Raw genomic sequence first — 72,089 nt, forward strand, 5'->3', positions numbered from 1 at the left:
ATAAGTTCAGTGTTGTGGAGCAGGATTCATTCACTTCAATTTCACCTATTTGCAATGAAAATCACTCTTCTTACCTCTTTGGACATCTATTTTAGAATGAGATGGCTCAAATCCAAGATGTGTTTTTTCTCTTCATTGATTATAGGGAGAGTTCAAACTAATAGCACAGATATGGCAATGGGGGTGGACTTTAAAGATGGTCTTTAAAGGTACCTTCCAATCCAAACCATTTCATAATTCTATGATACGAGTTTATACTCTGTTGTTTTGCAAATGGCCAGATGAATCTTATCCAGACAGATTTCTTTTTGTTTTATGCTGAGCATTTTGCTGCTTCCATTGAAAAAATGAAGAAGAAAACTTCAGGAGGTGACAGAACATTAGAAGAAAGTAAGTTTTGCAACATCAAAGGCAATGGGCATGTTTTAGTGACACACCCACTCCACTGGCAAGCTGATAATATTCAGAATTGCTTCATTGGCTCAATCCCATTTAAACAGTCATGGTAGCATATAATGATAGTCCTTTACTTTTATTCCTTAGAGTTTTACATAATAGAGACAAATTGCATAAATAAACAAAGTAACTGCTCACCTTAGCTCCAGATAAAACTCCTGTGTCAAAGTTCCTCCCTGAAGACAATATTTTGATGCTGGTTTTAATATCAACAGTTTTGAGTGTTTTAACAAAAAGTCTAATATGTCATACATCATTATTTTGATGCAAGAAAATATTATTTTGAGGATTATATCCAAAATCAGGCAGTAGACAACCAAAATTTACATGTATTACAGCTTGATTTTACACATCTGAATCCCCAGAGCAGCATACAGGACCAGACTGGTGTCTGAGCCAGTGTACATTGTCAGTCTCATCTCAATGCTCATTGCAAATTCATGCCAGTAATACTCAAGTTTACAGCTGCCTGAAGTTGACTCCTCCTGGCAGCAAGGATGAGCTGTAATTTCTCCATCATGTCCATCCATTAGGTATCCACAGCTCTAAGACCCCTCTCTATGAGAGTCCCTCTTCATTCATACAGAACAGTCCTTCTAATGGGAAGAAGAAGGAAGAAGAAGAATGTGCATTTCTCTTTCCATGTTGCCTTATTCTCCCAATATTTTTCTGTAGTGATAATCCGGGATTCCGGCTGCCATACCATGATCTGGGTGATTTAGGCTCAGCTCCCAGGACTTCAGAAGATGGATAAGATACGCACAGAAAAAAACACTCTGGGGAGAAGGAGGAACTAGAAGCCGGCATTTCTTTTTCCAGTTAGTACAGCTGGGTTATGGAGTCATGGTTCTTCTCTGGTCCAACAAAGTTTGAATTCTTCTGGCACAGCTTCTGAGGTTCAGCAGAGGGAAGGACAAGTGCCAGAACTGTCTGGTAGCTAGATGACTTTCCTGGGAGACACATGTATTACTGAAAGCAGGATCACTGCTTGGCCTAATGGTCTGAGTGCTAGGGAAGGACGGGGGGGGTGGGACAGGAACTTCCTCTGGTTGAGTTTTTAAAAAAAGCTTGTTGCTGCAGATGAATTTTACCTTAATCCAATTCTGCTGGAATTTGATATGGACAAGGGTCTTTGCTCAAAGGAAGCTTTTAATGCATTTGTAAGCAAGTTTGCATTGCTTTGTTAAGATGGGAGCAGTCAGGGTGTGATTCGAGACAGTCGAGGGCACCTGAGGAGTCTTTAACAAGAGGAGCATGATACGTGGTTTTCTCTTAAGAGCAGCTGTGAGAGGTGTTTAAAGTTGCTCCTATTATGAAGATGAGGGTCCAGCAGAGCTGGATAAATCAGCTAATCCCAACACACAGCAGGGAGGCCATCAGCCTGCTGTGTAAAACCTCAGCAGGTCCCTGAGGGCATCATTAGACAACCTCATACCTTAAAAATCTTGTCCCTGATGCCATTTCTGTTAGAGGGCAACCTAGGCCAGCAGGTCCCCAGGGCTTGGGACCACATGGGGTTCCACTGGGGTGGCAAGGCAGAGCCTGGCCCATTCCTCCATTCCGGTCAGGAGTGGGGCAGTGCAGGGCACCAGGGCAGCCCCAGCCCCTGGCATCACACTCTTCCTGGGGATGGGCTGAGGCCACACCAGGACACATGGGCAGGCCCAGCTTGGTGGGACTACATAACCAGGCAGGGGAGCTGGAGACCAGCCCTACTGTGACATTGGTGGGGCAGGAACCATCTGGCCCAGGAGGCTGATGTGGTGTCCTTGCCATGGGCAGTGTGCAGGGAAACCGGGGCGGCTGGGCAGGGACCATCAGGGCTGTCAGTACCTCAGGGCCCAAACACTGGCATGCACTGGTCAGTCCAAAGGCAGGCAGGCTTTATACGGCTGCTGCTGTGCTGCCAGCCATGCCCTGTGTTTGTCCTCCCACTTGCCTTAGCTGCTCTGGGCAAGCCTTACCTGCATGACTTCTGTGTACGCCTTGCCTCCATGTGGACTTAGATTTCACCATTGATGCTAATTTGTAAAACACATGCCACTAAATCCAGCTCATTTACGCAGCCTAAGCATCATTTGGGCCCTGGAGCAACCATCTCAGCTGCCAAGATACTGATTCAAACATCCCTGAAAGGAAACGTGGCTTTCCTATTCGCTTGCAAGTTAGCTGCCCTTTCCACAGGTAACAAAACCCTGATCCACAACTCTCTTAATGAAAACACCCTGCTCCACAAGCAGAGGGACCTGAGTTCCCTGGAGCAGTCAGCCACTGCATGATGGTTTGCAGCTGTTTATGGTGACTCTGCTGTGGGTGGTTTAACACTCATGAGGGTGAACTCACTCTCAACATGACATAACTGCTATCTTCAGACAAAATAAACACCTCAGAAACATAAACATAGATGTTTATTGCAAATAAAAAATCATATTCGTATCATTAAATCTTATGAAATATAAAGAGGTCATTTTGCAAGTTGTCAAGCATCCATGAGCACAAGGGCTGCCACTTTCATCAGAACAGCTGCCTGGGACATGCATATATTTATCTGAATGTGGCCAGCCATATCTCTAGCTCTCTTTCTAGAAAGATCTTGATTTGACTGGTGACATCATTCTGACATTTTCACAGTTTCATTTTCTCCCAATCTGGCAGTAGAGGGTCATAGAAAACACCAAACCAAGAATCTGGAAAACAAAGAAATTTCTGGTATTACTTGGCAATTCTGGAAATCCCAGGATACAACTGATACGCAATGGGAATATTTTATTTGCAAATGTCTTGTATTTACATGCAGGATAAATCTGCTGTGAAGAAGACTTTTCCCAATGTGCCTCTTACAGAATACAGACACTTTAATGAAGTCAGTATATACCACAGGTAAGACTGCAGATACCATGAAGTTTCATTTGTTTAAAAGATGGATTGCCTCTGTGCCTGAGAACCCCTGTAGCTCTATGTGTTTAAAATGCAGTTGTTAGCTGTAATGGAGCAGCAATTACGGAGAAGTTCAAGAAATTTGGACAAAAATTGAGCATTTTAGTTTCTGATAAACTTAGAGGAATGTTCACTGTGTATTCTAAGGGTTGTCTCCCTTTGAAATCTCTCTTCTTTTCCACTGTTACTCTCTTCTATGTAAACATATGTGTGAAGTGCATGTGTACAGGTATACATATTCATGTGTATACTGTATACAGGTATACATCTATAAACCTACCTCACTGTTTTGAGTTGCAAATGATCATGCAACAAATATTTTATATTTATCAGTAATGCACTTAGGATAGAAACAATAGTGAGTTCACTGAAGAAGATGTTACGAGAAATAGAAAATTCAGTAGAGTCACCTTCTGTATTGGGAATTACTGGGTACAATTCCATGACCCATGGCAGACAGCTGGTGGGATCAGATCAGAAAGCTTCCTTCTGAATTTAAATTTAACCAGTCTATGAAGGTGTTCCACAAAAATGGAAAGCGCCCAACTGACACCTTTGAAGCCACAAACACTGACATACTTTATTTACTTAAGGAAGAGACAGAGAAGAGTATATGTAGCACAGAGGTACGGCTAAGACAAAGGGATGGACTCACACCTGGAATAAACCGACAAGGCTTCCCTGACATACTATGCCCACATTTGCACTTGCACCCAAATGAAACTGGGCCCTTCTTATCTGTATAATTTTCACTAGTAGGATGAGCTGAAAGCAGTAACAGCTCACAAGTGGCATAATGAAGCAAACAGAGGTGGGAAGAGCACCTTTTTTCATCTGGGATTTCCTAGAGCAGAGAGGTGGTTAAGCAAGTGCCTTTGATTTGCAATTGCTTGAGTTAATGTGGAAACACGAAATGTTTATCAAGTGTAAATTGCCATCTGACAATTTGTGCTGAGTCTCATATTGTTTATTCATGTTGTTTTCTAATCCTTTTATGACTGGGAGAGGCAGCCAGCACAGAAAATGCCAGCTGGAGAACAGGAAAGAATGATGGCCAATGAACTAAAGGCTACAACTCACATAACGGCAGTAACTAGAGCAAAGCGACTTATAATTTGCTTTAGACATACAGATGCAATTTTACACCTCAATTATATTTTAAGGCCATTTAATATCAGTGTATTTCACCTATTTTTCCCTCAAAGTAAACATATGGGTGAGAGAACTGACCACCCACATATAGCTCCTTAAATACCAGAAAACCTGTGCTGAGTAAGAAGTTGGTAGCCTGTCCTCTTCCAGTGCTGCAGCTACATAATTCTTCCCCACTTACTACTATTTTCCTAGAATCACAGTTTTGAGTTGGGGCTCTTTCCCACTCTTCTACCATGAGGAGCAATCCTCTGCCAATGATGTTAAGAAGTTTTTGATTTGAGTAATAGACTGAACTTTCCACAGCAATCTTTGTCAGTTCTGTTTTTCCCTCAAACATCCACTGGTGGAGAGTGAGGGTGGAAGAAAACAAAGGAGGAAGAGTGAAAAAAAGATGACTGAAGAAAGCATCATGATGAAATCCCCTATTTCTTTATCATTTTCTCCTATTCAAATCAAAATCAAGTAGCTGACTGGATAGCCTCAGTTATTTTCCTCCTCTCTTCAGAGGAAATCTTGCATGTTATCCTTTAGTGTATGGTGAGGAAATTGAAAGAAACAGTTCACATACTTTGTATTTTTCTATACACAGGAATATATGGAGCCTCACATGTGCACTCAGACACATTCATACGTCATCTTGATGCTTAAAGTTTTAATGCTTCAGAATTATAATTTTGTACCAAAATTTATTAATTATAAAAATATGTACTCTAGAGGCTAAATTTTTTTAGGAGTTGAATTTTTTCTCAAGAAAAGATGAAAAAGAGGAGGAAAAATCTGGCTGTTCTTCCTCATGTCTTCTGGTGCTGTTTATTCACACACATCTCTGTACACAGGGCTCAGTGTCAAGGCACAACCTGGCTTCAAGACTGGCTTTTTTTTTTTGAAGAAAATATCCCATGTGATACACTTATACAGGCAGCAGGGTGGTCTGATATTACCTGAAATTTGCAGCTCAGCAGCCATATACTTTAATTAAATATGTTTATATGAATAACAGTAAGGTTGTAGCTAAGGTGAGAGGTGGTTTTCCCTTGTCTATTAATTGAGCAAGCCATGTGTTTTAATCCCATTCCCAATGTATTTCCAAGTAGAATATATTGCTTGTCATCTACTAAGTGTTTTAACAGTGTACACTGGTACCTCAACAACAGCCAGTCCAAAGGCGATCCCCATAATTATGACCAGATTGTCTTTAATTTGTTGCACAATCACTTCTCCACAAGACTGAAAAAGAAAACAAAATTATTAATTATAGGTAAGCAATATTATCCTATGGTTATATAGGAATGCATCTTTTAAAATAACTCTCAAACTCTCTCTCTCCTTCTCTTTAGCTCTGTGCTAAAAAAAGGCTATTTAAATTTACTCTGGCTTGTTGCTAATGAACACAAAACACACAGCTATGTGTACCTTATTCTCTGCAAAAGCCTTTGCCTTTCCAAGTATGAAGATTTAGTAGCTGACCATAAAAAGTTACTATTTTCAAGGAAGACATACAGCTGCAATGCCTAATGTTTGTATTAACAAGGAAAGAAGTGTTTGTTCTTACTTTCATTTGGTAATTATTTGCTACTAGGAAAGAGTCAATGCAGCCAGCCATGACCAGGTCTGAAAGGGAACTTGTTTCCCACCAATCTAATCTTTGGATTTGAAACTTCAAGGTCTGTTATTAGACTTGGGATTAACTAAAAATATTTAGTTATAAAACCTAGCTTCAAAATTAATTTTGTCAAGTGTTTGGTGGTCCTTGGCTGGGGCTGGAAGAAAGAGAGTAATCAGCATGGCTTCATGAGGGAAAAGTCCTGCTTGTTGAACTTGATTCCTTCTATGACAGAGTAGCCCACCTAACTGATCTTGGAAAGCCAGTAGATGTAAACTTTTTGGACTTCAGCAAAGATTTTGGTGCTGTCTCTCACAGTATCCTTCTGGACAAAATGTCCAGCATACAGCCATGTTATGCCACAGGTGAGCAACTGGCTCATGGGTCAGGGACAAAAAGTTATAGTAAGTGAGGTAACATCAGTCTGGAGTCTGGTTAGTAGTGGGATTCTGCAGGGCTCTATCCTCAGTCCAATTCTCTTCAACATGTTCCTTAACAACTTGAATGCAGGACTCGAAGGAATAGTAAGGATGTTTGCCAACAACACTAAACTAGGAGGAACTGTTGACTTCCTTGAGGGAAGAGAGGCCCTAGAGAGAGAGCTCAACAAAACAATGAGATGGGCAATCACCAATCATATGAAGATTAACAAGGTCAACTGCCAGATTTTGCAACCCTGTTTGTGTTGGGGTTTGACTGGGGAACAAGATGCTGGAGAGCAGCCCCACAGAAAGGGACCTGGGGGTCCTGCTCCACAGCAAGTTGAACGTGAGCCAGCAGTGCCCTGGCATCCAGGAGGGCCAACCCTGTCCTGGGGGACATCAGGCACAGCATCACCAGCCAGGCAAGGGAGGGGATTGTCCTACTGTGCTCTGCTCTGGGGTGGCCTTGCCTTGAGTACTGGGGGCAGTTTTGGGCAACATAATATATGAAAGATATAAAGCTACTAGAGATTGTCCAAAGTAGGACCATGTGAAGGGCCTTTAGGTGAAGCCATATAAGGGGTGGCTGAGGACACTTGTTCTATTCAACCTAGAGAAGAGGAGACTGAGGTGAGACCTCATTTGTATCTTCAGCATCCCCATGAGGAGAAGCAGAGGGGTAGGTACTGATTTCTTCACTCTCATGAACAGTGAAAGGACTGAAGGCAATACCATGAAGCTGATTCAGGGGAGATTAGCTTGGATATCAGGAAAAAGTTCTTCACCCAGAGGGTGTCTGGGCACTGGAACAGGCTCCCCAGGGCAGTGGTCACAGTACCAAACCTGACAGAGTTCAAAAAGCATTTGGACAATGTTCTCATGCAAATGATGTGATTCTTGGGGCTGTCATGTGCAGGGCCAGGAATTGGACTCGATGATTCTAATGGGTCCCTTCCAGCCCAGTATATTCTATGTTTCTACAGCTGAAGTTCTGTGCAGAGCTACTCTCCTTTCGGATATTTGCATAAGTCTGTTCTTACAGTGACTACATCTTCTCCAGGCACTGAAAATCCTCTCTCTGCAAACAGGAGGGAAAGCCAAGTACAGCTTAAATATATCCAAATTACATTACTGTTACAACTGTACAACTACCTTCCCCCCAAATATAGTTGAATTTTTTCACCATATTTCCTCGCCTACAATAAACACATGGGTCTTCTCCTTCTAGTTCTTCTAAAAATCTCTCAGTTAAGCTGACTCATAACTGCACTGGATTTCAAATATTTTTTCCCATATCAGAAGAGTTGGATGTTTCTACTAGCATCTCACATCACCATGAAATCTGTGTGTTCATATGAGCAACATCTTGCACCTGCAGTAATTTTACAGATGGCTTCTCATGTGTCCTTTGAGGGCTTGCCTGAGGCCAAAAAGACATTAAAGTGTGGCCAAAACAGCCTCTTTGTATACATCTTATTTCCAGATTGGGTTCTGGTATCTTCTACTTAACCAGATTGTTTCATTGCTTTAAAATAGTATTTGCTTCTGTGGGACTACATGGGGAGGAAATTACTGCTCAGGCAGGACCTGATTAAGGAGCTGTGCAACTAGAGAATTATACAACCAGAATGAACATTTGCTAAAATCCACTTGTTGCTAGGTGCATACTGGCAAAATTTGCATGACCAACATTCTAAAACTTCAATTACTTTGTGCTATTCAATTATTTTGTGCATTTCTTTTAATTTTTTTTTTCATATCCATATTTCTGCATAAGGAGACAAGCAAACCATGAAATTGATTCTTTGAGATCTCTACTGTCTACGAGATGGTACTCTTCTGAGTGTGCTTTGTTTTTACCTGTCACCAGATACTTTGCCTTATTACAGTAATTAAGATTTTCAAAAGGCTGTAGTTGTAAGAAATCACTCTGAATATTCTGCCATTAATCCCACAATATGTAAGGTTTCTTTCCAGCAGATCCTGCAAAGTGAGTGTGGGTTTTTTATTAAAGGATTATAAACCCCCAAAGGTCTTGCATTTAATATGTTTGATTTTCAATATACCTTAGCATTTTGAATGTCTCTAAGTCAACATGTCTACTACCACAATGAGCCTGGATAGGAGCATGGCCTTCTGAGAGAGGAACGAGAGCCAAAGGGTAGCTGGTGTGCAGCTCTGACCCAGGGTCATATCCTGACCCCAAAGTCAATAATTTTCTTCAACAGTAACCGTGCAGATTGCTAAGGGCCTAAACTGAAGATATCTCAGGAAGAGGAAGAAGCAGAGTTATGAACAGTCATTTCTTAACAGGTGGTGTGAGGGAAATTCTGGCTAAGAAAGAGAAAGCAAAACTTTGCCTTTTCAGAAAGATACAGAACTCCTGGCCAGACCAGTCAACAGAGATAACCTTGGGTTAAAACTTGGCTCTTTGGAAAGAAGAATGAAAATTTTTCTCACCTTTTTATAGATGTATCTAGATGTATTTTTATATTTGATGCAGAGGTCTGATGTCTTCTCTAGTTCACACTGACAGATGTCTTTTTGTTTGTCAAAATTTTCTCCCCAGTCTTCAGGTCCATTCTGCAATCCACAACATTGGTACTGCAAGAAAGGAGTAAATGTGGAGAAGAGTTAAAAAAGATGTGATTTTCAATTCAAAGAGAGTAGGTGAGGGAGCTGACAGGAACAAAAAAAAAATTATTTCACCTTTTTCAATATGGAAGTTCTACCAAATTGGTATATCTCAAATACTCTTTACATTTCTATACCATTTATAAGAATGTAAGTGCATTTTTTTTAAGAGATAGGAGAAAAAAGACCAGATTTTCAGTATAAAATGCTCAAAAAACATTAACATACTATAAAGCTAGTAATTATCAGTGCCAGAATGGAACTAGAACACTGGGTATAGTATTTTTAAAAATCTAGCCTTTGTTCTCTAGGCTGTACTTGCAGAAGGTAATTTGCCAGCTCCAGTAACATCCACATTTCACATCTTGAAAAGCCAGGCTGGAAATGTAAAATTCAGGCACATAAAACTCTGAAATCTAGAAAAACAACCCCTTTGAATGATGGTTATCTCTTTAAATTAGAAATGGACTGAGGAGACCAGGGCTCCATTTGGGGTTTGTGAAACCTAAACCAGGTGCAGTTTTACTTCATGTTCCACTATATTCAAGCCACTAATGCTCAGAGGTGCAAACTTGGGTTTGCGGTCCTCCCTCTATTAAAGAGCAGCTGGAAAGGTTCACATAATTTTGTATAAAAGCAAACGCTGTGGGACATAATACAGAAATCCTGCTACATTTAAAAATTAATGCAGTAATTATAGGATTTTTCATTTTGCTCATCTCTTCAGAGGGCTTATTATATCAGAAGAAATAAGCTGTCTCAGAAGCAGAGGACAAAGCTGGATATGGAATGGGGAAGAAGTGGAAGTAACATAAGACACCTAAATTTTGTTCCTTGTTTGGTTTTCTTTCATACAGAAGTCTTTAAAAACATAAAAATTAAGTGAATCTATAAAATTAATCACCCATTAGGGACTAAAAAACCAGAACAGCAGGCATTCTCTCAATGTACAGACCCAGGTGCCTGTGGGAGGGGAAGGGGTGAATGCTGTCGATGTCATCAATGAGATTCCAGGGTCTTGCAGGATGGGAGCAACATGAAAAGTGCAAACACAATAAAAACAAACTTCTCATCATATTTTCTTCCCTCTTCTAGCACAGTAAAGCATGGCATTTAATGACTTCATAGCAGCAGGATATTCTAAATTAAATACACTCCTCTCCTGATGTTTTCCTAATCCCTGGGGTAAACTTTCCTTAAAAGTACTGGAGAGTTCTTATTTGGGAAATGGTGAAGGATCAAAGTTCCTTCAGAAGGGAAAGCTGTAAGAAAGGGCCATGCAGTCCTCTCCTGAAAGAGTTTAGCTAATTGTCAGTCTTACTTGCATGTGGTGTGTCCTTGCTTCATTGCTCTTACAGACAGCACTATTGCACAAACAAATCATCACAGGAAGACCCTGTCCTATCAAGAGAACAGAAGTCCCTTCTGTGGTGTTTCAACTTGCCTTTAAGTCAGACCCTTTCCCATCCCCAGGGAATTAAATTCAAATTTACTGCAGAGTAGTCATAAAATAAAGAGGAGACAGATGCCAAAGATGAGACAGATAACAACCCCTTCGTTTTTTTACTGTTTAATTACCTTTTTCTCCAGCTTCTGGAACTCTTCCTGATACTCTTTATATTCTCCTGTAGTACTTTGCAGTACATGCATACTTTCACTTAGAGTAAGGTTAAAGACTTCTTCAACCTGCAAGTTAAAATATATTACTAATTTTTTGAGAAGAAACAAAACTATATGAAGACATCAATGAACATATAGAATAATACTGTACCTGAGGTTTGTACACAGCTCCTAAAACACCTCCTGTGACCTGAAGAATCAGTATCAGAAGCAGTGCAATAAAAAACTGGAAAAAACCAAAAAGGTAGAAAACTATATTACTTTTGACCAAGGTGATGTAATTGAAGTTAACATTTATCTTTCATGTGCTTGAATAACCATGTAGGTAGAATGATTTTCCAGTCCGAGCTGCTCCAACTATTTCTTCTTTGATGATAAGAAAAAGTGGTGCTCAAGACAGACCATGCTCAGCTGGTGATCAAAACAAGGCACACACCAGAACAGTGTCATGATAACAGTGTGTTGGTGAGACTTGGGCAGGAGGACAGGGAGGACATTCTAGGTGGACCAGCAAAGAGAGCAAATGGGAATTTAGACAATTAAATAGGATAGGTAATGGGTGAGAGCTGACAGAGGGAACTTTGATGATGCCTGGATGGAAAAAAAGCTAGTGACATGCTCAAGTCTCTCTGGACCCTGTCTTCTTGCTGATGAGACCAACCATCATTTTTACCACAACAGAATTCAGAAGGGGCCCAAACTCAAGGTGAGAAAAGAAAACACAAGATTATAATCATTCTTTCAGTTACATTAAAAGGTTCCCATCCTCATTTGATTCTACTTGCAAGGACTCTATCCATCATATGTAGCTGTGGCCTGTTAAAGGCAGACAAATGTTTTTCTTTCCTACCAACATCAGCATGCACCGGCTCTCCTTTGCAGCACCACAACACCCGAGGAACCCAAGGATCATGATGATGGCGCCCACGGCAATTAGTAGATTAACTCCTGCAAGCATGCTGCTGTCTACCCCCTGAAAAGAAAGAGGAAAAACAGTCTTTCAGCTACAAGAAGGTCCTCCTAAAAGCATCTGTATTCCCCAAAACAAGATCATTATTTTGTAACTGATAAATATACTGAGTAGCAACTATGGAGAAATTGTGATCCATAAATATGGGAGCTCAATGTTCTAATGCTCTCTTCTCAAATGTTGTGGTGGAGAGATTTGTAAAATCTGGTTTTTCACCTTTGTTTCTGTGCAAGATGAAAATCAACTTTACAGAGTAAATGAATAAATATAGATCTTCTGTCTTTAAAGTGGCTTTTTAGTTGGTTTTCCGTCAATGAATCTTTGCTTTTTACTGGAAGTAGGCGACTTGGTTACCTCAAAACCTCTCTTACATTAACCCAATGTTAAAGAAACAAAATCTCTGTTTATCATTAGGAGACCAGCAACATACTCTATGACTGCTCCTGAGAAAGCACTTCTCAGAGTGAGGCTGCATATATTAGAGAAATAGTTAGATGTATTTTCCGAAGCAGTTTTTTTTTTTTTCTCCCAAGCTTGATCTCTAATATTACCCTTGGAGATGAAAACTTTATTTTGATGTGTGGGGCATTCAACTAAACAATTCATATACATCAATATTATTAAATATCAAATTATTCAGCTCCCACAGGACTGGATAAGGCCAAAGGCCTAAAGAGAGAAAAATGTTCAAAGAATATTTTCCAGTGATACTGGTGCCAAGATTAGCAAAAATGTCTGGAAGTTGTCACATTTATCTTCTAATGGAAATTGCAAAGGTATATAGACAAGTATAATTTGAAGAATGTGTTGTTCTTTCTCTTTCCAAGTTGGACTGAATCTCCTGTTATTTATTCTTAGAAAGCTCTATTTATCTACAGCCAAGTCCTTATGGTCTGTTCAATTATTACCGAGGTGAAACATACATTGGTTTTGAATGGGAACTTTGCCTGCCTGGAGGCAAAACTGTGAGAAAATGCTTTCAATTTTGGTCCTGACTCTTAATTCACATGTTTTTGGGGAGTACTAAGTGTTGCTTCAGGAAAGCAGTTTGACACACATTTAAATATTCTTTTCTCAATAGGAAATCTCTCAAAAAATAAGATTTGGTAGTGGTTTTGGTTTTCCAAGCTCCATCCAAGCCATGATACCAGAAACTGTTAAGTACCAAGTATGGCAATTTTAGCTTCTAGTAAAATGTTGATTGAGGAGTGAAAGTTGTGATTCTTCCTCTTCCAGAGAAGAGTATGGCAGAGCTCTCCACCATGACCTAATTTACCCAATGACACTGTGTCGTCTTGAACCAAGTTCTCTTGCATTCATGCTCTGCCAGACATGAGACATCTGGGACTGGCATCTGGACACTGGGTAACAGTGTAATAAGCCAAATGGCAGGGAATGTATAAAGCTATCTTCTTACCTTCACCATATTTTTATTTCCAGGTGGGAAAATACTGGTTTAAAAGTTACTGTTCTTAACTGACAGACTGTGCTAGAGCAACAGGGAAGTTATCTGAAGAATTGCAATTTAATCTATACTAAAGGCTCAATCTGAAAGCTGAAAAAAAAACATGCTTCATGTGACACCTGTTTTTTTTTTCACTTCTCTGGCCAAGAAGTCTTTTTAGAAATAGAAGAATGCTATTCTTCTATTAAATTAAGCTTTCAAATTAATTTGCATTTCTATGGCCCAAATTGATTTGAGGGAATGTACTGCTTAAACCTTAGAGTCAGTGCCAGTGGTACTCACTGGGCAAAAGGGCCTACAGGACAATGGGGTCTTTGAAGCAACAGGACTAACCTCTGCTGCATGTCTGTGAGATTAAGAGCTCCTCAAAACTGTATTTTCCCTAGCTTTGCAGAAAACAAACGTCATAATATCTGAAGTAATTTAATATCCATTCAAAAAAATCCATGAGGGCAATTCAGGGTCTTTTTTCTACCCTCCAGGAGGACTTTTAGGACATTGTAATCCTAGATTCTTGGGCATTTAAAACTCTTTATATATAAATATGAGGAGAAAAGGATAAGGTGTTTTTAAGGAGCTGTTGAAAATTTGAACGGAAAAATCCTTTCTCCCTTTCAAAGTTGCAGTTACTGGGAAAATGAGAATTGTGTTATTGAAGATAGTGAGAAAGATAAAAATATTCCCCACAAACTTATGGAGTAACCCTAGGAATAGATATGACTATACTATTCTAATAGGGAAAAACATGGAAAAGTCTATGAGCTGCATGCCTCCACATTATTCTAACACCAAAATCATTAACAAAAGCATAATTATTTTTCATTAGAGGTGAGCGGCACATTTTCATACAGAAATCTGTGTGCATCTGCATGAAACTGCATCAATAACACTAGCAGCTACTTCTCATAGTCACATATCTCTGCTTGCATCAATCACTTTATCTGACTACCTGCACCATGATGTTTAATCTTAACATCATAAAATGCATTCCTCTTCACCCACACAAACCACCTCAAAAAAAACCAGAGAAAATTTGTGGAAATGAAGATGGGAAATTAAAGTGTATGCAGTAGTTTCCACATTTTACATGGTGCTGGTATGACTGCATGCATTTACCTGCTGAGCACCACTAACACGTATCCATATAGAGATTCCCAAAATAATGCAACCACACACCTGTGGGAGAAAATAAAGACAAGTTAGAAAGGTCAGTAACTTTTTTACTAGCATTCAGTATCCAAATTGCACCATATGCTGTCCAAACTTCTGAAATCATTTGTTTGGCAAAGCAAAAGAAACATGAATTGCTGGAGCAGAGAATATTGATTCATTTCCAGGAAAATTCGTAAGTGTAGTTAAATCTTCAGGTATGCATCAAATCCCTGATGTTTCCACCCCAGAGGACTATGCATTTACATGATGATTTATACATGTGTTTGGGAAGCACACAGAAATTCCATCAGATGAGAGAGAAATATAAATTGCTATTCTATGCATAAAACGTGCCTGTAAAGAATGTTGTTTCTTGAATAATGGAAATATGAGATTTGATAAGGGATGTTTGCATATCTGCTGTTTCTAGCCTTATTCAGGACACATATCTGGAGACATTCTCTATGATAAATCTAACAGGAAAGTTCTAAATAAATTCTTTTTGTTGTTTCAAATGCAAGTAATATCTGGCCATCTCCAAACCTTAGAACAGGTCTCATAAAATGCCTAGAGTATTTGTTCCAATTATAATTTTACAGAAAACAGACAAGTACAACTTGGTCTTGTACATATGAATGTTTGACCTGCATGACTTTCCTTAAGATGTTGAAGTCAGGGAAGATGAATCACAGGTCCAGATACATTCCTTCATTTCTAGTTGTGCTCCTATTTCATCGATCATTGAGGTACCATTCCCCTGTGTGCCAATCACTCTATTCCTAACCTTGTTGTTGATGAATCTTACACAGAATTTTATCTTTATTAACTGTTGGACACAGGTAACAAAGAGACTACTCTGGTGTAAGGATTGTGCCTACTGAGATGACTGGTAGGAAAGAGACATCACTGAGGACCAGGGACTAGTCAGATTTATAATTATCTCTATCTGCCATTAATACACCAGTTATAAATGGCCCTGAAATGTTGTTATGAATTTCCCTTGAAGACTGGAACTATTGAAATTAAAATAGGGAGTTTTTTACATGGTTTAGGTATTTTTTCTTTAAAAATCTTTCACCACAGAAGTTTTCAGATAATATTCAGCATCAAAGGCATTAATGACCTTCACAGGTCATTGAATATGGAATAGGGCCAGCACTCAGCCATGGCTACCACACATTTTCCTGCTCTAAGTAAAGCTCCTATAAGTACATTTTAAAAATGAAAAAGAAAGTTGTACAATCAATGACAGCTATAACATGTTATCAAATTTAACTATAATTCCCCACTGAAACGCTTTGAATCCTGCTGAATTTGCCTAGAAACTGATGGTATCATATGACTGTGCATTTCTGTCTTGTTCAGCAGCACTGTGGGAGTGATGTGGCTATTCGCTAGAGAACATGGGCTTGCTAATGTGAAAGTTTCCGCTGAAGCATCTATTGCTACAAATCCAAAGAGAGTTTGTCACACAGTCTTTTTTGTTATGTAGGACCTCCTGTTAAAATACAGCAGAGTAGTAGAAGCAAATTTAGCTAAATGTACAGGAACTCATCAATCAAATGGGAATGCTACAATATTTCCTCATCATAAAAATAGAAGCATCATTTATAAATCAAAATTTTAGTAAGATGTGCACATGTTTTAATTTTTAAAATAGAACTGGTTTAGGTTGATAAAACATGCTCCATTTCAGTAAAATCTTAATGGTTTGTTTCTAGTTATTTTCATAATATGCAAAGTGTATAAAAACGCATAAAGAAAAGTTTTGTAATAGCAAATAAAAATGGTCTGTTCCCAAAGAATCCAAGTTGAACATGTCAAGTTTGCTACAATACTCCATTATAAAGTTTTCTTGAAATAAAGTTTCAAGTAAACAAACTTTCATTCCAGGAAATTTCATTTTTAATGAACTGCTAGTGTTTTCTGATGGAATAAAATGAGCTTCTTTGAAAATGCCTTCACACATTTTCCCAAAATTAGATGGCTATCGTATTTTTGCTGTAATCCTTGACAAAGAATCAGTGATCTTATCTCAGTCTCATAAATAGAACAGCAACAGTACTGCTGTCCCTCAAATTTGGTTAGTCCTTCTCAAGCTTTCAGTTTTGGTGTGAGGAGGAAATACAGCCTAGTTGGTTAAATCAATATCACCTCAGATGAGCCTGACATAGTGCTGAACCAACAGTATATTAACATTCTGCAATTCTCATACACATAAATACCAAATTTGTGGGAAATTTCCTCCACTGGCACACCCTTTCCAAACATTCAGTTCAAGGATATCAGGAGGAACTTTTAAAAAGTTGCTTCTGTTAAAGAAAATACTTGACTGGAATACTTCCTCGAGACACCTGAAATTACAGCCCTAGGCAGGTCCTACAGAAAATGTGGCCTCTGGCTCAGAAAACCTGCTAAGCTTGTGATGCTGCTTCAGGGACTCAGATGTTCACATTAAGGTTCAGGGAAGGGGCCACTTTGTAGATGGGACTGCAAGTCTGGTATTAACAACTGATCAAAGATGCTTTGTCACTAACCATGTTGCTTCAAACAAGTGTCAGACATCAATATTCAGTGAAAAAAATAGGTTATTCTACAATTTTGCATGATGTGGAGTAATAGAAGTTGACACAATGAGGTCAGCAGGTGAGACTGGATATCCTGCCAACTCCAAAGAAGGGAAAGAAGGCTTAATGTTAGGCTTAATGCACAATACTGACAAGGATTAACTTAAGGACTGTTAGAAACTCCATATAGGCACCCAGTTCCAAAGCATAGATGTTCAAAAGCCTGCAACAGTCTGCTGTTTTTCACTAAACAGGGAAGACGAAAAACTCTATTTGTGTGGTGGAGCCCAGCATGGGGCTCATGGGCATATAGATGCCAAGGGGACACATGTCATGAAGTGAAGCCATAGTCAATTTGCTGAGCTATCTTAGACTGTTCCAGGGCTTACAAAGTGTGATGCTGCATGAGCTGCTTAGAAAAAATCATCAGAAGGCTAGAGAGCCCATTCCTGAGTCTTCTAAGAGAGGACACTCCCTGAGAGATTGCAAAGGGTGTAAAATGAAAGAACACCAGGTAAATACGCAACTATCATTCTTATCTATTTAGGTTAAAGTCACCTTCATTTCCCACTATCAGTAATTTTCCACTTGTCAGCTGCCTTGAGTACTAGAGAAAGCAGCTGTGGGATGAGTGGCTGTAAAGTCATCTCTGTTCCCTCAACCTTACTGTTGAAGTTTAGTGATTTCCATGAGTTAGAGACAGGAATGTGAACAAAAAAAATTCAGTTTCATTCTATTTCTGTCAGCCCATGCATCTGTTCTTCCTAATCTTGATCATGATAAACTAAACATCTGCCTAAAAATGATTAACTATACTGCATTCCCATCCTTCTCTGTTTCATTCTCCCCTATCTTAATAGTGTTAAACACCTTCCCTGAAACAGTTAAGTACAGTTGCATTCCTGTCCTTCTCTTTTCCATCGAGGCAGGCACATGCACAGTGAATTCTCTCAGCATTTTCTCCCTCAGAACACAGTTTGGGTTTTTCAACTTTGGTAAAAAGACAGGAAGTTTGATTCACACATGCTTGTTCCAAGACTCCCCCAGGATCCCACCCCTTTTTTCTCCCTAGGAAATCCATACTGTCACTGGAGGCATAGGACACTAGTCCAATGTTCATTCTAGAAGTAGTTTGGAGGTTTTCTAATGCTAGTCTGAGACATTTGTCCATGTTTCAGCTCACAGTAAACACAGATGAATGTGAACAGGTGTGCTGGTTTTGGCTGGGGTAATTTTCTTCACAGTGGCTAGTATAGAGCTGTGTTTTGGATTTGTACTGAACACGGGGTTGATAACATAGAGAAGTTTTTGCTATTGCTGAGCAGGGCTTATATCAAGTTTTCTTCCTCCTTTCATACTGCTACTCTGGTGAGGAGACTGAGGGTGCATGGGAGGTTGGGAGGAGACACGGCCAGGACAGGTGACCCCAGCTGACCAAAGGGATGTTCCAGACCATTTGACATCTTGCTCAGTAGATAAAGCTGGCAAAAAGAAGGAGGAAGGACATTTGGAGTGATGGTATTTGTGTTCACAAGTAAACACTTCACATAATGAGGCCCTGCCCCCATGGAGATGACTGAACACCTGCCTGCCCATGTGAAGCAGGAAATTAACTATTTGTTTTGTTTTGCTTACATGAATGGCATTTGCTTTCCCTGTTAAACTGTCTATATGTCAACTCACGAATTTTCCAGCTTTTATGCCTTCAATTCTCTCCCCAGTCCTGCTGGTGGGGGAGTGAGTGAGTGTCTGCATGGTACTTGATTGCTGGTTGGGGTCAAACCAGAAAATCAGGAAAAAGCTTCCTGGGAAACAGGAAGTTAAATTCAGAAACTTACAGATTCTTGTAAGTACTGTTGCATAAATCTTCAACACAATTGTCAAAAATCTTCAATCTGCCTTCATTAAACTGAAGGAAGAAACTGGGGGAGACAGTCCAAACCATCACTGGTCTGTCAGGAATTTATATGGGAGGTCCATAAGCAATCAGAGAATTTGGGCTAGCCACAGATTTTCCAAGGCTGCTGTTTGTGGTCCCTTTTGAATGGTAGCACCTTTTCACTTGAAAAAAATCCCTTGCAGCAAAGCCCATAATATGGCTAGTAGTTCCGCTTCTGGTTTCAGTGAACCCCTGGTGAACCTGACAAAGCTCGGTCAGGAAATCTGACAGTGAGGTTGAACCATGAGAGAAATATTATTTAACTCAAACCTTTCCAGAGCTTTCAGGACCTGAAATTCTTGCAACCCAGCTGAGATGCGATAAATAGACAATAAGGTTCAAATAACACCCAGAAACCTGCCTGCTGTGCTGTGCTGTATCGGCCTTGGTACAGCTGTGGCAGTACTGCCAGCACATACATTCTTAGAAACATGTACTGCCCACCATCAGAAACTAATTATACACTAAATGTAAAGCAAAGAACCACAAAGAAGGATATGAAAACCATTTATCAATTAGGAGGCTAAAAATTCAAGTAAATCTTCCATATTTTCTGTTGCAACTCCATTTTCAGGATCTTGCATGCAAACAGCAGCAATAAAAGGAAGAGAATTGTGCATTGTTATTGGAGAGTCTGTTATCTTCTGACTGAGATGAGTGATGTCCCTTGACATGAGGGGCACAAGAACAGGGAGACAGATCTGTGGTTTGTCTACTTTTAAATGCAGAGGGAAAGGTGTTTAGATGGAAAAAGACAAAGGGAAGGGCAAAAGTTAAATATATTCTCCCCTCCCTGATTTGGAATCATACTCTGGTTCCACTTATGCTCTATTTTCTTTACAATCCCTCTAACTGCAGCATTCAGATAATGGGGAACACATTTCCTACATCATTAATAACAGTTTAAACACTAACTTACCCAAAATAAAAAGTTGAAGATGAACATGGAGTACTTCATGCATCTGCTTACACCCGCCATTTTCAACAAGCTGAGACAAAAACAAGTGCTGCAAAAGAAGCTTTCCTAAGAGTTTGACCTCGATATAAAAGTTGTTCTTGTGTCTTCAGAAAACCTCTCAAAGCACATTAAATACACTGTGCTCTGCTCCTGAAAGCAAATGTTACTACCAAGTTATCCACAGTTGCTTAAATAGTTGCTTTATCACAGGTAAATATTAACCAAGCATTAGGGAAGCACTACCAGTTGTTATCACCAAGTCTCCAGGTTCTTACTGTGTCTTGTGATTTGTACTTCTCTGTAATAATTCTATGACTTGTCCTACACCTCAAAAGTAAATAAGGAAGCAGAAGTTAGTTTTGAGAGGTGAGCATAAAAATATTTTACAGACCTGCTTTTAAGAGGAAGTTGAAATGATGGCATTTCTTAATGCTTTACGTTGTGGGGATTACTCTTTCACTGCCTAGTGTTTACTGCCAGCATTCATTCAGTTGTGTTCATACTTCCACTTCAGAAGTTCAACCAGCATGAAGGGATAAGTCTACTTTATCCTAGGAGAGGAGGGGTAAGGAATCTGCCAACATTTTCTCCCCCTGAGTATCTGCTTCAGATCCTTTTCCTCTTCCTCAGCAAGTCAGGACCTCAGAAACCTGAGCATTGTGGTGCACAAAAGTCCTACTGTGCAGGTTTCCAGAAGCATTTTGAACCCCAGCACAGCAACCCTAGTTCTGGCACTAGGTGCAGGATACCTCTCAGCAACAGGAGCTAGACTCATTCCAGAAAACAAGGCAATAAGCCTATTTCATTGGGTTTGGGCTTTGTCTTGTTTGTTTTCTTCTGTGTCCCTCCAACTAGGAATCCTGAGGCAAAAATAGAGATATTTTTGTTGGGGTTTTCTATCAGCCTATTTTCTGAAGAAGCCCCGTACAGCAGTGCTTGTAGGAATAAGGGTCGGACACAGATTTCTTTGAGTTTGTCATTAAAATAACGAAGTTTTAATTTTGAGGGTGAACACAGTGTGAGAGATTAAGAGAACACTCATCTGAACTGATTTATGAAGTCCACTTGGCCAAAATGAAGTTTTCAGTCATCAATGTTAATTCCCGTTCCTCAGTTCTGGTCTCTGTATTTGAAAAAAATGGGAAGTGTCAGTATATAACACACCTATAGAAGGTGACAAAAATATGTAACTTAGAACCTGGCTTTTGTAGGATCCACAAAAAACCCATCAGTACTCTACATTTAAAATAATTCCATCCAGCTGCTCTCTTAACTAGCTTTCCCATTTTCAGGAGTGGATCTATACCTGCCTCTGACTTCCTGTGTTCCTTTCTGGGGTAATACTCTTTGTTATAAGTCTAGGATATCAACTGTCTGACTACCTTATTTCAAATATTCACCCTAAATCTGAGAATGTTCCTAAAAGTAATTGTGCTTATGAAATACAGATTTTATAAGGATTGGGAGAAACCACTGTGTGGTATGGTTTCGATCTAACACACTCCACAAAGAAGTAAATTGAGAAATGTGGGTGTCTTTATGGAGGGATGCCATAGCCACAGATGAATCATGAGAAAAGTTTAAATGGTCATATAAAAATGTATGAAAAGGACCATGAAGGGTAGTAAGGGAATTACAGATGACACAGGATTTGAAAAGATAAGTCTGCAATCAGACCATACAATTGCTGTAAAGTAAGTTTATTATAAGTGGAGTTTGGAAATTGCATTATGTACCAAAAACTACACTGCTGTAAATCTTCACATAGAGCAGATACTGATTAAGGAAGGCTTGAGCTGTAGCACTGTTGTCTATGAGGTGCTTAGCCCAGACATTCAGTCAGAGATGTCTGAGGTAAAACATGCTGAGGAAATAACAATATAGGAAGCAAGCATGAGCATTCACACTGGCTCTTCAAAACAGGACAGTGTGCAAGGACCTTTGACATGCAAATGCCCAGAACTTCTGCTGTTTTCTTGGTTTTGGTTTTGGTGGATTTTGAGGAGGTTTCTTGGCACGGACTGGGGTTTTGGGGATTTTTAGGGGGGTTGGGTTTTTTTTTTTTTAATAAACCTATTGAACATAACCACAAGCAAGTTCTGGTAAGATCCCAGTTTACAACACACTAAATTACAGTTCCTGAACAGAAACTCAGTATCTGACTTTGCTACAATTCCTACATGTTTAGTATCTATATTTAATAGTATATAATGTAAAAATATACAATCTAAGTTTAGAAGCAAACAATCAGTTTCCAATAAGTGACAGATTTTTCAGCTTAAATCTTCCATATGTTTGCCTATTTCTTATTTCCTGGCTACACAGTGCTTTTTTATGCCTTGGAGAAGGGAAAGGCTACAAATATGGCACAGATTACATTCTTAGTTGTACCTACAAGTATGAAGGTCATGCAGATAATTACAGAGGCTTATAAATCACAGGAATGGCATGAGAAATTTTGCTGCTATTTGTCTGGATATGAAATTGCTTCCACTACCCCTCCACTAACTGTTTAGATAATCAGCTGCACCCTACCAATAACAAAGCTTAAGCCACAAACTACTCAAAAGCTTTTCTCAGCAAAGAATTTGTGAAAATCCATTTAGTTACTGTTCCTCTACAGATTAGACAACGAGGGTTATCAGAGCCTGGGTGCAGCACAGGGCGAGAGCCTCTGACGCAGCACACACAGCTCCCTCCACAACATGGGGAGCTCTGACAACATGCTCACACAAAATACTGGAAGGAGAGAGACATATTTTGGAAAAAAAAAAAAAAAAAAAAGACAGTGTGTCTGTAACGAACCTGGAGTAAAGCATCTCCCCTTTGAAATATCCCAAACAGCTACAGTTGATTTTACAATGTTTTTATCTTTCTTCACCTCTGAGCCTTCCTCACTCTTGTTTGTCTTGTTTTACAACCTCCCTTTTCTCTTGTGAGGTGCCTCCACAAGCTCAGGCTGTGACCAAAGCCCCATATCAGATTATTCACTGCACAACTAGTCATACATTCAGGTTCAGACTTGAAAAATGGATTTGTCCTGGATAGCAGTGAAGTCTTTGAATGATGGGGTGTGAATAGTGGAGAATAAAAGGGATTTTGCCCATTTCAGTGATAAATGCACAACAGAGAAGATGGGTAAGAAGCATATTCAGAGTGGAGATTGGAGATTGGAGATACAAAGGGATCAGTAGATCTCAGGATCTGCTGAATCAGTAGATTCAGCTTATATATAAGGTGGGCAGAGATGGATTTCAGGCTGTCACTACATTTGTCTTTCAGCCAAAGGGATATTTGACCTCTTGCAAACTCTCTTGTTGCTCTGAGGTCTCTACTCAATAATACAAGTTTCTGCATTTCCTAATTAAACTCCTGTCTAAACAGAAGTGTAAATTATAAGCACTTTTTCATGCTCTCACAGTAAGTTGTTTATCCATAATACCAGGTGAAGCAAATGTTGAGTGTCATTAGCCCTGTCAGCATTTCAGCAGTCACCTAAATGGGGTGTGCTGCCTAACAAAGGCATGTTTGCAGTGCAAACAGTGGGACAAACACCTTCAAAACAGTGCAAAATTTTAGTATCTGTTCTTGCCCTTGACCATACTTGCAAGGCAAGGTCTGACTCAGCTTGTACTTAGTTTACTACAGCTCAAGTTGAGTTATAACCTTAGCAATTACATCTTATTGCAATATTGTAAAAACCTGTAATAATTCAATTGTAAAACTGAAGAATACTCTTATGTCTGATTCTTAGCAAAGTACTACCATTTCCTAACTGATCTTATTTTTGATATGTGGCACTGCTATGACAGCTGAGTTTATACTCTAATCCCACAGTCAAACAATTACAAGACTCCCTGTCCTCATTTTAAGCTATCCTTTGATTTAAGCCTTGAGCTGAACAATAAGAGTGGAAAACAGGACAAAAATACACCCCAAAACTCCAAAGGCTGAATAAAAATTAGAAGAAAGAAGACAGCACTACTGCATTTAATCATGCATTTTAATCCATTTTCATGATTTTGTGTAGCTGATTTGTGATTTATAATTCTATGAGCACATAAATTTTTGGAAATTTCCATGCCTCACAGGGTTTAGATAGTTATGGTTGAATCCAAGGCTGATACTGAAACTGACCACATGAAAAGCAGTAGAAGTATTTTCACCCAGTGTTAGGCATGTATATGGGTGGCTGTATCAGCTGTCTAGCGTGCCTTCACAGCTTCTTTCAAGGAGTGGACACTGTTAAGGAGTGATTAAGCTTATCCTAAAGTAGGCATAAAAACAGGACAGGTGAACTGTGCCCTTGAACTGCCTGTTTCTTGCCACTGACCAAAAAGTGAATCCATGAATCTGAAGACATAAGAGATGGATTCCACACTGGAGTTTCCTCAACGGGACACCATCTCTATTCCACAGCAGGCACTTTTTGCTCTTAAAGTGCTCTAAAGGAAGAGCATGTGTCCTTTGGTTATAGAACTTCTTTGTTCTGTAAAAGTGATGCAAAAAGTGGGGGGAAAAGATGACAGGAAATGAGGATCTGGTCTCAGTTATGCTGCATTGTGGGCATGTGTGCAGAAGTTTTGCCATGAGATGGATATGCCCTGACTCAAAGCTGTGTAGCTGCCATAGCAAGGTGTGTAGCCCAAAGCTATAAGCCTGTTCTTTCAGAGGCACAGACTGATTACAGTTCAGCAGTTCTCTGACCCCAGCCCCACCCCAGTTACAGCTCAGAACAAGCTACAATACACCTGGAAAGCTATATCGTGTGACCTCTCTCTGCCAAGTACTGCTACTGACTACCTTCCTTTCTTTTCCTCTGTTCTACCACACCCTGAAATGTACAATGATGAGCTGAGTTGTGTCTCAGAACAGGATCTGAAGCCTCTCCATTTCCTATGGGCTACAAGAGTGAATGGGCTTCTGTTAGTGTGAACTGATTTCTTGCCTGTTAGGGCTTTTACTTCCATTTTTAAATAAAATGTGCTTGTAGCCATTAGCAATGTAAACATTTCTTTCATGATGACTATGAACACCTGCACTCCAGCCAAGAGATACACAAACTCTTTATATAAAAGATATAGCCCAAACTGAGCTGCTGAACAACGCAGCTCACAAGAGGCAGGGGTCTGATCATCAAAACAAACCTGGATTTCCAGGACGTGTCCATGCACACAGGAGCAGGCAGATCCTATTGTCTGCCTTGTCAGCCTCAGCTCTGGGCTGGGAAATGTATAGCTGGGTTACCCTGATGCTGTCCTCTCCTCAGAGGCCGAGAGAAAGGCAGTGTGGATGTATAATATCCCTCATATAATATATCATATAATCATATCATAAATATAATATAATATAATATAATATAATATAATATAATATAATATAAATAATATAATATAATATAATATAATATAATATAATATAATATAATATAATATAATGTAATATAATAATATATCCCTCATACCAAAAGAGGCCCTCAGAGGGCACAGGCATTTCTGTAGACCAGGTGAGTTTGTTGGCCATACGGGTACTGGTCAGAGGTGTGTCATACCTTCCATCTGACCACACTTTTCACATTAACCATGTACAGCTTGTCCCCAGTGAGAGAGTTTAAATGGAGATATGTCTTCACAAAAAGTTCCTATTCTGACAAGAGTTTCACCAGAAAATCCCCATCCAGCTCTGTGCTGAACTCCTACCCAGGCACTCAATGGCCTGGCGCCAACAACACTCATATGTTCCTGTTTTAGCAAGGTCTAGTGTCTCAAACACTCTCACTTCCCCTAAAGTAACAACTCTTCCAGAAAACAAACCTCAAGCAGCTTGTGATCCACTCTGCCTCCCAAAGGGCACAGCCTTCTCTTCCCATACACCACTGGTTTTCTTCTGAGCCTTTCATCTGAAAACTCTCTGAAATACATATCTTTAAGCTTTGAGTGATACTTGGCTATTAATAAAGTAAGTCCTTAAGTATGAATAAACTTGCATACCTAATACACATATTTCTCTTCACACCCTCCCTGCCTCTACAGACATTCTTGTTTAATGCTGCTTTACATAATTTAGCTCATTTTTGTAATTGACCAACTAAGCTCTTCTTTTACGTCAGAGCTTTTGAAAAGGATTTCCTACTTCCCAGCACCTGTTCAGGATTCATTTAAATTGTATGTCTCCAAGTTTAAAATCTTTTGGTGGTTTCAAATTTAATTCATTACAGATTATATGATAATCATTGTCAGTAAGGGCCTCACTATCTAGCCTGTAAATATAGTACATTATTAGTAAGTATATTATTACATCTAACTTTGTAAAAAAAATGCTTGCTAAAGAACCCATATTGAAAAGGTTTCTTGTAGGTTTGTACTATATAAGCAGGGCTCGATGTATGGGAGCTGTGACTTACATAAGGGGTGGTGTTTTTGACCCCTATCATTTTCAGCATATCTTGAAAATGTCTGTGTCATAAAGTACAGATTGCTGTGAAGAAAGATGCCTTAAAAATGCAGAGAACAGCCTGTGTCAATGAAGAATCAAAAGTTTTCACATGCATTTTTAGAATATTGTTTTCTTTTTCAAGTGGGGGGAGCTGATCTAAGAGGGTTTTTCCTGGAGAAGACATGCATATTTCATATTCAGATCTAAACACCGGGAAATAATTCTAATTTTGTTTATGTCTATGTAAATCAAAAGAAGTTTGTAAAGCAAGTCACTGTGAGTGCAAATTTAAAATAATACATCTAACCGTTCATAATGATATGAGGCCCAGAGAGGTATACAGTCATTTTGTGATCCAAAACCAGATACTTATCAGCTAGAAAATGAGAACCAGGTCATTCTCTTGTTGTTTTATAGACATGAGTTATGCAACTATAATTATATTGTTCCCTATAAAGATGCATTCTTAATGCTTTATATGAAAATTCTACATAATACAGGCAGGCAGGTCAATGTGGTCACTAGTTATGTTTAGAATTAGTACACAGCCAGTCCATAATGCCTGCCATGAAATTTTGCTCGAAAAATGCAGATTTGATATTTATTTTGACAAGTGTATTTCTTCTATTTCAGAATGAAATAGATGACACTCAGGATGACACTCAATCCCCTCTTTCAGTGAGGCATACCTCTGTTTGGCAAAGTAAGGAAAAACTAAACACATAAAAAAGATTTAAAAACTAATATAAGTAAGCTTTAGCTTTCAACATTATTAATTCTTTAAGTTTCATTTGCGATAAAACATCCTGCTCTGAAAGTTGAATGGAAGCTTCTTTATTTTTCTATAGTTGCTGTAGACAAAGCGATGCTATCAAAATAACACAGCACAGCAAGAGAGCTACAGGCTTCACAACCCCCTGGAACTCAGAGATCCTCTGGGAGTATTCTACCAGATGTGTATGGTCTTTTCACAATCCAAAGAGGAGTTTCCATCAACCCTCATCTGCTCACTGACCTTCACAATCCCACTGACATTAAACTCTGTTTCTCTGCAGCACTTTGTGGGCACAGGGGTCTTTTCTGCTTCAAATAGTTGTATTGCTTTTTCAGTTTAATCCCCTCACACACAAAACTCTCATTTCTACCCGAGTGCTGTTTTTTACAAAACTTGAATATGAAAATTCTGTCATTTGCAGACTATAAACATTTGTTGAAAAAACTCTTATTTCAATTTCCATTCATCTTTGTCCCACAAGTGCTATTCATTTATCCCCTCTATACATAAAATTACTCTTTTCTTTCCAAATGTTTTTTCTGTAGCTGAAAGGACAGGAAGAGAGCTGAAGAGTATTACTGAAAACTTTGTAGTAACTACCAAATAGCAGAGTTAGAGACTTTACCTACTGGCAATGATCCAGAATTATAACTTGCACATGTGCAATTTACATTTGCACTAAAAACTAATTTCCTTCTGAAGCCATTGAAGAAAGATGCTGTAAAGAGCCTGTTCCTCCTCAGAAAAGCTAAGGAGCCCATGCTGAGGGACTGCTGGCCTCCCAAGCCTGTAATCAGAGCTGAGAGTGGTGAACTTTCCTTTCAGAGGAATCTCAGAACCATACAGCGCTAAGCTTCAAATGTTAACCACTACTGCAAAAATAGTTCCTCTTTTTTTCATCTTTCACAAATTATCTGGGATTACCTCCCTCTGATCAGACAAACACATGGAACTGGGATAGTCCTGGCTGTTGCATAAAGAGGAGTCTCTTCAGTTCTACCAGAGGTGTCCAAGACCTTACTTTACTGAGATAGAAAGAAAAAAATATACATGCTGGAATAATCCTGGGGCTTTTGTAGCTGTAGAAATTCTTAGAGACCAGCTCAGGGTTTTGTAGGTCATGATGTGCTTCCTCACTTGCTCTCCGACCCCCTTGACTCATTCTCTGACAAACACTACTGTTGTATTGTGTTTTTATATCTCTGTAACAGTTCTGTCATGGTTTGCCCCTTCACCCCCCATTTTCTCCCAATGGTTCCACCCTGAGTTTTCCCGCCTTTCCCTCAACGCCAATCTCCCTGAAAATGCTCAGTCATTCCCCTGTCCCCTCCCTGGCACCCTGTCCATCACTCGGCTCCCCATCCCACTCTCCCAGAATCTTCCACCTTGAGCGTCGAGTGAGTGGACGAGGGCCAGGGGACCCTCCCTTGAACTTCCCCCATTGGTTTGTGTGTCTGTCTGTCCCTCTGCCTTCCACTACCCCGAATCCACCCACTGGGTGGTGGGCATCCCTTCCCCCTGGTTACCGCCCTGGTATTTAAGATGATTGTGAAAGCCTCGGGGGCACTTTTGGCTGTTGGATACTATGGTGCTTGGAGCTCCTTGGAGCTCAGATTAAACCCGAGACCATTTCCCCAGCCTTGAGTCTACTCCCTTATTGCCTCCTCAGACGCCGCCTCTTCTCCACGCAAGGCAGACAGCGCAGCGCTCTGTCTTAGCTGCTCCCCGACTTTCTTTGAGACACAGGGGAGTGTTCCCTGCAGCCGACTGTGCCTCTGCTGGGCAGGCGAAGCCAGGGAGCTTCAGGGCAGGCACAGCAGCACACTACGATACCTCAAGAGAGGAGCACCTGAAGACAAGCCTTTTATTGATGCTATCCATGAAGGATTTCAAAGCTCTGCATAGAGTCAGTCTTAGAGCTGACTCTGCAAATTTAAAATCCTCCTCTGCAAGGACAGGCAAGAAAATCTTTAGGGAACTATTCTGAGTCAGAGTATCATTCCTGGGTGAATAGCTGGAATGGCAGAGACCTCTATCAGTTAGAAAGCTGATGGAAAAACTCAAGCCAAAATTCAAGTAATATACTCCTTATTTTATCTGAGTTACTTTGAGAACTACTTGCCCCTTCGAAAGTATTTGGCCAAAGCCAAATCTTGAGCAACCATGTTTATATTCATGGCATGAGCCAAAGGAACTTACAGGAAGTGTGAACTAAAATAAATGAAAATTATGAAACTCTAGTTTTAATTTAAAATAGAATCTTTTTCATAGGTAACATTTAAAACAGAGGCGAGAATACCAAAAGGAAAGGGACAAAACTTCACAACTAAAAGTAAAACAGGATAATTTTCATGTCATACCTCCTTGGAAGTATGCTGGAAGTTGCTGCAGTTAAGATAATAAAAGACACTCTTCCATTAAGCTGTAGGCTTCTCATCAGCTTAAGGCTAGGCTTTGTATCTTCTCTTTACTAAATTATTTACTCTCTCAAAGTGAAGAATTTCTTCCTTTTTCGTGTCCATAGATGAGGTTAACAAGCACACACACTTTATACATTTCTTTAATCCTTGTGATGATTCATGTGCACGGGGGTCAGACTCTAATCCAAGTCAGACCTCTAAAAATACTTGACCTGCAGATGTCTGTGCTGACTGCTGCAGCTAAAAGCAGAGTTTGGACACATTTTCTTTCTTATCATAGCATCGTAGTAAGATTAATCAAATTCAAGCTATCCTTACAAAAGACATACTTAACAGTGTGCTGATGATACCTAAAAAAAAGGACTTTTATGCAAGAATTTTGATTACACAGGGATTTTGATTTTGGTTTTAGTTCAAAATCTGGCATCAAAGATATTTTGTTTTTGAAAGATAGGGCATAACCACAGTGTTACACACAATAAGCTTGTTGCTGAAGATGTCAGCCATAGTGCAAGCATCCTCCAGAGCACACACTGCTGGGTGCACAGGACTGTTCTCCATGGTGCCCGAGATCTCTAGAATGGGGGTCAGGGAAATACTACCACCAAACAAAAATGTTGCAAGAGATAACCATGATTCGAATCATTATTTAACTATGCTTGGATTTAGCTCCATTCTTGTGTTCTGAGTTGCACAGTTCTTCATGACTCAAATTTATTCACAGATCTGAAAGGCTTTTTCTCCTATCCTTTCACCCAGTCACACAGAAATCATATGACTGCATCTGAGTTGCTGTGTTGGTTGATTTAGTCTTACCCATGCACTGCTCCAAATTTTTTCTGTGACAGCCACCCAGAACACCCTGTCATAAGGCTATTTCTTTTCCATACTTTTTAAATATGATCCCTTTCATTTAATCTTGAAAGTTAGTTTTCTAACCTGAAGGTGATCCATTCTAAGTATATAAAACAGGTGAGATGTTTTTTTATTGGCAAGAATGTATTTTTTTAGGGATAAATTCTTTAGACTGAATTTAAAGGGTTATCTCAGATTATATGTCAAATTTAAGAAGCTTGTATTAAAGGAAATAGGTATGACTGTAAAAGACTTCTATCTGTGCAAGAATATAATGTTGCGCTTTAGACAAATCATACCATAAACCAAAGGTGGCTGGCTTTACTCAGAGATAAGATGTATAGCTATATAGCTATAGGTATATATAATAAGATATAGCTATAAGATACATAGTTTATAGATAAGATATTTTCCACTCTGTTGGATTACTTAGAAAATATTTACTCATCCCAGGAAGTCTGTTAATCATATACAAAAAGGATCATATTTTTACCTGGTATAAATGGGAATAACTTCACTGGTTTTAAAATTGGTCTTAGTAGCAGAAGAAACATACCACAGGCCATTAACTCCTGAAAATATTGAAAAGGAGTTCATCAGATTAGAATAGATGTAGGAAGTTTAATATATTTCACAATGATCTGTCTGATGTATTTCCTCATAAAGCCTGTCAACGATGGCAAAAAAAGAAAAAAAGTCATGATGGTCAAAAGCTCTTCTCTCAAACCATATTGAAACTGCATTGCAGTTTCAATAGAAATTACTGTTAAATATGGTGGATTCTACATCACTTGAAGCACTTAAATCGGAATACCTTTCTGAAAAGATGTGCTTTAGATCAAAAAGAGGCATTGAGCCTGGAGCAAAAATGAATGAGTAGGTTTCTATGGGCTGTATTACATTAAATTTCAGGATAGATGATCTTAATGCTCTCTCCTCACCTGAACATAAGAATCCAGTCTAATTTAGCTAGACTGTACTTCACTGCCACATCTACAATGATTTCATGAACTATAAAAATATAATTTTTAATTTAAGAAATTGGCCTTTGAGCTCAGGAGTACTCTTGAGTCACATAAAGTGTTCTCTTGTTAGTGCAGATATCATATTATATCCTTTTTTATTATCTTCCATTTTAGCAGTTTGTTTTCTTCACTTCCTTTGCTCCTGACCTTATTCTCATTAGGAACTTTCTTCTAACTTCCATTCTAAAACTTGCATGTGGCCAGTTTACATTTATATACTTGATTTCTGTCTTTTCTTACAACTACATCTTTTAGCCTAAATAGTTATTTTCTTTCTATAACACCTTTATGAACCGAAAAACTGCTTTGTCCAAAAGATGCCACATCCTCCTAGTTTCTCCTCACAGGATGCCAAGCCTTACTCTGTCTCTCTGCATCACTTTCATTTGAATTCATCTTTCCTGAATAAGGGAGCCCTACGAAGGATATGGAATTCCAGATGAGGTCTGAAAAACTGCAATAGCCATCCCTCTTTCTACATGTAATTGCTCTCCTGACCATAGATATCTTTCTTGTCTGTATCACAGCAATAGTACATACTTACCCTGGTAAATAATATGCCCAAGGTCCCATCCTCAGATTTTACCAGATTAGTTTCTGATTTATGACACAAGTTTTTTCTTTTTACTGTCCAAGATAAATACTTGACATTATAATTTGCAGAAATTCATCCCATTCTAATCCTCAAGGCCTCAGGCCATTCAGCTTTTTCTCTATATCTTGATTGTTCATGTCTTGATCATCTCTCAACCTTTTGTGTCACTATCATTTCCAATCGGGTTCTTCCATTCTCCACACTACATGAAAAATATTTAAAAATAAAGATCCCAAGTCTGCTCCTTTGCTGCTTCTGCTCTGTTCCTCTATAAACTAATTTCCTTCAATGACAGCATCTTCCCTTTCAGCTCTATCTGATTGCATCTCTATTTTAAGCATCCCCTTACCCATCATAGAAATCTTCTGTTGATCTTGATTTTCACTGGTTTAACAGATATTCCCCTGGCATCCCATCACATGCTTTATAGAGATGGGATAGAAAAGAGCTCTTGCATTTCTTTATTTATTCTGCAACTTATCTGAAAGAATGGCTTTGAGATTGCCTTGTGCAGTAGGTACCTGCAAATTCTGAATTTTCTGTGAAACATTTTATCTACCATATCTTCAAATATACATCTTCACTCCTGCACCAGTTGATTGTACAGTCTATTGGTCATTTCTTGGAGCTCTGTTATGCTTAATGCATGTAATCAGATATGCATTCTGTAATCAGATACATCCTAAATTAATGAATAATATGAAGTTTCTCCCCTAACTAGCTCTACTTATCCTGTAGTTCTTTGGATTTCTTCCCCTAATAGTCTCCTAGTCACCATTGTCTCCTCTGAGTAGTCCCTCCTTTTAAAGACAAAAAGGAGGGACTACTTTTTCATGTTTTTAAGAAAAAGAAAAAAAGAACTATATAAAATTAGCATTTCACTACTTTTTATTTGTTCCTGCAATAACTCATTTTTGATTACTGGAATGTAACATCTGGCTGTGATCTCTCAGCATCAAACTAGACTTTCATAACCAACTATTGTGTTTCCAGGCAATGTGTCTCCCAAATTATGACAACATACCAATACAGACAAAATGTGTTTATGAGCCTTCAACTGCAGTGGAGGATGTGAGATCATTGGACTGAGTTCTTAACCACATTAGGCTTGTTTGGGCGTCACTGCAGATTTCATAAAAAAACTTAAAGGCAGTTAAAGAGCAATCCCAGTGTACTTGGTGCACAGAAGAATCCTCTACATTTGCCAAATTGGTATAACTACTTTGGCTCCAGCTCTGGTTACAGAAAGTCTTTTGGGGCATGGCCAAGCAATACTGACCCTGACTGCTGCACTCAAAGCAAGCTTTTGCAATCCCGATACTTCTCTAGCCCAAACGCTCGGCTCCAGCATCAGGAGTAGGAGAGAGAGCAGGGCAAAGAGTCGATGACAGGGAAATACTGGGGAAATCAGGGGAAGGAAGAATATTGTGGGCTACTTAGGGCAAGGGAAATCAAGAGAGATGGGGGCTGTACAAGGGCTCTGTTACACAGTAAACTATGAGCAGAGAATGGAGACGGACAAAATAAACACAGCTTTAGATACACATTCACACCCCTCTGTTTGTGAATCATGTAACCAGAAGTTAAGTGAAAGAAACCCTAATTTGAAACTACACCCAGCCTTTCTCCTCCTTTATTCTGTTAATAAATAATTTTTGTAGATAACAATAACTAGTATGTGAAACTCATGTAGTGTTGGCACCTTCGCTCACATAGACGTTATACATTATGTACTAACACACCTTAAGGAATGGTAAGAACTTGTGTGTAATGATGTTGGTGCCTGGCATATTACTACTTACTAATATTACTAATATTGATAATTACTAAATTACTAATATTGCTAACTAAAATATGGTGTGTACTGTAATGCATACAGTTGCTGAAGAAACAGGCAGGAAAAGGTACACTGCAGCAAAAAAAAACATTCTTTTACCAAACTCTTTCTCCAGGGTATACTCAGCTTCTTTTTTAGGGTGAAATTGATACTGCACCTTTTAGCAAATTTTAGTAAGATAGTATTGTTCCAGAAATTGTAAACTAAACATAACTTTTTCATAATGCTTTACACCTTTACATTGGTTTCTTGGAGGGTTTTGTCTGTTGAATATATCTTATTCTTCAATGTGTAAATAACATCATTTTACTTGTGTTTTTTCGTTACTTCAGATTTTGGCCCGGAAAATGTCCTGGATTTGTGCTGCGTCATAGTCCTGCTTAACTCCCAGTGAGTGGCTCTGTATGCAGAGCTTTGCTTGGAAAGGTTCGTTGACACCTGGGTAGTTTGGGCAGCCAGGTACAATAAACCCTACATCTTTCTCAGAACTGCACAGAGACTGCCCCTAACCACAAAAAGAAAGGAAAAAAAAAAAAAAGCAGCAAATAATTGATATAGTAAGTATTTGTATTCATAAGCAAGGAAACAAACCTTATAGGTTAAGAATGCCCCAAAAGATTTGGTCAAGTAAATTGTTTTCTGTTAAAATAAACTACAGGAAGACAACAACAACAACAAACCAACAACAAAAAAACCAAACAAGACCTCTCTGTATTTTGAGATCTTAATCAAGGTTTACTTAGCTTTTATTGTCTCCACTCTTACAACAAAATTAATGTGCCAATGTTAATTAGATGTGCTTAAAAATACATGAAAGTAACCCCAAGCAGAACTGGAAAAAAGGTCCGCTTTTTACTTAGCTAAACATCTGTGGTGAGAAGAATTTTCTTGAAAACCTTAGCACTGCAAAATCACACACACAAATAAGCTGTAGTCTGTAAAATTCACAACCATTCATAAAATGTAGTACACAGGGTTGTTAGAAAGAGCTAAGAGAAAGACCTTTCTATTCCAAAACAAATTTACAAAGTCAAAAATTAAACAAAGAGTGGTGGAAGGTAAGAGAAAGCAGAACAAAAAGCATTAATTATTTTGTGAAGGACAAAAATGTCATAAAAGAAGGGAAATGAGAAGCAGCATTTTGCCAGGAAAGCTGTCATTTGAGCTTTTAGAAGTAGTTGTTCATAGAAATTGGCAGGGAAGGGATTTCCACTTCCATAACTCCAAGTCAGAGGTGAATGGTGTTTTAACCTTATACTTCTGAGAAAATATTTGTAAAGAGACTAGGAAAAGACACATCCAGGGCCAAAATGAGATGAGGAAAAACATATGAGAACAAATAAATCGACTTCTTAGGAAAAAACAAAATAACTGAACCCCTCCTTCTCAGGTAGTGCTGTATCTTAGATCCGAATAGCAGGAACATAAATTGGTAGCTGTCACTGTTATCTTTGATTAAATGCCAGCAGCAAATGCCTAACAGAATATATGTGTAAATATAGCTTGTAGCTGAGGTTTTCTCAAAAGGCGAAAACATTACTTACTAATTGATAAGAAAATAAATGCAGCAGAATACCAATTCAAAACCTGGATGCTGTGAGATAGCTGGCAGTATGGTGGATGGATACAGCAGAAACTAAATAATGCCCTGTTTATTTATGCAAAATATTTTCAAATATTCATAACCCATCCAGCTACAACAGGGATTAATGTGTACTAAGGTGGGAGCAGTCTTGGGAGGTATTTAGTAGCCTTACCCCTTACTGAATGCTATCCTTCAGTCTGAAAGTTTAAAAGAAAGTGAGGCAACAGAAGCTCTTTTTTTTATGAGGAAGCAAAACATCTGAGCATCTACAGGAGTGGGCAGCCATCTACTAACACTGTGAATGTAGGTGGTTTCTTGTTTCCTTCTTTAAATGCCCTTCTGGTTGTCTTGCAAAAATGCTGGGCATCTAACCTCATTGGGATGGATGAAGCTCCTTCCTCCACAGGAGTGGGGACAGCTAGCATCACAAGGTCAGGGTGAAAAAACCTCAGGGAAAAACCATTTTCTTATATATGTGAGAGCTATTCTCTTAATGCTTATGTTCAGACTGGGTTGCCTAAAAGCACTTCAGACCATCATTACTACTGTAACAGGTTATTTTCGGCTATTTCCTGATGTATGACTATGATCAGATATCTAACCTTGAGCAAAAGCCCAGGTCCTGCTGCCACAGACCAAAGAGCCGTGCATGAGGCTGAGCCGTTTGTTCCCGGCTCGCAGTACTGAGAAGGGGCAGAAGATGGCAGAAGGAAGCCCTGAACTGGCCTCCCCCTGTCCAGGTGGGAAAGCCCTGCCGGGAGCTACTCGGCAGAGAACAAAACAGCCACGTCTGACCTCCTTGTGAGGATGGCTTGTCATCTTAGCATTTTTAGAGTGCTCTCTTTGCCTTTGTATATTATCCTTCAGCAGCAGATGAAAGGAACAGGAAAACCTGCATTATCAATTAATGGCTTAAGGGCTGGTGCAATCAGTGGATTTTTTGGGTTTTTTGATCATGGGACAAGCTGAAAACCGAGTGAGAACATAAAACATTTAATTCAGTAATAGACTGGGTGTGAATTTCTCTTTTCCTCCAGTTATTTCACTCTGCTTTTGTAGCAATTGCTGAGATCCAAATCTGGTCTTTTATGGCAATCTTTGGAGAGTCATGTTCCAAAGGACAACAGTTGTCTGAAATCTCAAAAACTGATGAAACACCAGATTGGGATCTCTTGCACAGCTTATTTTGTATGTTTTAGCCAAGTGCTTTTGTCAATGAGACCTTCATGCACTCTTTGCTTGCAAGGGTTCATTTGCGAACTGGTCCAAACACACCATCAGAGAGAACACGAGCACTGGGCTGATGCCAGCCCTGCTTGCCTTCATTCAGTATTAAGAAACCTGTCAAAGCCAGTGTTCCTGCCTTTAGAGTGAAAATTTAGTGAAACCATAAAACCCTTTCATCCACAAGGAACTTTAAAGGGGAGTTACTGGATTTTGATAAAGCTGCAAAGAAGACAGAAGCATTATTTGATCCTTGAACTAGCTGCTTTCTTTCCAGTCTCCTCACTTGATCAAACACCTTAAAATGAGAGTCAGCAGCTAAACTAATCTGTTCTGGAACAGATCCTACAGCACTGTCCAAGTGAGCAATGACTACAGATAAATCTCCAAAGGTAGCTGTAGGTTGCAGCACAGACCTGTTTCAGAGTAGATTGACTAGGAAACTCTCCTTTACCTGCTTCTCTGCTCTTTTCTTTCTCCCCACTTCAGTCTATCTGGAAAGCCCAGTACTCTGAATGACTCACTGCCATCACTGCTTTTCTGGCAAGCTCTTCTTTTCACCCTTTTTGCCCCACATATGGAGAGAGCAAGGAGCAAGGGACTTTTACTGGCTGCCTCTTAGGGTGTATTGCTACCTGCAGCACCCCAAGTACCCCTGTACTGGCAAGTACAGGCAGCCTCTGGCCCCAGGGCTCTTCATGGAGCTCTGCATCACTGCAAACCGACCCATGCTCATAACAGCAGCAAGAATTGAAAACAGAAGTGCTCAAACTTAGCAGCATTTACACCACATCCCTTTACACAATAGGATTGGTGTTCACCCGACTGCACAGTCTGTGACAAAGGCCATTGCTGGTTTTTAATTCATTTTGTTCAAGAAGGAGTAGCAAGCAGTTACTCACACTTTTAGAGGAACTGGACCTCTTTAATGTGTCTGTCCTCCCTCACAGGTCCAGGTGACCAAAACAGGAGCTGCATTGCCTTGGTGCCCTCTCCAAGGCCAGCCTAGGTACAGCACCATGAAGCAGCACTCCCCTGCTGTGTCCACCCAGCATTCTGCCTACTGATGCTCTTGTCCTTGCTCTCACTGCCCTGATAAAAGTGTGGTACAAATTCGAGTTGTTTGGGTTGTTAAATAAGACCAGCTGTGTTAATTTTATCTCCACTCAAAACAAAGCAAAACAAACACACACAGAAAGGGTTTGACAAGGGGAAAGAGAAGAAGGAAATCAACAGGGAAATAAATAATAGGTTTTAAGCTTCTAAGAGGGTATTAATGGAGATTAAAGAGCAAACAAAAACTCTGAAGCAAGCTGACGGTGTCCTTTTAAGTGAACATGTGTGAGTTTATGCATTCACATATGCCCTACAGGTGCATTTGCCAGCTATCCAACCAGACTGTATAAAAAGTACGAATGATTTTCCCTCCTCTACCTCAACCCACCATACATGTTTGCTGTAAAAGAAGCTGAACAAGTTTGGTCTCTTCCTAATAAAAACTCTTACTAATTATTTCAGGTATACAAAGACTTGCCTCTTTCCTTTTTCTCTTAAGCCGAAAAGGTTGGTAAGATGTTCTGTTTGTGTCAGCACTCCAGCCATCACTCTGATTTTTAGACATTGTCAAGAATTCTTTTATGTAGGAAAAAATAATTACTAAAAAAAAAAATAATACTATCTCTTCAAATAGTTTCTCTGAGGTTTCTTAGAAAAAGTCTGTGAGAATGTTGTTGATACTCTTTGGGGGAGTTAAAACCTGGAGTCAATTGGCCATGTAACCAATGCACAGCCTGTTGTAGAAGTGAGAAAAACTTAACAAAATTTAGCAAATTATGCTTTTAGTAAGCAAATACTTGGTGATGCCCATGACTTTTCCAGCTTCCTAGACAACAGGAGGAGTTGGGGAGGCAGAAGGATTTCTTTAAAGATCTTAACTCTATCCCATTTGTAGGTGCCTGTCTCCTAAAAATTTACCTCTGCATATCTCTCTCTCTTGCTCTATGTAATCCTCATGCTAACAGTTCACTTCCGCATCTCTGACAACCATTAATGTCTGAAACTAAATCTTTGGTAAATTTTTCCCATTTTTTTTACTGTTCTTAACCTCATACTTCCTCCAGCCCATGATCAGGGAAAATTTTAGATTCTCCTTCCTCTTTCAGTCACTGTATGAGCCAAGTCAATTTGCCTCCTCTTACACAATAGCTCACAGATTCATCCTTTCTTGAAGCAGCCAGCTAAGGCTCATAGCAGCATCGCATCTTTTTGCCTTTTGTCTGTAATAATCTGGTCTCCATGTTCCAGCACTACTGCTGCCTTCACTTCCATCTAAAATAGCAGGATTAGAACCCTGTTCCCAGCTCATTGCTTTGGCTGCATCACCACTCTCCTTGTGTCCTTGCAGTGGTTTTGCATTTTTGAACACAGGCAACTTACCTTTGCCTTTAAGATCCTTCACATTTAGCCTCACCCTGTCTGTCAAATATATTGGCCTATCAAACTGTCAGCTTTCTGCCTGTGATCTGACAAAGATGACAGCCTTGATCTCTACTTCTGATTCTTCCTTAGTCCCCTCTATGCTTTCATCTGCCTATCCCCTGCAAAAAGAATGGAAAATACTTAATTTCACCTCCCCTACAAGCTTCTCCATCTGGGGACAGACAAACTCCGTAACTCCCTTCCTGCACTGGTCCAGCAAGTGCAAGGCTGGGATTTCAGCATACCTGCTAAATCCTGTTCAATTTGTACTTCTTGTATACTTTCATCTAACTCACACTGAGCTCGTCCACCACGACTGATGTTCAGAAGAGTTGTATCTTTTGCTACCTGCCTCTGACCTGCACATCACATGGGAGCCCTTACTACTTTTAAAAGTGCTAGCAGTGACTGTGAGGAATCTCTCTTTGGAATTGTTAATAAGGAATCCAAGTCATCTTATTTTTGTAAGGGTAAGGGGCCATGTCCATGAAAGGTATTAGGTGCCTACGCTAATGTTTACATGCCTAACCTGTGGAAATTAGTAATACATTTTATAGGGACTTTATAGAAACTAGGCAGTCTCCTCCCTCCAGCTCTGCAGATATGTTTTTGAGGCCTCAAGCCTCAAATGGCTGCAGCAAAGATTGTGGGTGGTTAGCTCTGCCTACACTGAACTACAGTGCAAGAGGTTCCCTATAACTGCACCTCTTCCCAGCAAGGGAAGCTCACTTTCTGGGTCAGTGCTGTGTTAGCCTCTGCTGCTTCATCCATTTTGTCTGTCTTGTGTATATCGTCTTTGCCTTCTCATCTCTTCCCCAGCTAGTTAGTGAACACAAGCCCTAGATAGTGGCAGTATGTTATAGCCATAGCAGTATTCCTGCCTACACCACTGACATACTGGCCAGCTCCAGCTCACATTTTCACTCATAAGATCTTTCTCCCTTGGCCTAAATATGAGCTAGGAAAGTACAGCTTCATGCCCTCTGCATATGAGCTTTTTCATCATGGTTGCTCAGCTGCCACATCGAGACCTGCCTTTAAGGTAGTGACCTGGTCACAGACTTTAGCATTGCAACAATTAATTTTACTGAACAAAGGTATTTATTCTCAGCTATCATTATAATTCTGCTTGCTTAGGTCTTGGGAACCTCTTTGGGCTATTGACTTGATGCACTTTGGGAGAGGTTATGGCATTGGACTGCTCAGGACTTTGAGACAGCTAAAATGGATATTAATGACTAGACTCATTGTTACATAATTGCATAATATCAGGAGGCTGTTACATTCAAGTAGTTTTGGCCACCTCCCCTTCTTTCACAGAAGCCAGAATCTTGTACCTGGACTGTGCTGCTTAACAAAACTGTGTTCTTTCTGGCCATTTTTCATTTGCTGCTTCTACTACTATGAATTCTTGGTAATGAACCTTAGTGTAACAAGAGTTATGATATGGAATTACATGACAGAGTTTGGAAGAGGTTTTAACTTCATTAACTCTTAGCCACCAAAGTGGAATGGTGTTATATTTGGACATTTTATTCTTTTGATGTTTCTAGAAATCCCTCTGAAACACTATTGACTAAAGTTCAGTCGGTCATAAAACTTTATAGATGGTTAAAATTTTTGTTTATTCCAGCTCTGAGGGAGATGTAGGTTATACTATTTTAGACGTTACTAACTTTTACTCCTTAATAATTAACAAAAATCAGGTCCAAATTAAATCCCAGAGACTTAGTTTTGAGGTCAATTTTGCCAGTGGGCAGCCTGAAAAATAAAATTTTATCCCAAAGAAATAATATTAATTTATGTTTAATCTCATCTGCCTGGATGTGGAAAATGGACCAAAAGTGAAATAGAAGGGAATCCTTGTGTTGTTCTCAATTCCTTATAGAAGGAGGTGCTTTTTAGTCTAAAACACTAAGCTGAATTCACTTACTTCACTTTCCATTTCATAGGGCCTTGTATCCTGATTGCTCACTTTGAACACACACAAGTTTACTCTGGTCCCATTTTGGAAGAACTAAGTCCCTGAAAATCAAAAACTTTGAAATTTCTGGATTACAAGTATTGTTCAAATAAATGTATAAACTGTGTTGCGCTGTTACGACAAAAAGGTCTGTCCCATGCCATGTGGGTTCTTTGGACAGCCCCAACAAGGTTCTTCATTCCAACAAAGGTTTTTCAGCAGAATGTCCTGATGAGGAAAATCTGACCTCGACAAAGGGCTCCATCATAAAACAGTGAGTTTAATCATTGTGACTTCTCTTGCATTATGCTGTGTATATTTGCCCCTTTTTGCTGCCTATCCATAATTATAAGTCAGTTTGTTTGCTCCTGTTTCCCATACTCCTCTGGGATACTGGCTTCCATATCTATGCAGACCTGTCCCAGGACAGCACTTTCACACTAACCTTCAGCCTGTGAACTGCCTCAGCAGACTTTAGCTCGTGCATAACTGTAATGAATCTTCTTCAGGCTCCTGCTCCCTTGGTACAAGTGTTTCAGGGTAGTTATTTTCAGGTGCTGTCTGCACGTAAAACTGAGAAGTGCCAATGATTTTCCTGTGCTAAATTATCTTCCTGGCCATTGTGAGCCTTTCCTGTTTCAGGTTTCAGTGATGACTAAGATCATAGAGAAATCTTCAGCTACTCTGAGGTCGAAAAGATCTCAATTGGAATCTCTAATATTTAGCATGTTCTGTGGATGCTACACTTCTCTATAGAAAGCTTTTTAAAGCTTTGCATAGTAAATGAGAGATTTACACACTGTCTGTAACTCACCCGTTTCAAAGGATCTGCTTTTCAGTTCAAGAGCTGCATAAATACAAGTTTTTCTTTTTTTGTAGGATTACTTTAGAACAAACACATTGTGTTATGATTGGTAATTAAATCAATAAATCTCTGAAACATTTCACAGCTTTTTGATTTATTTCACTGGTCAGTGCAACATCTTGTGCTCACATTGAGCTCTTTGAAAATTATATATGGCTATGTTGACAAGTTAATTTTTTCCATTCCATCTCTTTCTCACTTCCTAATGAGACCGAAGACTGCATATAGCTCAACTATTTTTTCATAATGTACTTTCTGGAGTACTTAACACTTATGTTTCATATCAATTTTTATTTTGAGTAATGAATTAGCACTTCAACCCTAAAATCCCTCTGACGAGAACTTGAATGTACATATATTTTCCCAAGTATCACAAATAACACATCCAAATGTGCACACAATATAAATGTGTGCTCATCAAGGAGGGGAAGGAAGGTCTATAAAACATTTGGATCTTCATTTCAGGCAGGCATGCTGAAGTCTGGATGTTTGTTCAAAGTCTATCCAAATTTATCTGAATCTTTTGGCTTTGGAAATCAATCGGAAATCTTGCAAGGTCAAACCTTCTCATGAGATTACCTCTAATACCTCTTCAGCTTCAGTCAGGCCAGTAAAAATACCACAAAATTCTCTCTTGTCCCCTTTTTTTCCCAGCTGAAAATGGAAAAGATGAGGAATGTGAAAATTAAACAATTAATCAAATTTTTTCCAACCCTCAGGAAAAGGCTTGGTTCAGTTCAAGTTTGGTGGGTTTTTTTAAAGGTTTCAGGTTTGCTCTTGTTTTATGCAAAGTTTTTCAGAGAACCCAAGTCTGTATGTGAATTGCATTAATTCTCATGGTGAGAACTGCTCCTGTTAGCTTTAACGGACTTAATAACTGCTCCACAGTCTTTCATGTAAGGATAGAAACCCCTTTACTAGGGGTTTCTATCCTTACATGCAACCACATTCCCAGTTTCTTCCTACCTCCTGATATTATGGAGCTTTTTTTCAACAGCTCTCCTGACACATAAGGAAAACCCTGATCTATAAATCTATTTTAATTGTGCAGAGGCATAGTCAAGCCTATACATCATACACATTATACTGGGCTAATGTGGAATTTAATGTGATACAGACACACTGTTCAGGGATGTTGTACATCAGTGTACCATACATGTTTTTGACCCAGTGATGATTTCCTGAAACACTATCTTCTGCTGAGAAGGAATTCCAGGAACACTTTTGCTTTGATCCTGATACTGCAAAGATTTTCTTCAGAACTGGTGAGTTCCTGAAGTCCTTTTCAGTTTCTAAAGTCTATATCTCATGCAGATTAGGAGCAGTTTTAGATGATTCATCAAACAAAATGTCTTAGGATGACTGTGAGCTGTTACCTCAAAGTTGCATGTAAACAACCATACTGTAAAAAATAACATAATATAGCATAACATAACACATATTATTAACACACAAATATAATTTTCTCTTGGAACTGAGGAAATTTTTGAATATCTGCTGGTTGTCACAGAATAATGGCAGCATCAAAGAAAATGTTTCCAGGTGGGAATTCTTCTTTGCCCTTCTTCATTCTTCTTTACACTGCTAAGTGAAATGTCAAGGAAGTTATTCCAAAATTAAATTGTTGCCAAAGTGCTCTGTAGTGAAAATAGAATAAACATGCTTTTTTGACCACTTCACAAGAAAGGAAGTTAAAACCATAAAATTACACACATTTTATTATTGGATTGTTTGTTTTTCTATGTAAAAAAGTCCATGATACAATAGATGAAAGTTCTGAAATAAATAAGAAAAAATAATACAGTTGCAAGTATAAATTTGGATTTTCTCTTTGTTTCAACTAGTGTGAGAATGCCAAACTTGGACTTCTGAAGGTGATATGCAAAATATAGTTACTTTTCTTTTAGGTTTTAATGACATTTGTTCATTTTCCCACTGGGACTGAAAATTAATTATAAAGAGTTGCATGTTTTCCAGCCCTCTTGCTTCGTTCTGAACACTACTGTTAATTTAGTCTGGAGTTTGATGATTAAGTTCTTTTTAAGTCCTCACACACTGTAAAAAAGAAAGAAATAAAAAGGATTTATCCCAGCAAGAAGGCTCCACTTTTCCAAGAGGACTGTTGAATAGAAGGTGTTTCAGACACTTATGATGCAATTAAAATTACTCATTGTACTGAAGTCAATAGCTGGCATGAGGTGAATAACTTTACTGGGATTAATCCCCATTGCATTTCAATTCAGCTCCCAAATTTCAGCTGTACTGAATTATTCCTGGTTAGACAAAGGAATAAAGTTATGGCGGAAAATGGAGGGATAATATTATTTCATCAGTCTTGAGAGATGTCCATCAGTTGTTTTAAAAGGTACATAGATACATTTATTCAACATTTTCAAAGGCTTGAGTTTATTTCTCAATGCTGTTCTTACTTGTCTTCACCATTTTTTTTCTCTGTTCCCAAATTACCACTAACAGGCAATATTGAGTGAGACTTCAGTTCAAGTCAGAAATACCAATGAGAATTCATACCACACTAAGATTTGTGCTTGCCGTGCAAACCAGTTCAAGTGTACTCCTCAGTGTTCCAAGTCTAATGGGGTGGATTTGAGGTATTTTGAACTACATTTATGCTAGTAAAATAATTACAGTTGGGAGATCAGTTTGAATATTTTCCCAAGATGATCTGTTAAATGTAATTGTTAGAATACTTCCTAGTTTTGACATGAGACAATTGATACTCTCACAAATAATGCAAGGGGGTTAGCACAGGGCAGAATCTTCCTTTTCCTAGGAGGAGTATAGACAAGGTTGTCCTGTTCTGAGAAGAAAACATTTTTAGCAATCACAAAGTTTGCTATGGCACTTGTCCTTGAGATTGATGTCTGTCCCGTTTTCTCTACTATAGGGGTCTACTGTCCATATGCAGGGCAGGGAGTCCATGTGCCTGCTCAAGATGCAGTGGTCAGTGTAGCCAAAGAGGAAGCTTAAGTGAGTTGCCATGAAGAGATCAAAATCTTGAACTGCATTTTCTACCAGCAAAGACCAAGATGCATCTGAATTGGACATGTTTGGAAGAGTAGTGGCAGGTCCTCTACATGTCAGTTATTTGAAAAATGATCTAAGTATCTTTCCTTATGCCCAAGAACACAAATTCAATCATAGCAGATTAAACTTGAACTGATGGAAATGGGATTTCTTGCATATGAAAAACAAATCTGATACTACTTTTATACTTAAAACTAAAGAGTATCTATATAGTGGAGAATGAAATTACATAAGACAGCAAGAAGCTAAATTCCTCATGGGACTATTTTTTTTATCCTGAAGACTGGCATACATCTCTGTTATATTGTGTTAAACAGCTAGAAAATTCTTCTTCCAGTAGTTTGTGCATTCCTTGGCCACAATAAATAGTTCTTTTTCTCTCTTTCTTATTTTTATTTAAGGGAATTTAACCATTATGAGTGGTTCCAGATTTGTAGCACTGGAAAAAGAAGATTTCAGCTTTATGGAAGGTAAGTCAGTGGGTAGCAAAAATGCAAATATAGTCATGATGCACTTCCATTTTTCGCTTCACAAGGAAAACTACTCTCTGGGGCATTCTGTTTTTCACACTTCGTGAAGAGCTTCTACTGTGCTCTAAAAACACTTTCTATGTGTATAAGCATGTGACAGAGTAGAGGTTGGAAATATTTATGTACCCTTTTCTTAGTGTTTCCTTTTCTTTCTTCAGTCAGAATGAGTGGTTGGACAGCAGAGGAATTGTCCCCCCAAACCAACAGCTCTCTTGCTATCTGATATTTGGGAGGTTGCACCAAAATCAAAAGATTACTGGTAGAGAAACCATGGGAACTCAACACTGGTTCCCAGGTCAGATTGCAGGCAGGGTTTTTGCCACCAGGAGAGTCTGTCTATTCTTCCCTGGAAATTCCCTTCCTGATTCTTCCTGGGAGCCTGCACCACAAAGGTGAAAGGCAACTTTATGAGCCATGGCAATCTCATCATCCACCAGCTCCAAGGGTTTAAACAATGGCTCAAATGGATCAACTAACAGTCCTTATTTCATAGTCATCTGTTCTCAAACCAGCTGCACAGAAGGAGAGGAGGGAGGGCTGAGGCTGAAGACAAAGGAGAGGACAGCACAGCTGACAATCTTGTCTCTGCACATACAGTACAACATATGTGGCAGCCTGTATCTTACACTGGGAACTGTACCGAACTGCACCAGGAAAACTGAAATTTATGTGATGGGAACAAAATACAACAAATTTAAGAGCTGGACTAGAACCAGTTACATATTTCGCTGGGTAATGTCAATGATAAATTACCAGATTTGGTAACTAGATTTTACAGAAGTATGAATCTTGTGCGTGTCCAGAAGAGAAGATTTAAAGTGAAATGGGATACAGTGTGGTAGGAAAGAATTCCAAATGGCTGCCACTAGTAAAAACACAGTTTGAATCTGTTGTCTGAGCAGAAACATGCAATTTTCCAGGGTATAAATGGAGGGTAAATTTCTGTGTCAATAAAAGGGCAAAAATGGTTTAAGGTAAATTGATAGAAAGGCCATAGTTCAATGCCAATCATTTCAAGTCAGAGTCCTCTGACTGCATATCAAATGTATACAAACTGCTCTAGTTTCAAGTTAATTGGTTTGGGATTTTCCAGTGCTCTGTACTGCTTGATCGGGAGCACATGAGACCGTAGAAGTGTCAAAGGATATCGCTGGCAATACCCCAGTAGCAAATCTTTCCTTTTTTCTTGCATGGTCCATTTAATTGAACACTCATATCAGTGGCAGATTCATTGCAAAATGCATTTTTCATTTTTATGCCCTTTTTATGAAAGCTGTAAAGTTATATGCTTAAAAGACTTTGGCTAAGAACCTATGTGAAAATGGATAACATTTACTTTTCCTCAGCTTAGGGTGGAGTAAGCGGTTCACATTTATGAATATCCCTGAATGATGCATTTTTATTAACATTTCTACTTACAAGCTATTACCAAATGTCTGATTTTAAATGCATTTTGAAAGATTAAATTCAAAATACCTGCTATCTTTATGCATATGAGAAGGTCCAACAATTCATGCAAGATGCATTAGGGAAGACTGAAAAAAAGGCTGCTGATGACTAGTTTTTCCTTATTTTACCTCTTTATGCAACCTGAGGATATCTCAAATACATTACAGAGGCATTCTGCCCATCGATGGATGTTTAGAATAATGGTATTATCCAAAGTGGTCCAAGCTGACAAAACAATCAGGGCCAAACCTGAGCCCCCATTTTTTATGGAAAGAAAATTCCCATTGACGTCAATGGGAGTTTTGCCTAACTACAGAATAAGGAAATTGGCCCCAAATGATATCTCCAAAGGGGGCTTTACGGCACAGCAGCTGTATCTTATGAGCCAAATCTCCAGGTTTCCATTATTCTTCTCCTGGCCATTAGTGAAATTACTAAGTGAGCCAAAGTAAGAATAATACCTCTGCTCTGGGAAGTGAGGCTAAATCATGCACCACATATTCTGTATGTACATGCACAGCTTACAGTCATGTCACTGTTCTCAGAAAGAAAGTTACAGTAACAGGCCACCATGCTTGCTGCAGTAAAATGAAGGGAATTCACTGCAGGGGTGCCAAAGTGATAGAGCACCATAAAAGTTAGCAATGAAAAGACCTGTGGTTAGATTCAAAACTACTTAGGCTTTGAAAAGGGTTTGGTTTGGGTTTTTCCAATTCAGTTCTTTTTTTTGCAGTGACTTCTTCACATAATAAACAGGAATAGCTATCTGAAAGTACAGATCAAAAGTCCAGGACTCCCTTCTTCACAAAATTGCCCAGATCTCTCCCTTTTTAAGCCTTAGCTCTCTTTTGTGCATTTCCTCTGACAAAATGAACTAAGTTCGCTTTCCTTTGCTTCCCCATAGCCAGGGTTTAAGGCACTCAAGTGGGACATTTGAATCTTCATGTCTTTAAGATGAAGAGGGTCTGAACCCAGATTTCCTACACCTTGAAAGCTGAAGGCTCACACCATTACATCACTATGTAGAGGAGGATGGGAAGGGTGTCTCCATGCTCTAGCTTTATGATGAGGGTGGCATCCACAAAAATTTTTGTGAGGAATGCCTTTGTTCATATATTTTGAGTAGATCCTGCTTTCCAGACGAAGTGTCTCAGTGCTCTTTGGGTGAGGAGGTGGCTAAGTTCTGAACCTCAGGCAAGCTTATGCACAACATCTGTCCAAGGCTGCTTAGTTTACTGTGGTAGTCTTCTCTCACATACTCCATTTCTGTCTCTTACCACCCCTGACCCATGTAGCAATGCGGAGTGCCAAATGACAATTAGCAGCTCAACAGGAAAATTCAAATAAAAGTCCTTTGTCACCAGTACAAAGCCATGAAGCCTTGGTGAATTAGCCCATTTATATACTCTCTGTTTAATAAATTGTGCTCCTCAAATGAAACATGCTAAGTCACCATGCCTGCTACATGAGGTCTTCTTATCCAATATTCCCCTGACAGAGATCCTATGATGGAACATGTGCATTGGGCTGTGCAACCTACTCACTGGTGTTTCAATGAGCAAAGCACTGAATACAGCTCGTGGAGAATGCAGCCCAGCTGAGCAAAAAGATTGCTGAGCAATGACTTATGGGGTTTTTCCTGATCTTCACATCTTCTGGCATCACCAGCTAGAATAACATTAGAATAAAAGTATGAAAGAAATGGAAAGACAAGGGTTCTTTTCAAAGGTCATTGAAAATTCACCTTGAAAATGTGGGGGCTTAAATACCAGGATGTTCATTAGGGATCAAAGCACGGCATTCTATTAATTTCAGCAGCTGAATGGGCTGTAGCCACAGTCACGCTGGCATTTTCCTGGTCAGGAAGTGGCCCATAATGGCACAATCCAAAGAGCGAACACACATGTCCCACAAAAACATGTTCAGCTCTACCGTCAGGCCATCCTTGTACAGAAGTCCAATAATCCTGGTGAATCAGCCACTCCTCCTGGTTTTATGCCATGAGTGAACTTGAGGATACATTCAGATCTCCAAAGTTCTTCTCTTCATAGGGTGAAAAAAACATACAGTTTTTCAAACTGTGACCTGATTTTCAAATTCTATTGATGAGTTATCAACTATGGCATAACTTTAAAATAAGGTTCTAGTTAAAGTTAGGTATCTGCGAAAAAGCAATTAGTACATAGAGTCATACTTTTAAAATTGATTTTAAAATTTGCAAAATTTTCCCTGACATTGAAATGAACATCAGAAATGCTGTGATTAAAGTAACAACACGTGTTTCACCTTCACCAGGCTTCTTTCACAACATGCTTCTTGCAGAAAAACAATTTTTGTCAGCTTTCTGGAGTCAGTGAGCCCATACTGCAGCAGGCCTGGGTGACAGCCAGAAAGTGATTGTCTTCAGAGGATTATGGGTAATGCCTTACTAATTAACTATAATGGTAACCTGGTAATGTTTAATAGTGGGTTAGGCATTGCTTTCCCCTCTGTCAGATGTTATCCGTTCAAGGAGAAAAAATATTTGTAAGGTGATTTCACTTTACGGTTTCAACATATTCTAAATGAACAATCTTTGTTCTCCCACAAATGGTATTGTGTTGGATAACACAGCTGACAAGGTTTCATAAATCCTTTTCCAAGTTCAGCTTAATTGCAATTCAATATTCTTTTGTTTCTATTAACCCAGGTAAATAAATAGAGTGAACTGGCAATTTTGGACTGTGATCTATGGCACAGTCCCCAATGTACTGGCACACGCTGAATTCTTGCAGATCACAAATCTGCAAGAAACATGTTTGTGTCTTCCAACAAAATGTCATCAAACCTCTAAAGGAATCCATATTTATACTTCACAGGGTGTGCTACGGCTTCATATTAGAAGCAGGCAGGCAGACTCTAAAGCAGCAGGCTTGAAACAGGGAAAGATTCCTCCTTTGAACCTTGCTCTTCCAAGTACTAGTATTGTAACTTAAACTAATTTACTGTATAATGAAAGCAATTCTCTTTTTTTCCCCAGTCTTCTCCCTTTTCACACAATTCCTCTGTTACTTATTATAAGATGATCTTTTGTGCTTTTCCTCCACTACCTAAAGCCCCAGGTCTCTAATACAATGTATATTTTACAATTCACTTTATACCTCTTTGGTAAAACTCCTTTCAATCCCTAACTTGCAAATACTCACCATAAAATTTAACAGACTATGGTGAGGTCCTCTATTAAAGAATTTCTAAAAAAACTCAGCTGTTGTAGGATAAATAACTGCTTAAAACACACAAAGCAAAGACTGATGCTAAAAGGTCACTTTTCATAGAAGTATATCTCTGTTGTCCTATGTCAAACTTCTGGGATCTGTCCTGTTTGACATATTTATACAGGAACTGGATGAACAAGAAGGCAGCAGTATTTGCAGACCATATAAAATAGACCAGAGTAGCCATAATCAAGATAAATGCAAAGAATTGCAGGAGAATCGTCTAGGACTAAGGGACAAGATAGAATCTGGAGTTTATTTGACAAGTATAAAGCAATGCACACAGGCAAAAAATACCTTATGGTTCATTTATTTATTAATTGCCACTATTAAGGAACCCAGTTCTGGAGTAATGGTGAATAATTATCTCCCTTTGGATAAGGTTTTATAAAGTGAAGAAACTTACACCTGAAGTTATCATCAGAGGCTTCTATTATGTTGAGAATCGGGCATTTTTAGGCCATGATTCATGCAAACTAGTTTAGACACTGTCATGGTTTAACCCCAGGTTAAACCTGCCAGCCCCACACCTTCACTCCAAAGATCTCCTCCTTCTTCCCCCCACTTTATGTCATGTAGTCTGTAATATCCCTTTGGTTGACTGGCATCACCTGTCCTGGCTGTGTCTCCTCCCATCCTTCCACACACCCGCAATCTCCTCACCTGTGCAGCAGTACAAAAGGAGAAAGAAAAGGCCTTGGTTCTGTGTAAGTCCTGCTCAGCAATAGCAAAAACTTCTCTATATTATCAGTCCTGTGTTCAGCATAAATCCAAAACACAGCCCCACACCAGCCACCGTGAAGAAAATTAACTCTACCTCACCCAAAACCAGCATAGACACCTACCTCAGAATGTCATACTTTATAAATGTTTGTCTCTGTCCATTGACTACAAAGGCAGCCAGAAGTGATTATTTTTATTGTAGATGTTTATATTTAGTCAGATGAATCTCATCCTTTTTTTTTTCTCCACTGCTATTAGTATAATACTGGTTAGGGGTGCAGCAGAGCAGAAACAAGGCAAATTAAGCACTGTAGATGCACATTCATGACAATTACCCAAACCACATTCTGAACGATGATTTCCAGGAATTCAGGAGAAGTTAATGGCCTCCTATGGCAGTTCAATTCTTGTCATGGCTTAACCATGACAGGCAGCTAAGTACCATGCAGTCACTCTCTCATGCCCTCACAGTAAGACGGAGGGAGAATCAGAAGGGTAAAGGTGAGAAAATATGTGTTGAGATAAAGACAGTTTAAATATTTGAAAAACTCTAGGGAAAAATTGACAGCTAAAAAAAATATGACACAAAAGAAAAATAATTGCATGCTATCAACCTAATGATGCCCAGCCAGTACCTTAGTAATGGCTGAGGGGGATGCCATATGGTCTGGAAAATCCCTTTGGTCAGCTGGGATTGACTGTCCTGGCTGTGTCCCTTCCCAACTTGTAAGTTCCCAGCCTACTCACAAGTGGGGCAGTCTGAGAAGCAGAAAAGGCCTTGACCCTGTGTAATCACTCAACAGTAATCCAAACATCCCGATATTATCAACACCATTTTCATCAGAACTCCAAAACACAACCCCCCACCATCCTCTATGAATAAATTTAACTCTCTCCCAACCAAAGCCAGTACTAATCAGAATAAGGAAAACCTCCAATAGGCAGCCAGTAGGCACCATCTACAAAATGCTCTAAAGAAATTTTGTAGCTACATTTCTGATCAGGATATCTATGGCATAAAGAAGCCCTTCCTACAATTCCTCTAACAGCTAGTGGGGAAAAGATGAGAGCAATCCATTTTGGCAAAGCCTGTCAGCTAGCACTGGTGGCAAGCTCTTTTGTGACTGTCTGTCTGTCTATCTATCATCTATCTGTCTATCAATTTATACTAAACATAAAATGCACAGAAGTAAGAAGGTTTTCTCGCTGTGGACAGGTTCAAGCAGGTACCTCCCAGGATTTGCTTTTCACAAGTAACACTACCTGCACAGAGGTTGTCAACACAAAGGCAAAGAGCTGTAAAAATATTTTATCATGCACATTTAGATGCAAACAACTGAAACTTCCCAAGTGCTAGACAGTCCTGTGTTTTAAGCAAAACACTTCACTAAAACCATTGTGTTTCTGCTTAAAAACATGACAATGAGGTCAGGTATGTAGAATTTCCACCTTCAGTGGTGGTCCAAATTTCTCTTGTGTTTGAGTTTAAGGCAAAAAAGATGTGGTGCTGTTTATTCTGCTTTTGATTAAAAAATGAAAAATAAATATTTTTCATGGAGTCTTACAGGGCTTTTGGCCTTCCTGAATGGCATTGTATCTGGATTTCTCCACCCTTTTATTTGGGTGGGAGACCCAAATGGAACTCACTAGCACAACCTTTGGCGTCTCCAACGTTTTGGCAATCTGTTTAGGTTAAATAGGTCAACAGGGTGGAGATAGCTCTTAAAGCTTCAAACAGTTCTTGAAAGTTAAAATGTCACCACCTATTTCTATCAATATGTAGGTTAAAATCAGAGTCACATGAAGCATAAGAATAACCTGATTTTCCAATGTACAAAGAGGTCCGCAACTCCAAATTGGAGAGAGGTGGGGGAAAGATTGCTTGTTGAAGCCCCAAAATGTTAAAAGGTTTAAAAGTATGAACTAAGAATGATAAAGAGAATATTCTGGACTGTAGTGTTGGCTGCATCATTACAGTCAGGCAGGCAAAGGCAGAAGAGGTGTGGCTGAGCCCTGTAGACACGTATAATGTGACTCCAGTGTTTATGGAAAGAGAACTGCAGCCAAATATTTGGAACCTGATGAGCATTCTCAACTGCAAATAGCAGTTATTTTGACAGGCAATGGGCTTTATACTAGGCTTTCTGGACTTTAGGGTTCTCTGTGCCATCTTACTTCCTCATTCAGAAAATCTTCTTCCACGATTTACACTTTGTAAAAAAAATGCCACAAACACTATCAATATGCTAAATTTAAAAATTTCCAGATACAAAGGGGTAGGAGTAGAACAGAGAGCCTACTCTTTCCTCCATCTTTAATATTATTCTTGCATTAATCCTGCAAGAAAACCTATTTTCTGTGCAAAAAAAAATTTCAGTATTTACATGCTACAAGGTAGTGATAATCCAAATCATGATGTATGCCAGCAAAATACCACCTGAGGGTAAATGACATCTATGACATCTGAGTAAACTTGCTCCTGTAGCATTATCATTCATCCCAAATGCCTCTTAGCTTTATCAAGAAGAATGAGGATTACAAGGCCATTCCAAAATTCTTCAAACCATCAAAAAACTCTTTGTACATACGCCCACAGTCTTTGTTCATCAGACAAGAAGTGTAGTCACACGATATATAAGGTTCATACAGCTTCTACAAAGCTACAGCATTCAGATATTTGAGTAGCTAACTATTTTAGCAAAGGAGACAAACACAGATTAATTCAGATTTTTATATTTTAAATCATTAGCGAAATGAAAAACAGGTCAGTGATATCTCTCTACATATAAATGCAAGTGTGTGCTTAAGAAAACAATAGTAAAAAAGTGAGTAAATATTGGAGGGTAATTTTGTTTTAAAATGGCACATGGCTAGATATCATAGAGAATTTGGGATGTTCATGGGCACTATAGAATGAAGGAACTGACATTGCTGGTATTGCTTATACTTTCAATATCAACCAACATAAACATTTCCATTTTTATTTTAATGTCTCTGGTGGTTTTTGTCCAGAATCCTGCTGAGTTTATACACTCTCAGACTAAACTTTGTTCATCTCATTTGGTTAACTCATGATTTCAGTGCTGTCACATGTACAGAATTTTGTATTGGCTGCACATGTTTATATAAATGGATTTCTTTTTAAACTAGCAGTATGAACTTGCATACCCCTAAATTATGTGAAAAATCCCAGCACATAAATAGCTGTCTGAGTACGTACATGTGTCTAGAAGTCCCAGTAGGGCATGAAAAGTGGTTAACCTACCAATATATAGGCACATACCAATTTTGTGTACTCAGTACATTTGTACTAAGAGTTAGATTATCCACACTAACTGGTCTATATTTGGAGATGGTAAAGGGTGGAAAAAATAAAAAAGCTGATTTTAATTCCTTCATCCCAGGAGATCTGGATTTAGAAGTAAGTCCTTTTATTTTCCACTGCATGAAGAGCCTGAGCAGACATACCTCAGTGTTAGCCTGCTCTACTGTTCACATATGGCAAATGGCTTTTATTTATTTCAAGGGTGGAAACATGACCAATGCACAAAATGCTTCCATAATGCCATGATCTTTCTGCAGGCAGAGAATTCTATTGCAACTGGAAAAGTTCTGCTGGTTACTCCAGCAATTTTAAAATCACTTTGTACTGTATAAGCAGGCAGAAGGATTTAGCCAAGCCTGTTCTAGATAAAGCATTGAATACCAGAGTTAGCTGAGGTTAGGTGTAGCTAGGACAGATGGAGGCATATCCTCAGCTGGCACAGGCCATTCCAAAAGCTACACTCATTTAAGTTATCGAAGGATCTGATATATAGTTCATTTTAAAATGGAAAACTGAATCAATTGAGTCCTTGTACAGCAAGTTGTGATCAGATGTTTTAAAAAATGTAATTCAGGGAATGTATTCCCCAACACTGAGTCATACTGCCAGGGAAGCATCAACAAGAAAATTAATGGATATAGCTCTTACTTTTAACTGCATGCAAGATACAGATGATATGCTGTGTCGTGCAACAGGATAGATGCCTGGTTCCCATCACATGTTCTGATGGAGGGTTTTACAATCCTCCATTACAGCACTGGAAGAGAGTTTATTTCTTGCAAGGGACAGGAAAATGCAAAAGAAATAAGTATTCTAAGGAGTTTCAGCTGAATATGGGGAATAGATTCTTTTCCTGAGGCCACCCAGACCAATTTGGCAATTAGCTCAATGACTGATCTTTTTAAACTTTCTAAAAGGTATTTTCAGTACTATGACCAACACAAGTATTATTGTTCTTCCAATCTAGGCATTGCTATCAAAAACTTAAATCTGATGCCACTGATATTATTATTTATATGGTTATTTAGCGATCTGGGTCCTGGACAAAGCATTAACACAGTCTCCAGGCCTGGTTTTCACCGTCTGTGAAACAGGCTACCCTAAGAAATGGAGTGTGTCTCTCAAGGTCTCTCTAAGCAGATGCTGTACAGACTCCCAGATCAGCTCCTCGGAAAGAGCTCAGTTCTGCTTCAGTCTCTGTCCCCACTTTGCTGGGTGGCCTTTGAGTTCCTGGCTGCTGTTTCTCCAACCAGAAAATATATGCATTTGCTATTGAGCTCTTTAGAATGGCCATGAAACCAGTCATGGTTTCAGAAATTACAACCAGGGCATTATAAAAAACGTTAGCACAACCCACAGTGAATAATTACTTTGTAATTGTCACTTTTATTAGGATTTTAAGACCTAGCTCAGTATTTTCACAGGCTCTGTACACTCCTTGGGTTACATGACAGATTTGCCTTCTTCTAGGAATGCCCCAGAGGATGAAATTGCCAGGTAGTAGTGGAGTGCCCACTCAGGCGAGTCAGGAGCTGCATCCACCATACACACACAGTCCAGGCAGGTGTCTTCTGTTGGGTGCAGATCTGCAGCCCCCAAGCAGGTTGGTGGTGGTGGCCGGAGCAGCATTGCCACCTACCTGACCATCACTGGAGACAGTGAGGGAAGGCAGCAGGGTTGGGCTCCACCCTGACAGCCCCACCAGGCTCTGCAGGGCCTAGGCTGGCCACAGGGCTGCTGGCAACATGGTCACAGTCAGACTTGGTCCCAGATGGTAGAGCTGTGGTGCTGGCTGACCGCTGAGGGACAGGAACGTGCGTCACTGAGTCCCCTACGTGGCAGACATGTTCCATTCATTAGGCTCCTTTTAAAACTGTTAGCATCTTGCCTGTTGCACTAGCAGGGCTGCTCCACAATCTTGCAATTTTGTGACTAAAATGCTTCTTTTTCCTTCCCAGTTTGATTTGAACACACAGTGTATTTACCATGGCATTTTCTTTAGAGTTTATTTTAAAATTTCTTCTAAGCAGAATCTCGACTTCCCATCCATAAAGCACCCCTCTTCTGTTTTGGAGCAACTCACTTCCATAGGCATAGGTAAGGGCAGTTGCTTAGCCAAGGATTGCCTTGCTTCCCCTCTCAGAAATAGCATGACCTGTGGTCACGTGTATCTTCTCCAACTTTCTGCATTTCAGGGTGGTCCTGTGATCAGCCAGTGTTCCTGATTCTTCTCAGCCCTAAGTTAGCATTTCCACATCTTTCAATGTGTCTGTTGTCTTCAACTAATGAATCCCCAGTTCATTTAAAAAGCACTAGCACATTTTCCTTGTAACATACACCCATTTCTGTCTATCATTCTAATTCTCAAAGTCTTTCAGTCTTTCTCATATGATAGTCTGATCATGCTGAATATTGGCAATACCTCTTCCCTTTATAGCATCACAAAACCTCATGATCATCTTCCAGACTTTTGTTCCACTTTCTACAGTGAAACTGCTAAATAAAATCTGTCCCCAAATGTGCTGCATTGTTCTCTTCTCAGCACTGCTGGTGGTCTTACAATTACCAATAGCATTTGCTCTCCCATTTGTGTCAGGGAAATATGCCCCAACACAATGCCTAGCAAAATTATTTCTGCATTAATGTTAAAGGGAACACTTGCAACATATAAAACTGATCTTCAAGATCTGTTCATAAAATAATTTTCTTTATTTCTTCCCCAGATTGAATAGCTAATGTCTTCTATGTGTGCTCCTTTATCACATTATTTTTCAGCATTCTACATCTAAATATGTGTCATGCTTGCCCAGTGCATTTGCTTTCTTCTCTGAGTAATGCAAATCCTTCAACAAGTATTTCTCAGTTCTTCTGGCTCTTCTATTACACTTTTTTTTCTCTATAATACTTAAATTCATGTAATGTATCTACTGTTCACATTCCTTCACTTTGAGTTTTAGGTTCTTTACCTTATTTCTTTCAGTCTTTACCTGTTTCAATTCTTTCTTTCTGATTTCATTCAATTCTCTGGCTAAATTACAGTATTTTAGTAGTAGCATCCATTTGATTGTGACTCTACTCATTAACAATTTCTCTTTATTCCTAAACTTTCTACCCTTTAGTTGTATTTTTTCTACCCTATACCTAATTTCACTGTTGCTGTGAAATAAAACATGAGTTTTCTTTGGATATTATGTAGGCGTCTCTCAACATTGTTTCTGCATATATTCATTTAAAACTTTCTATATGAATTATCAACAATGTCCCATAAACTGGAACCCACAAACCATCTCAGTAGCCCAGTTCTTTATATTATTATTGCTTTTTTCTCTCTCACTAGAAAAGATTGCAATGCTATTGAGCTTCCCTGATTTGCTTCTCTTAAAATGCTACCTGTCTGGCCTAGTGAAAATACAGCAATGCTGTATTTTTCTCACAATAAAGACTTTTGGTCAGTTTGTCTCAACTTCTATGCATCCCAGAGCCTGAAAAACAATATGCCTTTTTGTCCTCTGGGCCTGTTCAGGAGAAAAGCCCATTGATTCTTCTCAGTGGGGCATAGCAATCACACAATCCATTTTCCATGAGGGTCTAAAGAGGGTTCCTCTACTTGTTTGAAACTTATTTCATTTCATCTATAACTCTTTTTCAAATCAGATATGTATTGTCTATTTTTGCCATTGAGTTCTAATCCACAGCCATCCCTCATAATCATATCTTATTTCATCTCATCTATAACTCTATATTTCATTTCATCTATAACTCTTTTTCAAATCAGATATGTATTGTCTATTTTTGCCGTTGAGTTCTAATCCACAGCCATCCCTCATAATCATATCTTATTTTCTTGTATCAGCACTCTCTTCCTGTCTTCTGTCTTTCTGTTCTGCCTTTCATGTTTTCTGTAGCAGCTGTATTGTGTAACCCTATATCTCTTCTGATATCCTCTTTCTCTTCTGCTACTTGTTGTTGGATGTTTTTTGGATCTTCCTTTCCACCAAACTCTGTTTTCTACAGCTTCAGCATCAGAAGTTATCTGCACCTCTGCAATTACTTGTGTCATATTCTCCTGCTCCATCATGTCCCATCTCTGATGTTGGACTTGACTTATGGTTGCTCTTCTAGTAGTCCCAAGCTCTTTTCTATGAGTGTGAATAACCTTTTGGCCAAAAGTACCTTCTGCTATAAATGCTCTGGAAAATAATACTCATCCCACAAATTCTGCAGCTGGTAATCTTTGTCTCCTCTTTTACTTGAGGAGACAACATCTTTCATTCCTAATCCCTAGTTTAGCAAAATATTAGGGCAAAATGCAGACCTCAACATGTAATCTCTTTCTGTATCTTCTTTAATGGTTTTGCACATTTTCCATTATCTAGAAGAGTAAGGACATAGAGTGGTCCCTCTGCATAAATCAAAATCTGTAATTAATTTGGTCAAAATTTTCAAAAATAGGAATTTAAACTCCCAAGTCTGTACTTGGACAATGGCTTGAATTTCCCAAATGCATGGCTGTCCATATTTCCCAGTGACTGAACTGGAGCAAAATGGAGACTTCAGGGCTTCACTTTAGGCATCTCAAAACAAATCATGACCAAAGACTATGTACCAAAATCCTTATAACTTAAAAGAATAAACGTTGTCCATATAAAATGTGAAAGTGAAGAAATGCCTGCAACAATGGAGAGGTATAGACTTAGAAAGGATCTGTAGAAAAACACAGATCAAAAAAATGCAAAATTCACTTCTATGATATTATGGGGAAGCTCTGCATCTACAAGGACTGCAAATTAATTACATAGTCTAGCAGTAGTTGAAACTGCAGTTTATAGGGAAATAAAATACAATACGAACCTGATTAACACTGTAACCCCATGGTCCTTGACCAGACAACGGTAGCAATGACAAATTGACACAAATAGCATTATATTAGCAGTACCTCATGATGTGAAGAAGCAGTGACATTTTCAGGAGAAAATTTACCGAATATCGGAACAGACACCTTCAGGAATTCCCAAAGTGTAATTGGGAAGGAAACAGTGCCAAAAAAGACCATAGACACCATGACACAGCTGTGAGATGTCTAGGTTATATAGAGAAAGCATCCTACTAGGAAAAGAGGATAATCCTTGCCACAGAGCTTTATAGACACTGTATTTTTAGCATGTCTGGAGTTCCCAAGAACGTTAGTGGAAATTTCCACCCAATAAGAAGGGCTACTAGCGCCTTTCCCCAAAGAAAACTTCAGAATGATTTGGTAATGAGTAAATGGGTTTAAAAAATTCATTCTTAGTATTATTTTCTTTCCCCTAGTAAAGCAAAAGTTATAATTACTTGGTGAAAAATCAGAGCTGTGAATAGCTAGTTATTGTTGGCATCACACCCAAGCACCACCACATTTTTTCCCACCTACTGTGTAGCATAGCTGGCAAGTCCCTGAAAATTAATGACCTACTCAGAAACAGATATTTGGACATTATTTTGTGAAGGCTGGAATGGTCTTTACTGCTAATAATGAGGGATAAGCATCTATACAGAACCAAGAGAACTCCAGGAAAGACTACGTAAGTGTAACCATCAATCCTCTTCATCTTTCCTTGTCCCCAGCATAGAGTCAGTCATTGACTCCTGACTTCCAGTGTGAATTACTAAACTACAGTATAAAGCTAATATTCTAGTAAAACAAATTTCTGGTGAAAAGTGGTGAAAAAGAAGCCTAAAGGGCCTTCTTTTAGTTATGTTATCTCACTTTTGTGTGTTTTTCTCTTACTATATCCAGAACCTTTTTTTTTTTTCACACACACAAATCCCAAGAGTAGAAAATACTCTTTAGCAAGGCATCAAAAGTCTCTTTTTCTGGCAGAGCTATGTTCAGGAACTTGTGCTGGTTATAGTACAATGCATTAATATTGCACAATATTGCACAATGGTATTAACCTGTCCAACATTCTTTGTGTGAATAGAATAGCTGCCTTTGGTTACAAAACTCTTCACAGGAACTCTAGTGGCACAGAAACTGAGGAGACAGATCTCTAAAAAGAGAGTGAAATAAAGAAATTACCTTCTTTTGAGGGAAATTGTTACTATTAACATCACTACATTGAACATTTACAGAAAAACTGTGTTAGATGGTCATGACCATGGAAAAGAACTTAACTGGAAATTTAAGTATTCAGGTCTCATATCCTGGTAAAAATATTTCAAATTCATTGTAACAGAGGGTCTATGCAAATCAGAATCAGTTCATTTAGCTAATATACCTCCTTACACTTGCAAAGCTGTAAATTGCTATATTGGTAACCAGGAAGAGGGGACCCAGGCCCAAAAATTAAATACAGGAACATGTGAGAGTATAAAATTAAATACAGGAACATGTGAGAGTATATGCACAATCTGAAACATTTTCAAATTTTCTGAAATCTAATGAGTTCAAATAATTATGGACTTGAGAAACAAATTATCAATCTGTTTTCTATCAGGAAGACAATTGCATCAAGAAGACTCACTTGGAGCCCAATGCTGAGTAATAAACCACCCATGCAGTTTCCATTTTTGACTTCTTGCTTTTGGGGGGGTGTGTGAAATAAGCTGCAGATGAAAGTCAAAAGCACAGACTTTGGTAGCTTCTTTCCAATGAGTGTATTTTCCTGGACACTTGCTGTTCTGGATTTTTACAGTGTGAAAGTAAAAAGAAACAGTTGTGCAGTTTAACTGAGATTTCATTTGAAGGAATTGCATGATGGTTTCATTACTGAGATGGCAAGTACAGCTCAATCTAGTCAATATGGAATTTCCTTTTTCCATTCTCTGGATATAACAGGATACAACAGGCAGTGAAATAGGCACTTAGTCACTGGGTTTTTTTACAAATCTTTTAAATTCCCTTATTGCCCAATCTTGCAGTTGTTGTGAACTTGCCAACATTTCTCTTGATATAATTCCTGCAAAAGCAGGCCCTTATATATGAATTATAATTAAAATAACCTTAAACTTCTATCTGTAGACTGCCAACCATAAATAATAGAAATAGTGTGTATATATATATATAATATGACATTTCTTTAAAGACATCATCTAATAGGCTAACTAAATATGGTAACTATCAGCCTTGTCCATTACATTACATCATTTTACTTCTCACAAGTCCTACCACAACAAGTAAGTGCCATTGACAGAATGTGCTTTCCTATACCCACCATATGGTTTAAGTACTGCAGGAACTAACTTTTGAGTACTTTCTGAAGGGTATTCAGAAGACTGGTCATAATTTCCAAGAAAATGCAGAAGCAATGAGATTTGCAGCCATAGGCTTAACTCTGGCTGCATAGAGATAATTGTATGGAATTTGATTCAGAGTGTTGGAGTTACTTTCTTAGTGACTGAACATCTACTGTGCATAGTCAGGTCCACACACCTGTGTCTTAGAAATGGATATCTGTCTCACCTTTTCCGTTCTCTGGAGAAATTTCACATTTTTTGCTTGGCCTTTTACAGGTTCTTTCACACCCTCTCTTTGGAGTTAAGTCGACTGAGGTTTTTGTCTTTGTACTTAGGTCTTTCCTGACCTTATGTAAATGTACATTCAGATGAACTCCAAACTACTAGTTTTATGAATAATAAATACTGATGATGAATAACAGAATGAAAGAGAAATATAAACACTTAAGGAAAAGACTGCAAAATTACATTTTACGAATTTTCTATTGGTTATTTTGCAATCTTTTCTAATGCTGTGGAAACAGAACAGACAAAGCCAACCAATGGAAAAAAAAGCAGCTATTTTTTCCAAGTAAAATTAGCAGAATGTGACTGGTAACATTCAAACATGAGCTATATCAATGATATTGTATGAAATTAATTATTTGCATCAGAAATAGTGTGGCCAGTAGAACTAGGCAAGTGATCATCTCCCTGTACTCAGCACTGGTGAGGTTGCAGCTTGAGTCCTGTGCTCAGTTTTGGGCTTCACACTGCAGGAAAGAAATTGAGGTGCTGGAGCCAGTCCAGAGAAGGGCAACAGAGCTGGTAAAGGGTCTGGAGGACAAGTCTGATTATGAGTAGGTGAGGAAGCTGGGGTTGTTTAGTTTGAAAAAAAAGGGGGCTGAGGGAAGACGTTATTGCCCTCTACACTCACCTAAAAGGAGCTTTTGTGAGGTGGGAGTCAGACTCTTCTCCCAGGTAAGAAGCGACAGGATGAGAGGAAATGGCCTCACGTTACACAAGGGGAGGTTTACATTAGATATTAGGAAAAATTTCTTCATGGAAAAGGTTTTCAAGCATTGGAATAAGCTTTCCAAGGAAATGGTTGAGTCACCATTTCAGAAAGTGTTCAAAAAACATGTGGATATGGCATTTGAGGACATGGTTCAGTGGTGAACATGGTGGTGGTGTTAGATGAACTTATAGGTCTTTTCTAACCTTAAGAATTCTAAAATTCTGGGTTCTTTATTTTCTGAAAAAAACAGTCATCTCTTGAAGTTATTGGAAAATTGCATTATGTGACCTGGTACTGGATCCACAATGAGATATAATTACCTAATATATATATTTTTTTAAAATACGCAATATAGAGTTTCATTAGTGATGTCACCAGTGTCTAGATCTTGGTTTCTTATTAAAGCTTCCATCCAGTTTCTTTGGTACTGTTCCATGCCTCTCCTCCTTGATGATTTGACTATTTTTTAAAACACTCTATTTCCTCTGAGGATAAAAAAAAATAGGGAAAAGAATCCTCATGCAAGAAGAAACAAGACCTCATCTCTGATTGTTCCAGATTGTTCCCCTTTTATACATACTTACGCTGTACTCTACCTTCTCAGGAACTTGTGTTACTTCACTTAATAGTCTATTAAAATCTGTATATTCAATGAAATTGTACAAACACGTTGCTTCCGTTACTTACTTTTTTCACACTAATGTCAGTGATCAGCAAGAGCTCATCAGGATTGCAAAAGTACCGATTCATTGTCTAAATCAAAAGCAGTATTCAATGTTTATATGTGTTTTAGGCCATTCTTTTTACCAAAGGCAAGTTTATGTATGTTTGATTGTAAAGACAGATAATGTATGTGGTGATTCAGATGTGTTTTGCACACTCCAAATACCTTCTGAAAAATAGAGTATGGAATTTTTTACTCTTTCACTTGCCTGCAGCCCGTCTTCTCAATCTCTCGCCTTCATACATTTTTTATTTGTGCTGTAATTTAAATATAAAATGAGTTTACCATTCAGCTAGGCTAATCAGATCTGACTACATATGAATGATATTTGGGATTATGCCCTGCATGAGGACATTCGCTAACTCCCTGAGGTCATAATTTTACTGTTGAGGCTTATGATCAGGAAGACTAATCAGTCTTGTGACACAGACTTCAGGATTTCATTATTATGAGAATAAGTTTTTTTTCTCCAACTGTTAAAAGAAACTAGAAGTTCAACTCACTGTTTTATATCCATTTGATGGATTATTTCATATTTGTTTTTCCTTACTCTACTTTAGGAACCAGAACTGTGTTCTAAGAAAAGAAAGAAGAAAAAATTTAAAACATTTTATGAAATGTAGAAAGTGCTCCAGCCTTTTTAATTGTGTGACACGCACATAAAACAAGAGCATAAGCCCACAAAATTTCACAATGGTAACACACAGGAATCTTCAACAGTAGGTGAACTGGGACAGTTGCTTACCTGGCTACATTCTCAGGTTACCTACATTGAGAAATACTTGAAGAATCAAATTCTTTTCAGGATCCCTGAAGTCCACAGATTTCATGCATACATTCAAATGCACAGTTTGGGAAAGAGGAACAGCTTGCATTTTCTTTCCATACTCAGTGGTTGGTCTCAATTTTCCTAACTAATACATTTTCCTTTGTTATCATGAGTCCAGTATCCTCTTTCTCCATCTTTTCCAGTGAAAAATATACTTATTGCATAACATCTTGTGGGTAATATACTTTAACATCCTAGGATTTTAATGGCTTTTAAGCATAGAAAGACCCCATGGCAGTGAAATTCTGAAATCATGCTGACTTTTAAGCAGATGTCTGGCATCACAGCTTAGCACAACACATAACTATGCACTGAAACATATATTGGACTGGTTCCTAACAGTGACATGCTATACATGCTTGAAGTGCAGTCTGCTCATATACCTTGCTAAATCTCATTTACTTATCTTTAGGGAAAAAAAATACTATTTCAGAGTGCCACCTGAAGCCTCACTGGCAAAGGAAAGTAAGGTATTTATCATATGTGAGCATATGTGGCATATTTTCTCAGGGAGTAGAATGCATAAAAAGGTTCCACTTACATTAACTTAACAAATAGAAACCCTAGCCATGGATCATGTCTCTAGAACACAACAGAAACACAGTCTCTCCTCCATAAACTTTACTCTAAAAGAATGAGAAAAGTGGTAGATATTAAAAAAAGGCTTGAAAATATTTCCGATGTTGATAAGTGAAATTAATCTTTGCCTGCTACACAGTTATGGTTGCACCCTAGCAGTCTACCCACTGATGTTTTTGTAGGCATCATTTTAAAGAGAGCAGTGAAAGAGAAAATATGAAGTGGCTTGGCTTTGCAAGTTTTACAGGGAGCTCTTCCCAATTGTATCCTGCAGCACCACTTGACAAACTTTGATTAGAAACATTAACAATGGCAAAAGCCCTTTGCAGTGAAATTATGCAGGATGACCATCAGGGACATCTGATGTCAGATGTCTGATCCTGACAGACATCTGCTTCCCTTCCTGATTAGCTATTAGTGCTGATAGCCAGCTCTATACAAGACTTTCATTTATTACAATCATGAGGGAAATCATCAGAGAGGAAGAAATAATTTATAAAATTCACATTACCACTGGGTATTTTTTTGTGTTTTTCCTGAATCTTTCAGTAACTTCTCTAATGTTTTCCTCATTTGATAATTTTTATTTACCTTTCCTTTCCTCTGTAGACTCAAGTAAAAATATCTTAAGTTCTACTTCCAATCAAGTAAGCAATCTAGCATTTATTTTGTTTTCAGTATTTTTAAGTGTAAAGCAGCATCAGGTTTCTTGTACAAAAATTTACAGAAGTTGTCTATAGAATTTTTATTCTTCAATATTCAAATAGTTTAGCAGAAAAAAAAAACCGGTTTCCTTCTGGGCCTGTTCATACAGGCTGAATTCAGTGGCAGAAAGCAAGCAGCTAAAATTTACTTCAATATATGAAATATTTACAGTAAAAATACAGCACTCTTTGTTAGTCCCAGAAACAATAATAAAAGTTTTCTTCATACACATTTTTTAATTACAAACTGGTATCTTATTCTAAAAAATATTTTAAAACCACAGGCATCTCTATTTGAAATATCTCTACATTTATATTATGAAACACAGACTGGCAGATTTTTTTCTTTGATACATATGATTTACAAATATGCCACATCAGCTCCAAGCTCCTTGTTTTAAAATTATTTATAGTTTTATAGCTCATACTTACAATGTTATGCCAGTAGAAATGGCTTTCACCAAAGGGTTTAATCCTCTCTATACTTAACATAAAAGTCAGTAAAAGATGGAAGAGCTCAAGAGTTCCTCCTATTTATGTATGCAAAGCATTGAATATGTAAATGTTCCTCACTTGAAAAGTGTACCATAAAATTAGTTTATAGAAAGGATATACAACAGGTCCCTGTTTTGTTCCTCTGTCGGTCAGTTTTGTAGTCTGTGGTGTCATGTCCAGCAGCTTTATTTGATTTCAGTGTGATTCATGCTCATGTAAATATGAAGTTTGATACCACCAGGGCTTATTCTGAAGTGTTCAATTGGTTTTGCTTCAATAAGAAAGATGAGGGAAAAACATCAAGAATATCAAGAGTTGGCACAAGAACTGTATATGCAAAACTACAAGTATGACTGAAAGGCTGGATTCAAACTCTTTTGAGCAGCAAAGCAGTAAAATCTGGAGGAATCTTGATCACATAATGGCAACTAATTTGAAAACTCACTCACTCCTAAGGATTATAGTAGAGGAAATTATTTGGGGCCAAGTGATCTTAGAGTGTATGAGATTTTATCACCATCAGTACATATTATCCTCAGTAAGAGCAGCAGGATTTAGCAAAATATAAAGAATGTCTTACAACATTTTCTTAGGAAAATGTAGTACTTTTTAAAAGGAAAAAAAGAAAAAAGTTCTGGGTACCCAGGCAGTTTTGGAGATAGCAATTCCCATCCCAAACTCAACTCCTAAAGTACATGGGAAGATGGAATGCAGAGGCTGACAGAAAAGATTTAGAAGTTCAAACAGGAAGGTAAATGAAGCAGTGCAAGAAAAGCAAAACTATTTCCACTGACTGATCACCACAGTCTAATTAGAGCACCAGCATTGTATCCAGTTCCCTCACCTAACAGCCACTGAGGCATAACGACATAAAAGAAATCACCGAGAGAGTAGGAAAGCAACACGCACTGGAAAGTTCCATGAAGTGTTCCTGCTGCAAATGGCTTACAGGGATGCTCAGAAATGGACACTTCACATGTATTTTGTCATAAATACATCACTCGGGAGATCTGAATTAGAGTCAATGACATCTGTATTGAATGATTTTGACAGTAATGAACTGCTTAGTATTTTTACCTTTAACATAGAAAACTATTTCCAAAGTAGTTTTTGGACACCAGCTCAAAACATTTTTAATTGTCTGACTAAGGTATACAACTCACAGTGCAAAATGCCAGTAAAACTGTTTTTCTGAAGCTAACTCTTTGTTGTGACTGTTCCCCATTTTAATGACATGGAAAAGTTAGATTGTTTTTCCAAGAATCTGTTACTTGGCATAAGCGATAGTAAGTTATTCAATCATGCATTACGTTTCTAAAAATGAAGGGCCTAACCCACTTTGTGACTTATAGCTCAAATTTGGTGTCCTAAAGAATACTATATTTTATTAGCCATGGTCATTCATGGTGATAGAATGTAATATATTCTATCTATTCTAATGTATAGATGCTGAACCACAGACAGTGGCATTTAGCTCACAGGGAGTTGGTTAGCTGTGCCTCCTTGTCCATTATGAAATATGAGCCCTTCATTCTCACTTCCTTGTGACAATCTTTTGTTCTCCAGCTGCCCTTTTAATGGTTATTTTCCCCTTTTTTTGGTATAACTATTGTACCTTTTGTTTGAGTTGATGGTGCTTGCCTAGGAAAGATGTTGGGCTTAGGCACAGATCATGTAGGTTGCTGGACATGGCATCAGTTGCAGGGAGTGGAAGGATAGTGTCAGCCTTATTCTTCACCTTCTCAGTATTCTCAGGAGGAATTGGGGGACTAAGAAATATTTGGGCAGAGAAAACCACCTTCTTTCAGGTGCCAACAAGGAGACCTGTAAAAAGTCAATGGCTCAATGGCTCTACCACTACTACCTGGCCCAGGTCACTTCCACTTCCCTTTGGAGCAGCAAACAGCAAAGTTGTCTTTCCAGGTGTATTCTGGACAGTGTGGCGAAAGGTATTTCAAGCCGATTCTTGCCTTGCTATGATGTTAATTCTATTTGTGTCCTCACATTTCAATTTCATCTGTCTCCAGAGTCTTTCATTTGTGATTAGTTTTTGGGCACTGGTCTAAATGTGTCTGCCCATATAGAGCCGGCCTAGAGCTACAGTTTATAAAGAAGTGTAGTTCAGGTAGCAGCAGCTTTCATGCGACTTCTTGTTGCACTGCCATACAGTAAAACAGATTTTAAAATGGTAGAAGTATATAGGATTTAATTTTGAAGGCAAGATTTCTGTTTCTGCATGGCATATAGTTCTTGTTATTCTAGCCTTAACATCAGTTCATAATAACTTACCCTATTTTTAAAAGTCATGTAGGAATAATTTCTGGACTTATTTTTTAAGGACCTATTAATTAATCTCATTATTAAGGCTTATAATTTTTAATACTAGGGATTTGCTAATAAACAAGATCAAAATCTCTTCATATTGATGCTTTATAATGGGGGTATCTATGAAGACTTACACACATCAACACTGCTTTTTAATTATGCATAAAATATATAAAGACATAGACACGTAGTCCTTCACATATATATGTACATACACATACAAAAGACGCTGAAATATATATATATATAATTTGTACAGAAAGATATTAACAATTTTGGATCCTTACTTTATCACCAGTAGGGTTAATTTCTAATAAAGCCAAGGAAAATCCCTTTGTATCTAAGCTGGCATTTTATTTTCACATCTTATTGCAAATAACCTTCCACTTATTACAGGAATAACATGTAAGAGTAGGGTCAAACCATCTCCACAGACTGATCTTTATTGCTTCATAAATAAACAAGTTGTTTAATATAGCTAAATGCAAGGAGAGAGATATGAGGAATGAAGACAGCAAGACAAATTGAAAAGAACAAGGTTATTATCCTAAACCACAGCATCACTGGAAAATTTGTCAAAATCATGATTATTGACTAATGTTTTTTCTAGTGCAGTGTATACAGAGAACACAGCCCTTGAACAGAGGGATGTACAACAGTGTCAGGAGTGGTAATTTCTGAGTAATACAGTATTAATTAGATCATTGCTGAAACACACCGCTGTCTGCATGTGTAAAGGAATCTTGGTGGCAGGATGTCAGAAAATAACTACAAGAACAGAAAATGGTCTGGGAATAGTTTTTTTGCAGTGAGAGAGTGGCAGAAGCTCTATTCATTTAGTTAATTAAGAAAGTGACTGGATCATATGCTACAAATATCCATGTGGGGAAGAGTTTTTTGGTAACAAATCAGTTTTTAGCACAGCAAAGGAAGGCATAATAAGACATAAAGGTTATATTGAAAATGGTGAACAGAGTTTTCCAGCCATCTAGTATTTTGATAAACAGAAATCAGATTTCTCATAATCTCCATTTCCATCTGATGACTTCTCAGCTTACAACAACATATTATATTTTCTCTATAGTACCTTTCTGAAATGCTTTGCAGCCCTTACTGCTGAATCTCCTCTGTAGTTCCCTGGGTTCTCAAGGCAATGCAGTTATTTTCATTGGCTATCCTGATCAACTAAGCTTCCCAATACTATACTATCAGGATACTCCATTCCCACTTTTCTTTTATGACTATCAGGGAAAAGATTTCTCTTAATACAAATGGTTCTTTTTCATTTTTTTCCTAAATCACCTACCATGGTCATCTCACAGTTGTGCTCTTAAATTCCACTTTCTCCAAGCAAGTATGCATTTTTCTTTTCACCAGCACAATGAGTGCATTGGAAAAAGTCAGACAGAATATGCCCTCTTTATTTCCTTCTTCTAGAAAATCAAGTTATTCTATTTAAAAGAAAAGAAAGAAAAAAAGAAAAAAAAAAGAAAAAATAAAACAGAAGATAATAGATTAAGTTAGTTTGGCACATCTTGCTTTGGTAAACCAATATTCCACTCCCCTTTTATCTGTAGCTTTAATGGTCTTTCCCTTCAAAACCTGTTTTAAAACTACATGCATTACTGAGCCAGACTGACAACTCTGCAGTTGCACACAGCAGCTTCCTCTTCTTACACACAGGCAAAGCCCTTGTCTTTGGACCTAGTACTATCACTAATTCAGCAAGCTTGATTTACAATAGTTACTACTAGGTCTGTATTTTGGTGCAAATTCTCTAAAAGGACAGCCACTGCTGTATTTGTTGCCCTTTTAGTAAAATCACCTGTAATAGATTTTTTTTTTCTGTTATAGTTTTTTCCATTATTTCAAACCCATTTATACTTCATTTTTCTCCTGTTGCCAGTAATTGTTAACTTACTGAAAAGCAGAGCAAATTATTCTTTTGTTTTGTGTCAATAGTTATGATTTCTTTAACCTCTTTACCATTCAGCTAATTATTTTAGGTTTTTAGCTTTTCTTCATCCCTAGGTGCCTCTATCCTTCTGTTTAGTGCATGAACACAGTGAAGAATTGCTGTAAAGTAATCATCTTTTTAACCTATAGTTTGTCTGCTACTTCTCTGTGGTCATCTATGCCCATCTGGTGGTTAAATGCAAGGCAGCTGATTACTTTCAGTGAGGCTTGAGCTAGTGTGCTTTATCATGATTGAGGTGTGTTTACAGATAATTTCTGTGCTTCAGATAACAGGTGGTCACTTGTATACCTGTTGCTGTTCACTAAAGGTATGTTCTGTGCCCACAACTTACCAGACTCTGGCCTTTTGAAATACTAAATCCACCTAAAGGTCTGAATCTCTGCATTCTTCTAAGTAATTTTCCAATTGCCCAGTCTAAAGTTATTTTTATAATGCCTTTCTTAAATGCAAACTGCTCCAACTACTTACAAGCTTATTAACTCTTTCAAATGCTCTCTGGTTGTGTCAGAAATTGTTGGTGAAGAAATATGTGTGCAGTAACAGCACAGAGATGTGATTCTATCTTCAGAATGGTATTTGCTAAAATACAACTAAATGAAAAGTAAAATGAGTCTGTCATAATGACATATTCTCACCAAAATTTCTTTCTCTAGTATAAGCAATGAAGAAGATAATTTGAGAAAATAATTACATTTTTATGCAAGAGTGATAAAACTCATGATTCCTTGCACTTTTATTTAAAACTATGAGAATTATGAAAAAACCCTCAGACTGTTGGGGAAATTATTGACTTACATTCAGTTTTCTAAACGTTTTGACCCCAGCAGTATCCAGGAGGTATCACATTGCACTCAATAAGGAACACAAACTATAACCCAGTCTAGAAGCTGTCTCCATTAGTAAATAATTACTTTCTTTTGTCACCTTTGCATCCTTATGTGTGGAACCCATGGAACCCAAGTTCAAACCCAAGTTTGAACCCAAGTTCAATCCAAGTTTTGAACTAAACTTTCTTGTGATCTCCTATTGTGATCTCTCCCTGCCTTTTATTTAAGTGATTCCAGAACAAAAGCCAACCAAACATTCTGCACTTTTTGATGGTGGAAGGTGGAGCATACTTCAGGCTGCAATTTTTAAGCATAACCTTGATACTGGCTTCTGTTTATTTCCAGAACTAAAAGAACTTCTAAGAAGATTAACTATAAAACTTTATTAGTTGCGTCTCAGTTATTGACTAATACTCTCCCCAGGCATGCATTTCTTCATACTTTGACAAAAATACCTACCTGAGTGAAACCATGGCCCTTTTGATGTTAAACGCAAAATTCAATTTCATCACTGAATTTTAGCCTCTGGTTATATTTTCAAAATATACACTTCAACAGTATAAAATGTCCTGTAAATCCCATGCCAACACAACCAGCACCCCAAATAGTAGGACATTTTTACATTGGCATGAATAACCCTGGCACCTCCCTTCCTGTGGGTTTTCTTTTTCTGTCCATAGGCATTCAGTTTTAAATTTTAGGAGGAAATGGTTTTTATAATTCTATCTACATAACATCTACATCCGTAGAAACAAAACTGATAATAAATAACAATACAATTATGCCTGGTTTGCTTTTCACATTGCCTTTATGTTAGCCCTAACCAATGCTGTATTGATTTTACATTTCTTAAGTGTTTTTCTATTTCAAATTCCTCTGCGGTGCAGGCGTCTATTACAGCTGAGTGGTTCTTGACCCACATCATAATGGACATGTTCTCAATACTAGCAGCCTTTCCAGCACTCTCACTGGAGTGGAGTGCTCATGATGTATTCACTGTAGTGTGGTGAGTAATACACATTTAGAATTTGGCTTACTCCATTATATTTCACATCCCTGTAAAACCCACCAGAAATAAGTAAAGTACTTTTTAATGGACACTAAATTGTTTCTAGAATGTACATCCTTCTTGAGAAAAGATTGTTTCTTTTCCCT

The 72,089-nt window shown here is 38.5% G+C and overlaps 1 protein-coding gene across 1 annotated transcript; it reads right to left on the reverse strand.

Annotated features, from left to right (window-relative positions):
- Positions 1–2,847: 2,847 nt before the first annotated feature.
- TSPAN8 (tetraspanin 8) lies at positions 2,848–20,196 on the reverse strand. Its single transcript, XM_068190213.1, has 8 exons — positions 19,840–20,196; positions 14,379–14,438; positions 11,678–11,800; positions 10,979–11,053; positions 10,786–10,893; positions 9,034–9,177; positions 5,692–5,775; positions 2,848–3,143 (listed from the first exon to the last, which is right to left on the reverse strand). The coding sequence occupies exons 1-8, from the start codon at positions 19,897–19,899 to the stop codon at positions 3,090–3,092; spliced, it is 708 nt and encodes a 235-aa protein (XP_068046314.1). The 5' UTR covers positions 19,900–20,196; the 3' UTR covers positions 2,848–3,089.
- Positions 20,197–72,089: the final 51,893 nt, after the last annotated feature.

The sequence above is a fragment of the Anomalospiza imberbis genome, chromosome 5, assembly GCF_031753505.1.
Source record: "Anomalospiza imberbis isolate Cuckoo-Finch-1a 21T00152 chromosome 5, ASM3175350v1, whole genome shotgun sequence".
In the NCBI taxonomy this organism is placed as follows: Eukaryota; Metazoa; Chordata; class Aves; order Passeriformes; family Viduidae; genus Anomalospiza; species Anomalospiza imberbis.

Coding starts and splice junctions, on each gene's coding strand:
- TSPAN8 (XM_068190213.1), bottom strand. CDS start 19,899: ATGGCGGGTGTAAGCAGATGCATGAAGTACTCCATGTTCATCTTCAAC. Junction 11,801..14,378: donor GTGTTAGTGGTGCTCAGCAG/GTAAATGCATGC, acceptor CTTTCTTTTCAG/GGGGTAGACAGCAGCATGCT. Junction 10,894..10,978: donor GAGCTGTGTACAAACCTCAG/GTACAGTATTAT, acceptor TTTAACTTGCAG/GTTGAAGAAGTCTTTAACCT.